The sequence below is a fragment of the Sphaeramia orbicularis genome, unplaced genomic scaffold (genome assembly GCF_902148855.1).
Source record: "Sphaeramia orbicularis unplaced genomic scaffold, fSphaOr1.1, whole genome shotgun sequence".
NCBI classification, from domain to species: Eukaryota; Metazoa; Chordata; class Actinopteri; order Kurtiformes; family Apogonidae; genus Sphaeramia; species Sphaeramia orbicularis.
The window spans coordinates 1-52,309 of NW_021941443.1; the positions used below are offsets into that span (position 1 = coordinate 1).

At 41.9% G+C, this 52,309-nt stretch overlaps 1 protein-coding gene across 1 annotated transcript; it reads left to right on the forward strand.

Annotated features, from left to right (window-relative positions):
- Positions 1-6,843: 6,843 nt before the first annotated feature.
- Positions 6,844-43,750, forward strand: ate1 (arginyltransferase 1). The gene is given in 8 exon segments (XM_030129408.1): positions 6,844-6,914; positions 7,046-7,108; positions 9,488-9,642; positions 9,737-9,952; positions 22,915-23,114; positions 33,729-33,857; positions 43,486-43,545; positions 43,547-43,750. Coding segments are annotated over 8 exon segments (1,074 nt in total). The 5' UTR covers positions 6,844-6,852; the 3' UTR covers positions 43,736-43,750.
- The last annotated feature ends 8,559 nt before the right edge of the window (positions 43,751-52,309 follow it).

The window sequence follows — 52,309 nt, forward strand, 5'->3', positions numbered from 1 at the left end:
AACTTATTGTATTTATGCTATTTATCATTTATAACATTTTAACACACACCCATCACCTAATTTCCATCAGGCTACAATAAAAATGAATATTTACTGCAAATCAGTGTGACTGACTGCTTTAGCGTAATACAATTTTTCCATCCGCGACGGTGCGTTGGTTGTCACATGATTGTAACTGACCAGTGCGGTGACCGAAAATGTAAACAAACGCTACACATGACTGCCTCCGTGGTTAACAGGAAGTAGCAAAAGTCATAACAATGATGTGGAAAATACTCAAATAATTCATCGTCAGACGAGTGGAAGAGATTATAAACACTTCTGGATGTGTTGTAGTGCTATAAGCAACAACAATACACCGCGAATATTGGATGTCAATCAGAGAAAGAGTCTCCGAAGCTGTTTGTTTACATACACGGACCTAGCCCGACATACACATCTGACTAATGAGTCGAGTGTGTGTCTTGACCTCCGCCGAACCCCTGAGACCAACTCACCGAACCCCTAGGGTTCCATCGAACCCAGGTTAAGAACCACTGGTTTAGAGTCAGACTGATGAACTCATGTTCTGGTAAAAGCTCATCAGACTCCACCTCAGCGTGCTTCCATAAAACAAGTGAAGTGAGTTTTTTTGGCGCTCTCTCTTTTTTTTTTTTTTAATTCACTTTTTATTGATATTCTATAACAATGTTGACAAATATATTCATTTTAAATGTCATCAACATTATGTTAATCTGAATGTCCCTTTTTTTAACAATGAAACAAACAAAAAGAACATAAACAAGTGGGGAGTGAATTGCAGTTATTACGTTTACTATATCTAATCTTCTATTCAAAAATAAAAGTATCAAAGTCCGGTCTGCGTGGCATGATGTATTCCATCCATTTCTTCCACCGCATAACAAACAAGTCCTTCTTATAGTTCACCTCTGCAGTAAGTCTCTCCATCTTATATATGTCCACTGTAATGTCCATCCACATGCTCAGCGTTGGGCTTTCCGATGAAAGCCATTTTCTTGTGATGGCTTTTTTTTAGCGCTCTCTCTCTTAATCCCACACATGCTTTTCTCTCACAGACTGTTTCCATCTCCATATTATCTGCAGTCTAATTCACACACATGTCAGGAGGTCATCTGAGTTAGCAGAGCTGCCGCTAATGTTTCCTCTGCTCTGACGTTCTTCTGAAACATTAGTGGTAGTTATCAGATGTAGAGCACAGGGATGTTTAGTCCAGTTTCAGAAGAGTTTTCTGCCTTTACCTTTGACACATGTGTTTTCTCTCCGGAGCTTCTCACACCAGAAAACTTCGCCTCTCGTCAAATAGTGCCGCTGTGGGGCTCTGACCGCATGTGTCGATTTCTGACTATTTGGGATGAGACTATGTTGGTGTGTAATGTAATAGTGTGTGTCTGCGTTAAAGTCACATGAAGAACTCTACAACTCACAACTCCTAATGTTGCTGTGAGCTTTCTAGTCCTATGATCTGAAAATTAAAGTGAAGATGACAGAGTCAAATTCAGAAGTGATTTATGTGAACATGGTGGAACATTGTAAATCCTGTGTGTGCTCATTAAAGCCCTAAAGGCTGTTTGTGTTCTGTCAGGAGTTTACCTGCACTCATAGACACTATTAGACTTTTTATGTAGTTTTTGTCATAGTAATAATTAATAATGTAGCAACATAGTTTTAAATGACAGGGTCCCTGCTATCGCACGGTAAAATATAAAATGTAATAAGGAAATCAACTTAAGGCGTCCCAAATGCTGTAATAAATGAAGCATGATGAGTTGAGCAGATGTCAGCATGTGGCCCAAGAGTTTACAAGAGTCTCCCTGTATTTGTGTTTTGTTTGAACTTAAAACAAAGATAAGTCATTATAGTAACATTTCAATTTTACTTTATTTACTGTGGAAAAATTTCAGGGAGCTATTTATTTAAGCTTTTATTCAACTTTATAAGAGATGCTTCTGAGTCTAGGAAATCCATGCACTTCTGGAGCTATTATTTTCTATTTGTTTGATTAAATAAACATGTTTTAGGCATTTAAACGAAGTTTAGTGTTTGCATTATTCAAAATTTTTCTCGCCAATTTTTACACTTTTACTGCAAATGAATATCGGCTCCAAATATCAGTTATCAGCCTCCTCTGACTACTACTAATCGATATCGGCCCTGAAAAACCCATATCGGTCGATCTCTACTCAATAGTATTTTACATTTTTATGATCGGAACTGAATATGTTTGGACCAAACAGAACATTTGTGGATGTTGTCTTGGTTGTCCTTTTTCACCTTTTTCTGTCTTTTTCTAAACTAAACCAGTCAAACAGTAGATAGTGGACAAATGACCTGCCCTTTAAAGTCAGTATCAGGACCACTTTCACTTCTTTATTCTTAGATTTGTGTTTCACAAACTTTTTCAGTTCATGGGAAACTATTTTTTTAGTTGTGAAACATTCATTTATGACACTGATGTTGACTTTGGCTTCATCCGCTCCTTTATTAACATGTTCTGTTCCTTTGAAAAAAAGAAGAAAACTTCAACTGAACTTCAAAGTTCAATACAATGGAATGTCCTTTATTGTCGTTGTTCTACTCCAGTCAGAACAGCAATATTAAAGGCACCAGTAACAACACAAATAAGAACAGAGTGAATATAAAAACATAAAAACTAACAAGAAGAGAAGAAAATAGAAAATACATTTAACAGAGGAACAGAAGAATAGAGCAGAGTAGAATAAAAAACACAAATGGACAAAATATGAAATGACAGAATTTACACTATTAACAATATGTGACAGCATACAGTCGTCCTCAAAATTCTTCATACCCCTGCCATTTTTTGTAACTTTTTGTTTTTGTGATGAAATGAATGAGTTTTGTCAAGTTTATATGTGATACACAAGTGAGGAAATAAGAACAAATGATACTTGGAGAAATACTTTATTTTAGGAGTATTTTATTAGAGGATTTCTAAAAAGCGCCATGTTCAAAATTATTCATACCCTAGGTTTATTAAGTCCAAAGTCTTTTCTTAATAGTCAGTAGAATAGCCTTTGTTCTTGATAATGGTTCCTGTAAGTGTCCACAGGTTCTCTTCCGTCTCCTGTGGGGTTTTGGTCCACTCTTCCAGGACCAAAGCCTCCAGCTGGGTCCGGTTGGATGGTCTCCTACCCATCACTCTGGTCTTTGGCTCCCTCCACAGATCCTCTATATGATTTAGGTCAGAGCTTTGACTGGGTCATGTCCTTGAACCACTACTGCACTACCTTGGTGGTATGCTTGGGGTCAGTGTCCTGCTGGGACGTCCAGTCAGGACCAGTCTAGAGTTTCTCAGCAGACACTTTCACACTGTCATCCAGGATGTTGATATAATCCTCCTTTTTCATGATGCCCTGTATCTTGATGAGGTTCTCGGTGCCACTAGCAGAAAAGCAACCCCATAGCATTATGTTGCCACCACCATGCTTGATGGTTGGGGCTGTGTTCAGCTTGCGTTCTTCTCCTTGCTTCCTTCAGATGCAGTCAACATCCATGTGGCCAAACAACTCCATCTTTGTTTCATCAGATCACTGGATTGATGACCAAAAGCTTGGATCTTGGTTAAGAAGAGCTCTAGGAAATGCCAGATGAGCCTCCTGATGTTTCATCCTGAGTCCTGCCATCTTCCTGTGTCTGCATCCATGGAGAACTCCTTTGTGCAACACTGGCTGGATGGTTGTCTGTGATACCTTCATACCTCGGTTATTTTGGTGGCAACATAATGCTATGGTTATAACCTATAATGCTAGGATGCTTCTCTGCTAGTGGCACTGGAAACCTCATGAAGTTACAAGGCATCATGAATTTAACATAATTATATCAACGTCCTGGATGACAGTGTGAAAGTGCTGAGAAACTCTAGACTGGTCCTGACTGGACGTCCCAGCAGGACACTGACCCCAAGCATACCACCAAGGTAGTGCAGTAGTGGTTCAAGGACATGACCCAGTCAAAGCGCTGACCTAAACCATTTAGAGGATCTGTGGAGGGAGCTAAAGACCAGAGTGATGGGTAGGAGACCATCCAACCGGACCCAGCTGGAGGCTTTGGTCCTGGAAGAGTGGACCAAAACCCCACAGGAGACAGAAGAGAACCTGTGGACACTTACAGGAACCATTATCAAGAACAAAGGCTACTCTACTGACTATTAAGAAAAGACTTTGGACTTAATAAACCTAGGGTATGAATAATTTTGAACATGGCGTTTTTTAGAAATCCTCTAATAAAATACTCCTGAAATAAAGTATTTCTCCAAGTATCATTTGTTCTTATTTCCTCACTTGTGTATCACATATAAGTCACAAACAAACTTGACAAAACTCATTCATTTCATCACAAAAACAAAAAGTTACAAAAAATGGCAGGGGTATGAAGAATTTTGAGGACGACTGTATGTGTGTGTGTATATATGAACTGCATATACAGTATGTATGTGTATATGTGTGAATCCAGTCTATATAACAGTACTCCATTTATATTTTGCTGAATATTGCAAAACCTGAACCTGAACCTGAACCTGATGACCTCGTACACTGATCTGGACTGAACAGGACACTAACGTCCAAAGACAGTGGGAGGAGTCAGAGACAGTGGGAGGAGTCTGACAGACTGGTTTAGATGGTCTGGTCTACAGGTCTAAGTTTGGATGGATCAGTCTACAGGCCTGGTTTAGATGGACCGGTCTACCAGTCTAGGTTATGTGAGGCTGTGTACAGGTGTAGGTTTGGGTTGACTGGTCTCCAGGACCAGGTCCAGGGTTATGTGAGGCTGTGTACAGGTCCAGGGTTATGTGGTCTGGTCTCCAGGTCCAGGGTTATGTAGTCCAGGTCCAGGGTTATGTAGTCCAGGGTTATGTGGTCCAGGTGCAGGTCCTGTGAGGCTGTGTTGTGCTGCCTCAGTAGAACTCTCCCTGTGCTTTGGTCTAACCCACTGCAGTGTATTATCAGATCAGGACTTAATCTGGTTAGGTTCCATGGGTTCACAGGAGGCGGGATGACCACACTGACTGACAGCTAATTCTACCAACTGATCAGGCAGAGTGTGAACGGGTCCAACATGACCTGTGGACCTGCTGCTTCTGGACTCCACTGGGACCACGGGGCTGGTTCCACCTTCAAATAAACCTGTTTTAGGTTCTGTTCATGAGTTTAGAGCCACATACTTAGAATTCATCCAACCATGGAAACATCAGCCTGTGCAGAAACAGACTGGAATTAAAGTTCCAAAAATAGAAGGATTTAGGCTGATGGAAGAGGAGAACAGGTCAAACACCAACTGCACATCTGGGTCTGAGAAGAACCTGAGAACCACGAGAGGAACCTGACAACCACGAGAGGAACCTGAAGGACTGATGAGAGGAACCTGAGAACCACGAGAGGAACCTGAAGGACTGATGAGAGGAACCTGAGAACCTGAGAGGAACCTGAAGGACTGATGAGAGGAAGCTGAGAACCATGAGAGGAACCTGAAGGACTGATGAGAGGAACCTGAGAACCTGAGAGGAACCTGAAGGACTGATGAGAGGAACCTGAGAACCATGAGAGGAACCTGAAGGACTGATGAGAGGAACCTGAGAACCATGAGAGGAATCTGAGAACCTGAGAGGAACCTGAAGGACTGATGAGAGGAACCTGAGAGGAACCTGAGAACATGAGAGGAACCTGAGTACCATCAGAGGAACCTGAGTACCATCAGAGGAACCTGAAGGACCAGTGAGAGGAACCTGAGAACCATGAGAGGAACCTGAAGGACCATGAGAGAAACCCGAAGGACCAATGAGAGGAACCTGAGAACCATGAGAGGAACCTGAGAACCATGAGAGGAACCTGAAGGACCGATGAGAGGAACCTGAGAACCATGAGAGGAACCTGAAGGACCGATGAAGGAACCTGAAGGACCGATTGAGAGGAACCTGAGAACCTGAGAGGAACCTGAAGGACTGATGAGAGGAACCTGAGAACCTGTGAGGAACCTGCACCATGGAGGACTGATGTAGGACTGGGATGGAAAGGACGACACTTTGAAGTCTGTGAAGGACTAGTCCATGCAGTGTCCTGTAGGGATGCACCCATACCACTGTTTTACAGACAGAGTACGAGTACAAGTACTTCCATTTGAGTACTTGCTTATACTGAGTTTATTGTGCATTATTATATTTATTATTATTGATATAATTATTTATTCTACACATGTCTAATACATAATAGTCCAGGACAAACGTCTTCCCCCTCAAATGAAAGTTTGTGAATCTTCAGGAGGTAGAACAAGATAAATGAGCATAAAGTTTCACTTTCACTTTTGGGGGGGGGGCAGACTGCACCACCCCGTACCCTCATAGTATTATAAGTAGGGCAGAAAGTGACATACACCCATGGTTACTGACTGAACACCCCCCCCCCCCCAACGCCACTTTTCTCCAGTTCTATGTTGTAATTTCACTTGTGATGTTGAGATATAAATCTTCAGAATTCAGAAGTTTGTAGTGTTTTTTTTTTTTTTTTTTTTTTTTTAGACAAAACAACTTTAATGACTACATATACACATAAGGTACTGAGAACAGGTACTGTTGTGCACTGGTACTGGTTCAGGAGCAGAGTACTGGTACCATCTGGGTTTAAATGTGGGCGGTCCCATCCATGTGTGTGCTGAGTGGGCGTGTCCTGCTCCGTTCAACACTTCCTTCACAGCTGGACTTGAACATGTGTTCTTTGATGCCTCAGTGCCGCTCCAGGTTTTCCTTCTGTTTGAATCCAGTGTCAGTGAATGAACTGAAGTCAAAGCCTGAACAACACCTGTTGTGTTTTTTCAGGGATGTGGTCTCATACGATGACGGTGCAGGATTACCAGGACCTCATAGACAGAGGATGGAGACGGTAGGACGCTGCTTTGACACCTGCTCACCATCTGTGTTCAGTCCCTGTGTGTGTGTGTGTGTGTGTGTGTGTGTGTGTGTGTGTGTGTGTGTGTGTGTGCGCGCAGTTCTAATGGTGCTTTTTCTCTGTAGAAGTGGGAAATACGTCTATAAGCCCATCATGCACAAGACCTGCTGTCCACAGTACACCATCAGGTAAATACTAGACCTGCTGTCCACAGTACACCATCAGGTAAATACTAGACCTGCTGTCCACAGTACACCATCAGGTAAATACTAGACCTGCTGTCCACAGTACACCATCAGGTAAATACTAGACCTGCTGTCCACAGTACACCATCAGGTAAATACTAGACCTGCTGTCCACAGTACACAATCAGGTAAATACTAGACCTGCTGTCCACAGTACACAATCAGGTAAATACTAGACCTGCTGTCCACAGTACACCATCAGGTAAATACTGGACCTGCTGTCCACAGTACACCATCAGGTAAATACTAGACCTGCTGTCCACAGTACACCATCAGGTAAATACTAGACCTGCTGTCCACAGTACACCATCAGGTAAATACTAGACCTGCTGTCCACAGTACACCATCAGGTAAATACTAGACCTGCTGTCCACAGTACACCATCAGGTAAATACTAGACCTGCTGTCCACAGTACACCATCAGGTAAATACAGACCTGCTGTCCACAGTACACCATCAGGTAAATACTAGACCTGCTGTCCACAGTACACCATCAGGTAAATACTAGACCTGCTGTCCACAGTACACAATCAGGTAAATACTAGACCTGCTGTCCACAGTACACCATCAGGTAAATACTAGACCTGCTGTCCACAGTACACAATCAGGTAAATACTAGACCTGCTGTCCACAGTACACCATCAGGTAAATACTAGACCTGCTGTCCACAGTACACCATCAGGTAAATACATACACAGTCCTGAACCAGGACTAAAGGAACTGTCATTATAGACGTCTGAGCTGCAGAGCATCAAACCAGCAAATATAGGTGTGGGGGGGGGGTTTAAGTAGGTAGACCCCCCCCCCCCCCCAGGTCAGTCAGACCACAGAGCACCTGCTTCTGTTCCCCATAGGTCCAAACCTCTGGAAAATAGGGTCGGGGTCAACAGTAACAGACCAGGACAAGGATACCATTGGAATTAAGGCCGTAAGAAAATATGGGTTCTGCAATACATTGCCATATTTCATTTCACAATACTGTATCAATATTAAAAATTACTGTATTGATATTTTTAGGTATTTATTCAAATGCAGATATTGTGGAAGTTCATTTTAGTGTTTTTGTTTCTACTTTATTTATTCTTATTTCACACTCTTTTATTCAATAATGTTCGTTCCTTTGTTGGATTGAACTCAAATCCTGTTCTGATGTTAGTTGTGAACTAATAGAATCTGAACATTTGAACAGGATCTGAAACTGGAATGTCTGGAAAACAGAATTTCAGTTTGAACACAGTTGGAACATTTGGTGATAGAACATTAGATCCTGTTGGATCAAATACAAATGTGTTTAGGATTTGTGCAGATTTATGATGGAATTCAATTCTTCAAGGAAATAATCATTTAAAAAAAGAAACAAATAAAAAATTGCCTTTTTCACAGTATCATGATATATCACGATATATCGTATCATGATCCTAGTGATTTGTATCGTATTGCCAGATTCTTGCCAATACACAGCCCTAATTGTAACATGGTCACCAGTTTAACCCTTTGATGTCTGACGTCCACATGTGGACACACAGTTGGACTGACGTTCCAAAAGGTTCTGAAGGTACTATATGGTTCTAAAGGTACTACAGTCCAGACCACATGGATTCAGTCTGTATAGGCCAGGGTAAGGCTGTGTATCAGCAAGAATCTGGTGATACACTACAAATCACAATACTAGGATCACGATATGATATATCATGATACTGTTTTAAAAAAAGCAATTTTTGGTTCTTTTTCTTTTTTAAAGATTATTTCTTGGAAGAATTGAATTACACCAGAAATATGTACAAATACTAAACACATTTTTATTTGATCTGAATAGGATCTAATGCTATATCACAAAATGTTTTTAATTCTCCTAGGTTCCAAAGTACCTCCCATCTGCCTCTCAGACAGTAAAAAGTGTTTTTAGGAGGATTCAAAGAACCATGAAACTGTGTTAAATAATAATAAATCAAATGGAAACAAAAAAGAGAGACAAAAAAACTAAAATGAACCTCCACAATATCTGCATTTGAATAAATACTTAAAAATATCCATACAGTGCTTTTTAATATCAATACAGTATTGTGAAATGAAATATTGCAATATATTGCAGAACCCATATTTTCTTCCAGCCCTAGTGGGTCCTAGGTTTGACCCCCCTACTCCAGATGTATCAGCAGAATAACTGAAGGTTCATGGACATATTGGACCTGGTCTGCATGGACTAGTTGGACCTGGTCTACATGGACTAGTTGGACCTGGTCTACATGGAGTCATTGGACTTGGTCTACATGGACTGGTTGGACCTGGTCTTCATGTCCCCCCTCTGCTCTGTTTGTCCAGGTGCCATGCACTCAAGTTCCAACCTTCCAAATCCCACAAGAAGGTCCTGAAGAAGATGAGGAAGTTTGTGTCCAAAGGGGAGATGCCCAAAGGACCGGACGGACCCGATGGACCAGATGGACCTGATGGACCTGATGGACTTGATGGACCCGACGGTGAGTCTGGAAGAGTCCTGTACATGGTTCACACTCTTGTGAACTCACACTGGTCTAGTGTTTAACTCCGTACCTGTGGGTGTGTGTTCTCCAGGTGAACCCATGGACTCGGTCTGTGAAGGTCCTCGTAAACCCGGTCAAATGTGTCCGTCTGAGCTCAAATGTAGCGACATCACAGACGTTCAGATGGATGCAGCGGAGCGTCCAGATGTCCAGAAGGAAACGCCGGACGCCACCTCTACAGGATCAGAGACGTCCGGAAAAGACCCGGGTCCACATGGAAGACCAGCGTCCACAGGTCCTAAAGCAGGTGAGACCTCAGTCTGGTTCTGGTGGGCCAGGACTGAGTCCAGAATTATTGGACTGAACCTCAGTCTGGTCCAAGAAAGAAAAACCACATGAATAAACGTCATCAGATTCAAATGAGTCAGTAAATGTGGAGTTGAACATCAAACCGTTGAACGAAGGGAAGTGGTTCCAGCTGGGTTCTCTGTTCTGGTCCAATATTAGAACATGGTGGGTTCTCTGTTCTGGTCTGTGGTTCCGGTCCAGTATTACAACATGGTGGGTTCTCTGTTCTGGTCTGTGGTTCCGGTCCAGTATTACAACATGGTGGGTTCTCTGTTCTGGTCTGTGGTTCTGGTCCAGTATTAGAAGGTGGTGGGTTCTAAACCATCTTGGTGCTTTATGTCAGGATCATCGGAGCCACATGAGGAGGTCAGACTGCAGTGAATAATAAACCAAACAACAGCCTTCAGTTCTGGTCCCAGCCCAGTTTGAACTGGGATGCATTCACTGACCTGTCTGAGGTTGGAAAGTCTGTAACTGGATCAGTATATGTCTGTATTTCAGGGCCACATTAACTTGGATCAAATGGACTTTTTCACTTTTTTTTTTTTTTTTTTTTTTACACAAAATTGGTCAAATATTAATTTATTTATTTTATTCAAATTTTCTTTCAGAGCAGTCTCATGACATTACACTGGACATCATTGGAATAAAGTACAGCGCTCTCATTTATCTACGTGTATAAATGATTGTGGACGTGTCCATGAAGTACACACATTAAACAAAAAAGTAGATAAGTAAGTAAATGGATAATAATAATGATAATAATAAGCTCGTACATATAGCCAACCACACTTATAGGAAATAAAACAAATAAAATTATATATAAAAACACACATATATGTGTATATAGACTTAGTAGTTTTACTAATCATAATAATGATGGTCAAATATTTGAATTAAAAGTGTATTATTTATTTTAGTCTATGTTCTACTTAATCTGTGTTTCTTATGGTTTAATTCTGCTCTTTATTAAACAGTATCCACACTAATTCATCCAGATTTGTAGAATTATTTCCCAGCTGTCATCTACAGAACTGTGTTTTATTCAGTGTGGTTCATTGGCTGTCATTGCGTGTGTTTTCCAGAAGGTGTCACTGTTCACCTTCAACACTTCAGCTGCTGTTTCCTCTGAGTTTCTTAGAAGTGTCTGGTTTTTTTTGGACTAATCCTTCATGTCCTGCTTCTCGTTTTCCTGTAAACAAACTCAGCAAAACAAATTAACGACAGTAACAGTGTAGAGATAATAAAGTCCCATTAGACACAGGAAGCAGAATGTTTAAACAATGTTAATGGTCAAATATTTATTTATTTTATTCAAATTTTCTTTCAGAGCAGTCTCATGACATTACACTGGACATCGTAGGAATAAAGTACAGCGCTCTCATTTATCTACGTGTATAAATGATTGTGGACGTGTCCATGAAGTACACACATTCAAAAACAACATAGATAAGTATGTAAATGGATAATAATAATGATAATAACAAGCTCGTACATATAGCCAACCACACTTAAAGGAAATAAGACAAAGAAAATTATATATAAAAACATATATGTGTATATAGACTTAGTAGTATTAGTAATCATAATAAAAATGGTCAAATATTTGAATTAAAAGTGTATTATTTATTTTAGTCTATGTTCTACTTAATCTGTGTTCCTTATGGTTTAATTCTGCTCTTTATTAAACAGTATCCACACTAATTCATCCAGATTAGTAGAATTATTTCCCAGCTGTCATCTACAGAACTGTGTTTTTGGCCTGATCCCAGTCCAGGTACCAGAAAGGGTGTACATGTAGATAAAAAATAATCATGCTCTTTCAAAAACTCAGACAGGTCATTTATTTGTCTGATATTTCTCTTTTAAAGTCCAAAATCTGTGTGTATTCTGTGTCTCCTCTAAATGTGTCAGGCTTGTACCCCTGTCAGATCACACATTCTTGGCTGTACGGACACTCCAGCCTAACAGCCTCCATATTTAATGCCTACACACATATACAAATGTTTCAGACCTCAGCAGAATCATGCATTGTTTCTTGCATAGATGTGGTGTCCAAAGCATGCCTGCTGAAAAATTCCATATATTGACAGAAACAGTCACATATTTAGAATGTGGTGTACGGACACTACTGGTGTACGGACTCTAGCAGATGTGAATGGAAATGTGTCTGAGCACATGGTGGCATCTGTGTTCCATCTGGAACTAAGTCTTCTGGTACAGGAGGACACAAACATGTGGAACCAGTGAGAACAGTAGATCTGTAAGGCATAGAGTCCAGATTAGTGATGGAAGTATATTGGTGTACGGACACTCCAGGAATCTGGGTGAACAACGCACCATTGAAAACATGCGCTTCCACGTAAACATCCGTTTGACACATTGTTCCAAATGTTGTGCAGCATACCAGGGAGCAGAGCCACATCTGTCTAGTTGTGCAGATTTAGTCCTAATAATACTGAAAGAACAGGTTCCCATTCTATTATTCCAATTAAAGGGCTGGAAAAGAAGGGGTTAACAACACAATGGTGGATTGTCTTAATACTGAAAATAAGAATTGATAATCAAACAGCTGTTCAACAAAAAGGATCAATAAATGAAAAGCAATGTGATGTGTGTATTTGGAATAAAAAAGACACAGGAGTTGAGTAGGAATTATTTATTGTTACAAAACATTATGGACAATCATTTTGCTCTCATAACAATCAAATTGTGCACGTTTTCACGCTCATTGGGTCGACATTTGATCAGTTTTTATTTTATTTTTTTTCAAATTTGGAGGATTGACAGATCTAGTAATAAGATAGACAAAGAAATATTTTGGGAATGGTTTTAGGGGGATATGTTCGCAATACTGATGAATAACTGATGCAAATATACTGGTACACTTTGATTGTGATCAGGCTGTTTTATTCAGTGTGGTTCGTTGGCTGTCATTGCGTGTGTTTTCCAGAAGGTGTCACTGTTCACCTTCAACACTTCAGCTGCTGTTTCCTCTGACTTTCTTAGAAGTGTCTGGGGTTTTTTTGGACTAATCCTTCATGTCCTGCTTCTTTTTTTCCTGTAAACGAACTCATCAAAACAAATTGATGACAGTAACAGTGTAGAGATAATAAAGTCCTATTAGACACAGGAAGCAGAATGTTCAAACAACAGCTCCTATCGGTGGCTTTAACCCTGCGTTGTCCCGCCCACACACGTCTGTTAACCACACAGTCTGCACACTGTCCAAATAATGTCACAAAGGTTTTCACACACTTAGGGTTGAACTTTATTTTAACCCTTTCATGCATACTAGTCACTCCAGTGGACAGTTCCTCTCCAGCTGTTCTCTTGTATATTCATGGGTTTTGTTGGTTTAGTTCCATATCAGCCAACACAGTGGATGCTCATGCATCATCCCATACACTGACATTTAGACCATTACTGTAACTAGGGATGGGAATTGTTAAGAATTTAACGATTCTGATTCCATTATCGATATTGCTTATCGATCCAATTCCTTATCGACTCTCTTATCGATTCTCATTGGGTGAGGGAATAAAAGAGTACAAACAGGTGTGTTTGCATTAACTGTCTTTTATATTTCCATCTCTGTACAGAAAATATAACAGATACAGTATGTACAAATGATAATAACAGATGACGCTGGGCCGGTTCGGGTGGGGGGGGTGCATACAGTGGAAGTGAAACTACAGACTCTTTACAAATTCCTCTATTGCCGCATTTCTACTACGTGGAACCGGTTCGACTCAGCTCAGCTTGTTTCCCGTTGTTGTGCACCTCATTTCCTTTCCCTTCTTACCTTCGGAAACCTGTATTTGAGGAGTTACAACATTTGTTGCCCATATCGGAACCGACCCGGCGTTCACTCTGCCGCTACGTTCACAAGCGCCGCTGAGTATCAAATACTTGACAATACTATAAATGAATCACATGCTGTGGACAAATGTTTGAGGATATTGGAGGGATTCCACCCTTTTGAAGACATGGAAGCTTTGACAGTGTTCCAGTGGACCTGGTGTGGTCTGTTTGGACCTGGTGTGGTCTGTTTAGACCTGGTGTGGTCTGTTTGGACCTGGTGTGGTCTGTTTAGACCTGGTGTGGTCTGTTTAGACCTGGTGTGGTCTGTCTGGACCTGGTGTGGTCTGTTTGGACCTGGTGTGGTCTGTTTAGACCTGGTGTGGTCTGTTTGGACCTGGTGTGGTCTGTTTGGACCTGGTGTGGTCTGTTTAGACCTGGTGTGGTCTGTTTAGACCTGGTGTGGTCTGTTTGGACCTGGTATGGTCTGTTTGGACCTGGTGTGGTCTGTTTGGACCTGGTGTGGTCTGTTTGGACCTGGTGTGGTCTGTTTAGACCTGGTGTGGTCTGTTTGGACCTGGTGTGGTCTGTTTAGACCTGGTGTGGTCTGTCTGGACCTGGTGTGGTCTGTTTGGACCTGGTGTGGTCTGTTTAGACCTGGTGTGGTCTGTTTAGACCTGGTGTGGTCTGTTTGGACCTGGTGTGGTCTGTTTAGACCTGGTGTGGTCTGTTTAGACCTGGTGTGGTCTGTTTGGACCTGGTGTGGTCTGTTTAGACCTGGTGTGGTCTGTTTGGACCTGGTGTGGTCTGTTTGGACCTGGTGTGGTCTGTTTAGACCTGGTGTGGTCTGTTTGGACCTGGTGTGGTCTGTTAGACCTGGTGTGGTCTGTTTGGACCTGGTGTGGTCTGTTTGGACCTGGTGTGGTCTGTTTGGACCTGGTGTGGTCTGTTTAGACCTGGTGTGGTCTGTTTGGACCTGGTGTGGTCTGTTTGGACCTGGTGTGGTCTGTTTAGACCTGGTGTGGTCTGTTTGGACTGTTTCTGCCTCAACACCATGTTGTCTTCGTTCTGACCAAAACAATGCAGCGTACGTGTGACGTCATCACGCATGCACAAAGAAGGTGGAATCAATAAGCAGAATCGTTAAGCAGGAAGGCAAACGATTCCAAAGAATCGAGCTACTGGGAACCGGTTCTCAAAAAGAACCGGTTCTCGTTTCCCATCCCTAACTGTCACTTTGCTGTTCTTGATAAAACTGACCTGCACTAACATGTTGGAGTGTAAAACCACTTGTTTTTGTTTGACACAAAGGTTTTTTTTGCATGTTATCTCCATGAAATGACTAATAACTAGCATAAGAATATGTTAAACTGTGAGAAAACATCAGATTAGCAGCATTAAAAATGTTTTTATTTCATTGTTTTCATATCACTTTCTTACAGAAGAGGATTAGGGCCACTGGAAAATAAAAAAGGTGTAATATATATATTTTTTTATTATTCTGAGAAAAAAGCCAGAATTCTGACTTTAAACTCAGAATTCTGTTTTTTTTTTTTTCTCCCAGAATTCTTTCTGTTTTTTCTCATAATAATAATAAGAAATGCATATTGGACCCTAGTTTATTGTATTTTTTTCTCTGGCTCTAATTGGCTCTAATTCTCTTCCATACTTTATGATATTGGGTTTTAAACACGTGTCTTTACTTCAAAAATTAAATGCATGGACATTTTTGTAACTCCATGAAAAAAAAATCAATCACATTGTATTTTTCACCCCTAAGGGGGAATAAAAACACTCAAGAAAAAAAATCTTGCCTAAAGGTTCTCATAAGTCATGCATGAAAGGGTTACTTATTTCATCAACTTGAGCCTTAAACAAAATCACCAAGTACCTAATAACTGTTGTATTTTTAACCCTTTAAATCAGGGCTCTCAAACTCCTTTTAGTTCAGTTCCACATTAAGCCAAATTTGATCTGCAGTGGACCGAACCAGTAAAATAAGAACAGAATAACCGAGAAGTAATGACAACTGACAATTTATGTCTGTGTTTTAGTGCAAAAAACCCCCCATTAAATTATGAAAATACTTTTATAAACTATCCCAACAAAACAGATGTGAATAACCTGAAAAACTGAAATTTCTTCAGAAAAATCTGTAATTTTCTCAGTCTTCTTCCTCCACTTCTCATTAGTCCATGTGCATTCTGGATCAGATCTACAAAGACACTAAACACTGAGGAACAGGAAGAAAAGAGTTCAAACTGGACTGAATTTCATACAGACATTTCAGGTTGGACACATTTGTTCAGGTTAGTCACATTTTATTGGTACAGGAGAGTTTGGAAATGGAAAGAGTTTCATAATTTAATGTGATTTTTCCCTCTAAAACAAAGACAAACATTTGAAGTTGTTAATTCAAGATTTTTTGCTTATCCATCCATCCATCATCTGCCGCTTCATCGGGCCAGGTCGTGGGGGCAACAGTCTAAGCAGGGATGCCCAGACTTCCCTCTCCTCAGACTCCTCCCTCTCCTCAGACTCCTCCTCCTGGTGGGACATGCCCAGAACACCTCCCCAGGGAGGAGTCCAGGAGGATCTGAACCAGCTGTCTGATCCACTTCAGCTGGTTCCTCTGGATGTGGAGGAGCAGCGGTTCTACTCTGAGCTCCTCCCCCTATCCCTAAGGGTGGACACACCTACCCTACAGAGGAAACTCATTTGGACCACTTGTATCCCAGATCTGGTCCTTTGGGTCCTGACCCAAAGCTCATGACCACAGGTGAGGGTCTGAACGTAGACTGAGGGTAAATCCAGAGCTTCTCCTTTGAGCTCAGCTCCTTCTCCGTCTTTTTTGCTTAATTCAAGAATTATTTTTCTTGCTTAATTCCAGATTTTTTTTGCTTAATTTAAGATTTTTTTCCTTAATTCAAGCTTTTTTTTTTTTTTTTTTTTTTGCTTAATTAAGTTCAAGATTGGAATTTTTACACTTTGCAAATTCATTCCCAGGGCCGGACTGGACCCTTTGGAGGGCCGGATTTGGCCCCCGGGACGCATGTTTGACACCTGTGCTTTAAAACAATGTGAATAACATGAACAAACTGACATTTCTTAAGAAAACTAAGTGCAATTTTAACAGTATTGTGTCTCAGTTTATCATTTACACAAGTCAAATACATCTTCCAGATCACAGTGGATCTACAAATACACAAAACATTTAATAACAGGCAGAATATTGTTCAAATTACACTTCAGACACTTCAAAATGTTCATATTTGTTCAGGTTATTTGAGTTTTTGTGAAGTGTTAGTTTGTTTTAGGCCACATGTTTGACACCTGTGTTTTAAATGTCATGTTTTTAATGTTTAATGCAATGGATTTTTAAGAAGGGGGACCGGAGGATGTGCTCCAACTATAGGGGGATCACACTCCTCAGCCTCCCGGGGAAAGTCTATTCCAGGTACTGGAGAGGAGGATCCGACCGATAGTCGAACCTCGGATCCAGGAGGAACAATGCGGTTTTCGTCTCGGTCGTGGAACACTGGACCAGCTCTACACTCTCCATCGGGTACTCGAGGGTTCATGGGAGTTCGCCCAACCAGTCCACATGTGTTTTGTGGATTTGGAGAAGTCGTTCGACCGTGTCCCTCGTGGTATCCTGTGGGGGGTGCTTCGGGAGTATGGGGTTCGGGGCCCTTTGCTAAGGGCAGTCCGGTCCTTGTATGACTGAAGCAGGAGCCTGGTTCACATTGCCGGCAGTAAGTCAGACCTTTTCCAGGTGCACGTTGGACTTCGGCAGGGCTGCCCTTTGGCACCGGTTCTGTTCATAATTTTTATGGACAGAATTTCTAGGTGCAGCCAGGGGCCGGAGGGGGTCCGGCTTGGGGACCACAGGATTTCGTCTCTGCTTTTTGCGAATGACGTTGTCCTGTTGGCCTCATTGAACCTGGACCTTCAGCGTGCCCTGGGGCGGTTTGCAGCCGAGTGTGAAGCGAGCGGGATGAGAATCAGCACCTCCAAATCTGAGGCCATGGTTCTGGACCGGAAAAAGGTGGTTTGTCCTCTCCGGGTCGGTGGGGAGTCTTTGCCCCAAGTGGAGGAGTTTAAGTATCTTGGGGTCTTGTTCACGAGTGAGGGAAGGATGGAGCGTGAGGTTGACAGACGGATCGGTGCAGCGTCTGCAGTGATGCAGTCGCTGTACCGGTCGGTTGTGGTTCAGAAGGAGCTGAGCCGAGAGGAGAAACTCTTGATTTACCGGCCAATCTACGTTCCTACCCTCACCCAGAGGTCGTGTTAACCGAAAATATTCCGTCATTGACAGATTTTTTTTTTTAAATGACGGAAAATTCTGAAGGCCGTCCGTCATTTTGACAGATTGAAATACTGAGGGTAATCTACTGTTAACCTCTCCTGCTCAGCTTGTCCGACCGTAGTCAGCGAGCACAGGGCAGATTTCCTCCAGGGCCGATGTCGGGTTAACCCCCTTGCCGGTAGTGGAAGACAGCAGCTTTTATTTATGCACAGGATATCGATGTTTGTACACTTTTTCCTTCTGTCCTCTTACACACTCATACTTAAAACTGCCGCTCCCTCACCTTGCTCGACCACTCACACCATACGTTCACGCACGCACCACACACCGCTCTCGCACTTAAAGGAACACACACACACACACCAGTCTCATACTACCAACAAAAGTTTTCACACAACACTGTGAACAGAACCTGCTGCAGAATCGCTGGTCTGTCTGTCTCTCTTAACGAGGCATCAGACAGTCCAGAACAGCATCCACCTGTATAGAACCTACATCCACCTGTATAGAACCTACATACACCTGTATAGAACTTACATCCACCTGTATAGAACCAACATCCACCTGTATAGAACCAACAGCACCACTGTTCACAACTACACTGAATACAACAGCGGTACTGCAGTCACATGACTCACCGTTAGTCCACCTGTAGTAGACCCCCTGTCCAGTTAGTCCACCTGTAGTAGACCCCCTGTTCAGTTAGTCCACCTGTAGTAGACCCCCTGTTCAGTTAGTCCACCTGTAGTAGACCCCCTGTCCAGTTAGTCCACCTGTAGTAGACCCCCTGTCCAGTTAGTCCACCTGTAGTAGACCCCCTGTTCAGTTAGTCCACCTGTAGTAGACCCCCTGTTCAGTTAGTCCACCTGTAGTAGACCCCCTGTCCAGTTAGTCCACCTGTAGTAGACCCCCTGTCCAGTTAGTCCACCTGTAGTAGACCCCCTGTTCAGTTAGTCCACCTGTAGTAGACCCCCTGTTCAGTTAGTCCACCTGTAGTAGACCCCCTGTCCAGTTAGTCCACCTGTAGTAGATCCTGGATACAAGCGATCAAAATGAGTTTCCTCCGTAGGGTGGCTGGGCGCACCCTTAGGGATAGGGGGAGGAGCTCAGTCACCAGGGAGGAGCTCGGAGTAGAGCTGCTGCTCCTCCACATCCAGAGGAGCCAGCTGAGGTGGATCAGACATCTGTTTTGGATGCCTCCTGGACGCCTCCCTGGGGAGGTGTTCTGGGCATGTCCCACCGGGAGGAGACCTCGGGGAAGACCCAGGACACGCTGGAGAGACTATGTCTGTGGGCTGGCCTGGGAACGCCTCGGGGTCCCCCCGGAAGAGCTGGAGGAGGAGTCTGGGGAGAGGGAAGTCTGGGGGTCCCTGCTTAGACTGTTACCCCCGTGACCCGGACCCGGATAAGCGGTGGATAATGGATGGATGGATGGATGTTTTTAATGTAAACTAACCATATTTTTCATACAAAAAGCCCCCCCTCCCAATATTCTTCATATAAATCAGATTATTTATTTCTTTTTTTTTGCAACCTGTCATCTGTCAGTGATTCACAACAACATTGGTTCATATTATTATTTTTTTAGGTTCTAGGTCAAATGTTAAATGTGTCAGTGTGTATTTTGTACTCACTTGGTAGAAGGGTGTTAGTGTAGGAATTTAACACTGTTTATTATGGGATGGATTTAGTGGATAGATCAGTGGATGGACACACTGGGTTTATGTTCAGTACATGAGAAATAAAATGAACAAAAATGATTTAAAAACCCCCCCTAAAGAACAGCCCACTAAATAATGAATAATGTGGAAAAAATTAGACAAAAATTAACTTAAAGGTGCCGTATGAGTGTCTACTACTAGTGTTTCCACTAACCCTTGCCACCACACCATAAATTTCATACAAAACAATCATTACCAGACTGATTCCACACAAGTATAGAATATAACAGAACAGGACAAACGTCCTGCCCAGTCAAATGAAAGTCTGCAAAGATTCAGGGGATAAAGAAAAGGGAAATGAGCCTTAAGTTTACCTTTGACTTCTGCAAAGTACAAGCAGCACAGATCACTACCGTACCCCCCCGGCTGAACCATGGACGCCGGACTACAGAACTCTCATGTTAAACTCACCCCACACACTGGACTGTCTGCAGCGTCCTCACTAATGACGTCATGACCAGAGGAGACAGAACAACCCTGAGCTGAGGTTCATGGGAAATCTGTCAGAGGGTTTAGCCCCAGTGAACCTGGACCCCACCAGAACCAGCATCTGGACCTGGTATCTGCTGTGTTGAGCTTGTGCTGGGGTCGTTGTCATCCAAGCACCAGTCATTAACCCTTTGTAATCCCAGACCAGTGCTGTGGAGAATTGCCCTCCTACACACTGAGTCTGTTCACACTCACACAAACAACAGTTAGGACTGATGAACATATGAACAGGACTGGTCTGACCCCATGGAAACCAGGCCTGGACCTGGATGTCTAAAAACCAGAGTCCAAGTGGGTTCTGGACAGAAAGGACCAGCTCCAATACTGACACATGGGAAGATTCAACCACTGAGGGTACCGGGCCTTTATTGGTGTCAGATCCAGAAGGTACCGGGCCTTTATTGGTGTCAGATGGAGACGGTACCGGGCTTTTATTTGTGTCAGATATAGAAGGTACTGGGCCTTTATTTGTGAATGGGTGGAGGGTCGACTGGAAAAGCTGGAGCAGATCATGAATTAACATCATGCACTAAGATTAAAGACCAACCCTTGGAAACGTTAAAAGAAACGTTAAAAAACAGTATTATTCCGGCAGCTGGGGTGCCAAAAAAAAAATATTGTTAAATAACGGAAAATAACCATCTCATAAAAATACGGTAATTTTCCATGATTAAAATACAGTTTTTTGCCCTAACTTTACATGAGACTTTGCATATTTTTTTTTGATTTTTTAATGTTTAATAAAGAATATTTACATGTATTAAAACAATCCAATTCCCTATAAATATATATATAAATAATTTTCAGTGAGACTCAGTTGTCCAATCCACTGATAAAAACTGTATTTGGACAGTTTATCAGTGCTTATACATGTTATACATTCACAAAAATACATTCATTCAACAGTTTTGTTGTGAAACCTCCTGTAATTACACAAGATATTTGTCAATTAACAAACAAGTCTGGTTCAACTGACAGAACTAATACTTCTGTTACCGTTAACTGTCAGTAATTTTATCTGGTTTTATTTATTTATTTTTTTACAGTATTGAACTTTGAATTAACAGTTAAATCTCATGAATAGAAAAGAAATAATTGTGAAATTACGATACATTTACAAATGTATTTTAACTGTATTTTTCTGTGAAAAAAAGAAAAAATTTCTTTGAAAAAATGGAAATTTTTTGGTTATTCACAGTCCCAGTTTTTTCCTGTTCTTTTCCATTTGACATGTAAAATCACAGTCTGGTTTTGGCATTTCATTGATATTTTCCTGTATCTGAGAAATACAGGAAAAATCTGTCAAATAAACAGTGAAAATTCTGTTCAATTACAGATTTTTTACAGTGCAGGGCCAGGCAGTAGGTGTGGGAACAGGTCCACCCTGGTCTGACCTGGGTCTGGCTCAGACGGAGGCCCACATGGGTCCGGTTCTGCACCTCAGAATTAGAATAGTGTGGAAAATCCTGCAGAAGTTGGCACCGGTAGGAGCTGATGGATAATCCACTGTCGGTCGACTTCTACTGTTGACTTATTTCTGACAACGATGACTTTTTCTTTCCTTCTTTCATCTGGAAATCCTTAAATTCAGATGATCTGGATTAACTGTGGTGTTTGATGGCGGACCCGTGCTGTTTTTAATCCTGTCATTGAACATTTGTGTCCACTGAAGACACATTTGTGTGCATGTCAACCTCCACAGCAATAATACCACACATATTTCATATAAAGGGTCTCATTGAGTCCAAGTAAATGTCTGTGTACATGAATTAGTACTGAGTAAAAGGACATTTAAGTCCATCCAAAGCAGCGACCACTCCCTCTACTCCAACAAATACACAAAGCATTCTGTCCACTTTATATGTTTATATATTTATATGTGTTCTGTCTAAGTCAGGGCTGTCAAAGTCACTTCATTCAGTCCATTATACCCTGTGGGCAGAGCCCCGGCCCCGTGGGTGGAGGCCCGGCCCTGTGGGCGGAGCCTGGGCCACCAGGCGCTCAGATATGAGCCCCTACACCAGGCCTGTCTGCAGCATGGGGCCTCAGCTGCCCCATACCGGGCCATGTCATGATCCTTGGTTTGAACTTTTCCATCAGGGCTTTGGAACAGCTCTGAGTCTGGTCCGTCACCCAGGACCTGTGGGCCATGGGAGACCCCCCAGGACCTGTGGGCCATGGGAGACCCCCCCAGGGGCAGAAAGCCCCTGACAACAGCTCCTGGGATCAAACTGCCCCACCACGGTAAGGTGGCAGCTCTGAGGGTCTGGATGCACCCTTAGGGATAGGGGGAGGAGCTCATAGGGGTGGACCACATTTAACCACGTACTGAGCATGTGCGAAAACACTGAAAGTACAAAAATAATACAGGGCTAAAAATAGTTAAGTGACCCTGCACCTTTCTGAGGTAAGTGGAAGATCAGCACATGAAGGGCTTTTCTGTTCTTCACTGAGCAGGTCCACAGACTGAATACAGAGGACACAATCCATGGCTCTGCATGGGGGCGGAGCCATGGAAATGCCCCAGGGTGTTGGGTGGGATTTCAGTTTTGGTGAAATGAACAAACTCATGAAATGTTTGCGCTGTTTGTTGTTGTTCAGGAAGCGGTGCTGATCCGAACCGGCCTCCGTGTCGGAAGTCCAAAGATCTGAGGAAGGAGCGGCGTCTGCAGAAAGAGCAGATGAGGCAGCAGGCCGACGCCACCCCGCCCACCCCCACCCACACCAGGACCACCCAGCCCAAAACCCTGGAGGAGTTCATCAGCGAGGCGTCACCTGATGGCTCCGCCCACCACCTGGAGGTGAGTGAAGACACTGGATGGTCCCGCCCTCCATTTGAGTGAATAAGCATCAGCCTATTGGATGGACCCACCAGTACCTGGGGGGGAGGGGGGGTTCAAGTGTTAAATTCTTACTCTAACACCCTTCTACCAAGTGAGTAGAAAATACCCACTGACACACTGAACATTTGATTTAGAACCAAACCAAACAGTTCTAGGACAGATTCTGTCTAGTTTCTGTCCTAGATTCTGATACAGTGCAGATTCTGGGGTTGGTTCTAGGAGCTGTGTGGGCGGGGCTTCAGAGGGTTCAGAAGCAGTGTGGGCGGGGCTTCAGAAGGTTCAGACCAGTGTTGGCAGACGTCATGTTTGGATGAGTTCCTCCTGAATGTTTGGTGGATGCAGCTCCGTCCAAAGCCCCGGTGACTTCACCATGTGTTTATGTTCATGGAAGCAGATCTGGCAGAGCAGAGCAGAGTGGAAAAAACCCACTGTGGAAAAATCCCACTATGTCCCAGTTCAACCTCAGCCCAGTGACAGAACAGCACACAAACCAGGGCCTGTTACCCACTGATGACAGGAAAACCACACATCTGACAACAGCACTGCACAAGGAACCAGTGAAGGGGGGTGGAGTAACGTCAGCACTGGGGTCTGGACCAGGTCTGGACCAGGGCCCGGACCAGGGCCTGTATTCCTGAAGATTCTTAGTGCAAAGAGTTGCTCCTAGCGGCCAAATTCTAAGAAAATTCTTAGAATCATGATGTTTTCTTAGAATTTCCCCTAAAAATGAAGAGTCGATCCTAGTAAAGATAAAAGCTACAGAATCCTAGCTCTGAAGAGAACTCCTAAGGTCAGATCTGTTCAGAGCAGGAAGAGGACTTTTAAGGGCCTTAGGAGTTCCCTAAGCAGAGGACAAAATGGAAGAGGCAGGAGGGAGATTCTGCAAACACTAGATGACAGTGAATTCATGAAACACTACAGATTGGATGGTGCAGAATCCTGTTTGTGCTTGATCTCATTCCAGATGCTCTTACTTCTCCAACCCAACGCCACAATGCAACACCACCCAAATGAAAGCCATCACAACACTGAGGGATTTGACAACAGGGAAAATACAGCAATGCAGCAGTGATGACCTGGGCTAGGGTTAGGGTTAGGGTTAGGGTTAGTCCCACCCCTCCATCTGCAGGGTCACAACCTCCTGAGGACGCTCAGTAATCACAGACACTGATGAAAGCTCAGACAGTTTACCCTGGTTAAAACCAAACTGGGGTGAAATGTTGAAAGTTGAAAGTGCAAAAATTACCAGCATGCCAATTAATATGAGCAAATAAATAGAACTCTCACTGTGTGAATACTGTGCCAGTGGGCCGGAGTTTTTTACGCAGTTTGTCAGATACTTTTAAAGTATAGTTTACTATTCATTGAACAGATCTTTTCTTTTATGCGAAATATTATTTACAATTCCACAGTCTTCATCAGATGAGATTCTATGATCAACCTTATCCATTTGAGGGTCCATCCCTTGCCCATTATCACCAAAAGTATGTTTTTCTAGCTTTTAGGATCAACCAATCACAGCTTTTGAAATGATGACTCATACATGCAGCAGGTGGACCACGCCTCCTCACTAACAGGAGTTTCTGTCCATTCCTGCTCAGGGTTCTGACAGTGTTCTGGAATCACTCCTAAGCTCCGACTGCTGACCAGGAATTTGTAAGTTCAGTTAGGAGCTGTGTGAGAGGATTCTCAGAATGTTTAGGAAGACGGTCCCTGGTCTGGACCAGGTCTGGACCAGATGAACCGGCTCATCCTCCTCCCACTCTCACCAATTGGATTAATAGGGTCCTCCAATTAGCCTTCAATTCCACTAAGTGGGTGACACTCAAGGGCATCCCTCTGCAAATGAAGGCTAATTAGATGTTGAACAAAGTCAATAGTTGGGGAGTCTGTTTAGATGCATCCCATCTGTGGCTGAAGGACAATTAGAACCGATTGGTTTCCTCACATGAATGTACCAAGAGGTTTTAGATGAGCGCGCTGAGATCACAAACACACAGATAAAGCCAAAAATAAAAGCCTGGTTTTATGACAACGGTTCATCTATGAAAAACTGACAGAGGAAGAGTTGAAATATCACAAAGAGAAGCAAAAAATGACATTAAACCTTCATGAAATTTACAGAGAGGCTCAAAACATCCTAAACCTGTGAAAAAGGAGGAGTGAAAAATAAGACAAGAACCAAACAGACTAAACATGTGAATAGACCAACTGAATGTAAGCAGAGAAGCTCCAAACAAGTGAAAACAGAGAAAAGTTACACAAACGAAAAACAAGCTGAAAAAAAGAGCAAAACCTGCATCACATTTGCAGAGAAGCTTCTTTTTAAAAGTCTTAGATTTTTTAATCTCATTGCAGCTTCTTAAACATCCAAATGTGTGATTTACTGAAAACCATTTCACTTTTAAACCAATAACATTTAGGACGTGGTCTGCAGCTTTGAAAAACATTTTGTCTCCATTTTCTGACATTTTTCCATCAGACTGTGAATCTGTTCATCTGTGAAATCTGAAATAATCCAAGATGAACCAACAGTGAAAACAATCATTAGTTGAAGCCAAATGTGGAACCATTTGGAGGAAACACACTCGATTGAACTGATGAACTAGGGTTTGTGTCCTGGATAAAACCCACTGAAGTCCAGTTCAGTCTGTTTGACTAAATGCTCCTGTTTTTAGAGGCTGGGTTCAGACGAAATATTGTGTCTGCTCAGGCTCTGCTGCAAAAACAGAAGGTTTTCATCATCATCCAGACAAAACAAATTAACATCGAATGAGGACATTTAACCCAAAAAGGCCTTTCCTCTGAGACAGGACAGTAGATCCCAAATGGAACAGATGAAAGGGTTCACATAAAACAGGAGCATCCACAGGAACCGGCTGCTTTTAACCCATTTAATGGAAAAACAGGAGACCAGTTCAAACCCAGGTCCAGTCTGGTCCAGTTCACAGATCCACCACCAGGGGTCAGTGTGACCACGTGGGTCAGAGCCCCTCAGGAACCTCAGGGAGACGTGGAACCCAACCCATCATTTACAGTCCTCCAATGAGGGGGTCACAGGATTTAGTAGAACACAGTAGAACAAGGGACAACACAGTGTAGGGGGTCTGGTACCAGGTGTAGGGGGTCTGGTACCAGTTGTAGGGGGTCTGGTACCAGGTGTAGGGGTCTGGTACCAGTTGTAGGGGGTCTGGTACCAGGTGTAGGGGTCTGGTACCAGGTGTAGGGGGTCTGGTACCAGGTGTAGGGGGTCTGGTGCAAGGTGTAGGGGGTCTGGTACCAGGTGTAGGGGGTCTGGTGCAAGGTGTAGGGGGTCTGGTACCAGGTGTAGGGGGTCTGGTACCAGGTGTAGGGGGCCTGGTGCAAGGTGTAGGGGGTCTGGTACCAGGTGTAGGGGGTCTGGTGCAAGGTGTAGGGGGTCTGGTACCAGGTGTAGGGGGTCTGGTGCAAGGTGTAGGGGGTCTGGTACCAGGTGTAGGGGGTCTGGTGCAAGGTGTAGGGGGTCTGGTACCAGGTGTAGGGGGTCTGGTGCAAGGTGTAGGGGGTCTGGTACCAGGTGTAGGGGGTCTGGTGCAAGGTGTAGGGCAGGAGTCTGCAACCTTTATTATGAAAAGAGCCATTTTGCCCCTTCTTCCGCCAAAAAAAAAATAGTCTGGAGCCGCAAAAAATAACAGTGCTTATAAACTTTTGAAAGTTTAAATTTTTTTTTTTTTTTTTTACATTTTATCTGTTACAACCACTGAGTACAACAAACAGAGTTGCAGTGTGGAATGGATTCTGGAGCATGATTACTCTAAAAGTACACAGTAAAAGTAGTTCATAGTATTTGTGCTAATAGTATATTAAGTACTAATACCAAAAATACTAAATTCATGAGGTACTTATTGGTAAAAATAATTTTATTCATCATTCAATTTAGTCTTAAAGCCTATTTCAGACAAAAACCCAACACTTTTGGAGCTTGGAAGGGATTTTTGAGAATGATTACTCCAAAAGTACATAGTAAAAGTTGTTCATCGTATGTGTGCTAATAGTATATGAAGTACTAATACCAAATATATCAAATTCATGAGGTACTTATTGGAAAAAATAATTTTATTCATCATTGAATTTAAAGCCTATTTCAGACGAAAAAACACACTTTTGTAGCTTGGAAGGGAATCTGTTGTAGGATTACCCCAAAAGTACACAGTACTCATACTCGTACAGTCGCTCTATGAAAAGTATCGCTGTTTATGGAAATGAGTCTCTTCAAAACTCAACACTGCCTCTGCAGTTCCCAGTTGTACTACTTCATATTCTCCGTCTGGGTTCACATCCGCAAGCTCCCAGAAAACGGACAGAATTACGTGAGTAATAAACAAAGGACGGACAGAACCCTCCGTCCGTCTGCGTCTACATATTTAACGTAGAGCATAAATGAGCCCTTACTTTGGTTGTTCAGAAGGCACATTCGCTCCATGCAGCTCATCAACCGTAACTGTCGAATAAGTAGTGCACAAGAAAAACGCTAGCGGCTGGCTTGACCGCAGTAAAGGGAGGAGCCACTACAAGGAGGAGGAGTAAAGGGAGGAGCCACTACAAGGAGGAGGAGTAAAGGGAGGAGCCACTACAAGGAGGTGGAGTAAAGGGAGGAGCCACTACAAGGAGGCTGAAGAGCCGCATGCGGCTCTGGAGCCGCAGGTTGCAGACCCCTGGTGTAGGAGGTCTGGTACCAGGTGTAGGGGGTCTGGTACCAGTGTAGGGGGTCGGCTACCAGGTGTAGGAGGTCTGGTACCAGGTGTAGGGGGTCTGGTACCAGTGTAGGGGGTCGGCTACCAGGTGTAGGAGGTCTGGTACCAGGTGTAGGGGGTCTGGTACCAGGTGTAGGAGGTCTGGTACCAGGTGTAGGAGGTCTGGTACCAGGTGTAGGGGGTCTGGTACCAGGTGTAGGAGGTCTGGTACCAGGTGTAGGGGGTCTGGTACCAGGTGTAGGAGGTCTGGTACCAGGTGTAGGGGGTCTGGTACCAGGTGTAGGAGGTCTGGTACCAGGTGTAGGGGGTCTGGTACCAGTGTAGGGGGTCGGCTACCAGGTGTAGGAGGTCTGGTACCAGGTGTAGGGGGTCTGGTACCAGGTGTAGGAGGTCTGGTACCAGGTGTAGGGGGTCTGGTACCAGTGTAGGGGGTCTGGTACCAGGTGTAGGAGGTCTGGTACCAGGTGTAGGGGGTCTGGTACCAGTGTAGGGGGTCTGCTACCAGGTGTAGGAGGTCTGGTACCAGGTGTAGGGGGTCTGGTACCAGTGTAGGGGGTCTGCTACCAGGTGTAGGAGGTCTGGTACCAGGTGTAGGGGGTCTGGTACCAGGTGTAGGAGGTCTGGTACCAGGTGTAGGGGGTCTGGTACCAGGTGTTGGACATGTCCGTCCATGGGCTGATGTTTATTCTGTTGCGTTGGTTCTGACTGTAACAGGTGTGTGTGTGTGTGTCCTTTGTCCCAGTGGACACACACACACACACACACACACACACACACACACACACACTTCTAACACACTCTGCTGTCCTCAGGTCCTTCAGTTCTTCTGGGACTGTTCTGGTCCACTGGACATCCGATAGGGTTAGTTTGGTGTCATCACACACAGCTGGGTTCACATGAGTCTAAATTAATAATACTTATATTATTATGTGTTCGTATTTGTTTAAATTAATAATACTTCTATTATTATTATGTGTTCGTATTTGTTTAAATTAATAATACTTATATTATTATTATGTGTTCGTATTTGTCTAAATTAATAATACTTATATTATTATTATGTGTTCGTATTTGTCTAAATTAATAATACTTATATTATTATTATGTGTTCGTATTTGTTTAAATTAATAATACTTTTATTATTATGTGTTCGTATTTGTTTAAATTAATAATACCTATATTATTACTATGTGTACGTATTTGTCTAAATTACTAATACTTATATTATTATTATGTGTCCATATTAGTCTAAATTAATAATACTTATATTATTATTATGTGTCCGTATTAGTCTAAATTAATAATACTTATATTATTATTATGTGTCCGTATTAGTCTAAATTAATAATACTTATATTATTATTATGTGTTTGTATTTGTCTAAATTAATAATACTTATATTATTATTATGTGTTTGTATTAGTCTAGATTAATAATACTTATATTATTATTATGTGTTTGTATTTGTCTAAATTAATAATACTTATATTATTATTATGTGTTCGTATTAGTCTAAATTAATAATACTTATATTATTATTATGTGTTCGTATTTGTCTAAATTAATAATACTTATATTATTATTATGTGTTTGTATTAGTCTAAATTAATAATACTTATATTATTATTATGTGTCCGTATTAGTCTAAATTAATAATACTTATATTATTATTATGTGTTTGTATTTGTCTAAATTAGTAATACTTATATTATTATTATGTGTCCGTATTAGTCTAAATTAATAATACTTACATTATTATTATGTGTTTGTATTAGTCTAAATTAATAATACTTTTATTATTATTGTGTGTTTGTATTAGTCTAAATTAATAATAATTATATTATTATTATGTGTCCGTAGTAGTCTAAATTAATAATACTTATATTATTATTATGTGTTCGTATTAGTCTAAATTAATAATACTTATATTATTATTATGTGTCCGTATTAGTCTAAATTAATAATACTTATTATTATTAAGTGTTCGTATTAGTCTAAATTAATAATACTTGTATTATTATTATGTGTCCGTATTAGTCTAAATTAATAATGCTTATATTATTGTTATGTGTCCATAGTAGTCTAATTTAATAATACTTATATTATTATGTGTGTGTATTAGTCTAAATTAATAATACTTATTATTATTAAGTGTTCGTATTAGTCTAAATTAATAATACTTGTATTATTATTATGTGTCCGTATTAGTCTAAATTAATAATACTTGTATTATTATTATGTGTCCGTATTAGTCTAAATTAATAATACTTATATTATTATTATGTGTTTGTATTAGTCTAAATTAATAATACTTATATTATTATTATGTGTCCGTATTAGTCTAAATTAATAATACTTATATTATTATTATGTGTTTGTATTTGTCTAAATTAATAATACTTATATTATTATTATGTGTTTGTATTTGTCTAAATTAATAATACTTATATTATTATTATGTGTTCGTATTAGTCTAAATTAATAATACTTATATTATTATTATGTGTTCGTATTTGTCTAAATTAATAATACTTATATTATTATTATGTGTTTGTATTAGTCTAAATTAATAATACTTATATTATTATTATGTGTCCGTATTAGTCTAAATTAATAATACTTATATTATTATTATGTGTTTGTATTTGTCTAAATTAATAATACTTATATTATTATTATGTGTCCGTATTAGTCTAAATTAATAATACTTACATTATTATTATGTGTTTGTATTAGTCTAAATTAATAATACTTTTATTATTATTGTGTGTTTGTATTAGTCTAAATTAATAATAATTATATTATTATTATGTGTCCGTAGTAGTCTAAATTAATAATACTTATATTATTATTATGTGTTCGTATTAGTCTAAATTAATAATACTTATATTATTATTATGTGTCCGTATTAGTCTAAATTAATAATACTTATTATTATTAAGTGTTCGTATTAGTCTAAATTAATAATACTTGTATTATTATTATGTGTCCGTATTAGTCTAAATTAATAATGCTTATATTATTGTTATGTGTCCATAGTAGTCTAATTTAATAATACTTATATTATTATGTGTGTGTATTAGTCTAAATTAATAATACTTATTATTATTAAGTGTTCGTATTAGTCTAAATTAATAATACTTGTATTATTATTATGTGTCCGTATTAGTCTAAATTAATAATACTTGTATTATTATTATGTGTCCGTATTAGTCTAAATTAATAATGCTTATATTATTGTTATGTGTCCATAGTAGTCTAATTTAATAATACTTATATTATTATGTGTGTGTATTAGTCTAAATTAATAATACTTATTATTATTAAGTGTTCGTATTAGTCTAAATTAATAATACTTGTATTATTATTATGTGTCCGTATTAGTCTAAATTAATAATGCTTATATTATTATGTGTTCGTATTAATTTAAGTTAATAATACTTATATTATTATTATGTGTCCATATTAGTCTAAATTAACAGTACTTATATTATTATTATGTGTTTGTATTAGTCTAAATTAACAATACTTATATTATTATTATGTGTCCGTATTAGTCTAAATTAACAATATTTATATTATTATTATGTGTTTGTATTCGTCTAAATTAACAATACTTATATTATTATTATGTGTCCATATTAGTTTAAATTAATCATACTTATGTTATTATTATGTGTCCATATTAGTCTAAATTAATAATACTTATATTATTATTATGTGTTCGTATTAGTCTAAATTAATAATGCTTATATTATTATGTGTTCGTATTAATTTAAGTTAATAATACTTATATTATTATTATGTGTCCATATTAGTCTAAATTAACAATATTTATATTATTATTATGTGTTTATATTAGTCTAAATTAACAATACTTATATTATTATTATGTGTCCATATTAGTTTAAATTAATCATACTTATGTTATTATTATGTGTCCATATTAGTCTAAATTAATAATACTTATATTATTATTATGTGTTCGTATTAGTCTAAATTAATAATAATTCTATCAGTGGTGGACCGTGCATTTCACCCCTAGGCCTTCAGTCGTGCTCTTTCTGAATCCATCCACTCCTCAATAACCACTTTATGGTTCTAAAAACCATCTTATTCTGCAGTAAATGCAGTATACAGAGCCGTTGCATCACAGATAGATAACTGGTGTAGCGACAATAAAAGCTTTAGTGAATAAACAAACCCAGGTGCACAGTCTGCTTCTGCTGCAGCTACAGCTGACACACATGAAGCCTCAGACACAAATGCCCTTACCAACGACTACAAACACTGGGCGAACCATTTATGGACCATTATATATACAAATACAAACTGTCAAGACAGAGTGAAAGACTGGTGTCAAACGCATGGTGCAGAACATAGAAAGAAGAAAGTCTTTTATTAACAGAAAAATAAACTGGAAACAAATCTGCACGGATAACTCAAAAACACCTCATTTTCTCACGGCGACCTCAAGACGTTCTTGTGTTTTGAACGGCAGCCGTACTGACTTCGCAAGACGGACAGAAGAAAGTACTGCTGCCTCCATGAATGTCTACGAACTCCAGAACTCATACGAACCTGGAGATTCGTACGAACCCATCATATGTACGAAACTTTGTGACTGAGGCTTAAAGAAGCATCAATAATAACCTCATTAGCTTGCAATATTATTTAGGAAAATAGGAACATTTTACTCACCAAAATTTCTGATTTGTACAAAATCCATCCTCTTTTCTCTCCTCAAAAAGAGTTCAACTCCTCTGTTGTACAGATTATCCCTGTGGGTACCGGGGGTACCAGGGGTACCGGGGGTACCAGGGGTACCGGCTGTAGTTAGTGGAGTGAAAGTGACAGACAAATCTGTTTCCTGTTTGTGACCGGCTTGCTAGCTTCTGAATTGTCTGACCCTTTCTTAACCACATCCAGCTTTTCTGGAAAAGTCCGTCTTAAAATGGCTTTGACAGTAAATCTGTGTCCAAATCCATTTCTTCTCCTCCTTCAGCCGTTGTGTTTGGACTGAACAGCTGTTAAACCAACAGCTGTATTTGTGTCGGTGCAGCTCGTTACAGATGCAGTTTGCTAGCTTTGGCTAGTCCGCTCTCTGACTATCCAAACACAGGGTGTGAATACGCTGACGTCACCGTACGCCTGCTAGAGGGCCCTGGTGTCACCAACTCAAAATCTGATTGGTTGAAGCAACAGCGTCCTCTAGACTTACGTTTTGCTTAGAGGGCCTGCAGAGCTGACTGTGAAGGCCTACACCCTGCCTAGCAACAAACGATGGCTGAAATGTGATTGTTTAAATACTTTAATATGAAAATACAGGTCTGGAAGCAGCACAACCAGAGGAAAAGCTCTGAAAGGAAGCACACAGACCATTTGGAATTATTGAAGAAGTATTCTTGGACAAAATAGAATTAACACCAGTCTGTGATTCAGATATTTTTTTTAGGCCAGCAGAGAAGGCCTTGCAGGCCCTGACGGTCCACCACTGAATTATATCATATTAGTATGTGTTAATATTAGTCTTAATTAATAAATGTGTGTAAACTCTTGAATGAATTCAGTCGTACATTTATTTTATTTTACATTTATACATCTGTTGGATAAATGGACTAAACCAACATATGTGTTAGAACACACTATCATATACCTGGAACACATCAGCATCTGTGTGTGTGTGTGTGTGTGTGTGTGTGTGTGTGTGTGTGTATGTGTGTGTGTGTTGTCCCTGTGGTTCCTCTCAGATGTTCTAACTCCTGTGTTGTGCCCTGGTTCTGGTTCTGGTTGTGGTTCTGGACCTTAACCCCCCTGTGTGCCCGTGTTCTTTTTGAAGGTGAGGCTAGTGCGCTCCGCTCCCCCTAGTCCACAGTTCCTTGCCTCGTTCGACGCCTCCTACCAGGTGTACAAACTCTACCAGATGGCCATTCACAAGGACCCGCCTGACAAACCCACTGAGAGCCAGGTCAGAGGGCGGGGTCACAGGTCGACCAATGACGGGGGGCGGGGGGGTGGTGGTTCAGATTTACATTAGGCTACACTCATAATCAGAACTGGACTGAGGAGTTTCATATCTGATCAAACAAACATTATTATTATTATTATTGTTACTATCATCATTGTCATTATTATTATTAATAGTAGTATTAGTAGCCGTAGTAATAGTATTATTATCATTATCGGCATTATTATTATTAGTAGTAGTAGTAGTAGTAGTAGTTATAGTAATAGAATTATTATCATTATTATCATTATTATTATTATTATTATTATTATTATTATTATTATTATTATTATTATTGTTATTGTTATTATCATCATTGTCATTATTATTATTAATAGTAGTATTAGTAGCCGTAGTAATAGTATTATTATCATTATCGGCATTATTATTATTATTATTATTAGTAGTAGTAGTAGTAGTAGTAGTTATAGTAATAGAATTATTATCATTATTATTATTATTATTGTTATTGTTATTATCATCATTGTCATTATTATTATTAATAGTAGTAGTAGTAGCCGTAGTAATAGTATTATTATCATTATCGGCATTATTATTATTATTATTATTAGTAGTAGTAGTAGTAGTAGTAGTTATAGTAATAGAATTATTATCATTATTATCATTATTATTATTATTGTTATTGTTATTATCATCATTGTCATTATTATTATTAATAGTAGTAGTAGTAGCCGTAGTAATAGTATTATTATCATTATCGGCATTTATTATTATTAATTAGTAGTAGTAGTAGTAGTAGTAGTTATAGTAATAGAATTATTATCATTATTATCATTATTATTATTATTATTATTGTTATTGTTATTATCATCATTGTCATTATTATTATTAATAGTAGTAGTAGTAGTAGCCGTAGTAATAGTATTATTATCATTATCGGCATTATTATTATTATTATTAGTAGTAGTAGTAGTAGTAGTAGTAGTTATAGTAATAGAATTATTATCATTATTATCATTATTATTATTATTATTGTTATTGTTATTATCATCATTGTCATTACTATTATTAATAGTAGTAATAGTAGCCGTAGTAATAGTATTATTATCATTATCGGCATTATTATTATTAGTAGTAGTAGTTGTAGTAGTAGTAGTTATAGTAATAGAATTATTATCATAATTATCATTATTATTATTTACTTAGTTGTTACTCATTTACTTGTTACTCATTTTATTCCTTATTCCTTCCTTAAATATTACTTATGTACTTCTATATTACTTGCTTACGGTAGTTAGTTTCAGTCCTCATTAGTCTTAGAAGGATCGTTTGTACATAGTTCATGTTTTCTGTGTTAAATGTGGTTCAGCTCAGGTGTCACATGTGGAATATTCTGGATTATTTACTTTGTTTTCAGAATCGTCTTTATTGAAATACTTTAAAGGGATTCTTGGATGGTAATTTTTGTTTCTGTAGTAAATTAGTCAAATAGTCCACTCAGACAGACAGAACTTCACATACATATAAACCTGACAGTTCTGCCGTTTCCGTTGGGTTGGTTTCATTTTTCCACCTTTCCAAAGGTTCACATAGAGCTGGGCCAGAATTATTAGGATGATACATAATTATTAGGCCTGTCACGGTACACGTACTGAACCGTTTCGGTACACAGCTGTACCAAAACGGCACAGTATGATGAGAAAAGAAACAAAAGACGTTGTTTGATGCGGAACTTTTAATCTGCGCAAGTTCCACACAGACATATTGAAGGACACACATATTGACCCGAAATACCAAATAGCAACTGATATAAGGTTAAAAAAACCCAAACAACAACAAATATGATGTGAACCTGGAAGGAAGAGACTGGAGACCCTCCACCATCAGTCCAGTCCAGTTTGGATCAGTCCAGTCCAGTTTGGATCAGTCCAGTCCAGTCCAGTTTGGATCAGTCCAGTCCAGTTTGGATCAGTCCAGTCCAGTTTGGATCAGTCCAGTCCAGTCCAGTTTGGATCAATCCAGTCCAGTTTGGATCAGTCCAGTCCAGTTTGGCATCAGTTCAGGTTCAGGTGAAAGATAACAACGAGGAAAGAGACGTTAATAAGACAGACGTTTGGCCCCTAGGAACTACGGTAGTTCTACAACACTGACACTAGCTCTGTCTCTCTCTCTATTTCTCTCACACACATGCTGTATAACAGGAATAGAACCCATAGTTGGACATTGAAAGAACATAAAGTTTCACTTTCGTTTCACGCCAGCGTTAGTTACGTTAGTTATGGACCCCCCCACCCCCCTGGCTCCGACCAAAAAAAAACCCAAACATCCCCCCGACAAATCGCACCCTACACACGTGTGCGCACGTACACACAGTGTCCTAAACAGTTTGTTCTCTTTCCTAAATAAATAATTTGGTTAATTTTGTGTTCTCAAAGTTGCTCTTCAGTTTGTTTTAACAGAATACCAGTTTGTCCTCTGGTTAATGTTGAACTTCATGTGGAATTTTTTTGGTATTTTTCTGCAGAATGTGAACTGACAGAACTGGGATTAGATTTTTGTTGTTTGTTCAAAACTACTTGTCAGGGAAAAGTGCAATACTAATGTTTAAAATACATTTAGTAATATTAATAATTTATTTTTTTTCTATTTGATTTATAGCAGCAGAATTATATTATTCCTGTTTTTCTATATTCTATTGTCTCCAAAAATTGGGGGAAAATTTTTCAAAAATTCATAAATGCATTAAAGACATTTTGAGGGGTTTTCTTTCTTCCCGTACCGAACTGAAAAAAACCGAACCCTGGCTTTCAACCCGAAAACATACCGAACCGAAAATTTTGTGTACCGTTACAGGCCTAATAATTATATTTATTAGTGTTTTATTTGATGATGATGGACTAAAAGGTTCTGATGGACTAAAGAGGTTCTGATGGACTAAAAAGGTTCTGATGGACAAAAGAGGTTCTGATGGACTAAAAAGGTTCTGATGGACAAAAGAGGTTCTGATGGACTAAAAAGGTTCTGATGGACTAAAACGGTCCGATGGACTAAAGATGTTCTGATGGACTCATAGGTTCTGATGGACAAAAGAGGTTCTGATGGACAAAAGAGGTTCTGATGGACTAAAGAGGTTCTGATGGACTAAAAAGGTTCTGATGGACTAAAACGGTCCGATGGACTAAAGATGTTCTGATGGACTCATAGGTTCTGATGGACAAAAGAGGTTCTGATGGACTAAAAAGGTTCTGATGGACTAAAAAGGTCCGATGGACCAAAGACATTCTGATGGACTCATAGGTTCTGATGGACTAAAAAGGTTCTGATGGACTAAAGAGGTTCTGATGGACTCATAGGTTCTGATGGACTCAAAGGTTCTGATGGACTAAAAAGGTTCTGATGGACTCATAGGTTCTGATGGACTAAAAAGGTTCTGATGGACTAAAGAGGTTCTGATGGACTCATAGGTTCTGATGGACTCAAAGGTTCTGATGGACTAAAAAGGTTCTGATGGACAAAAGAGGTTCTGATGGACTAAAAAGGTTCTGATGGACTAAAGATGTTCTGATGGACTCAAAGGTTCTGATGGACTCATAGGTTCTGATGGACTAAAAAGGTTCTGATGGACTAAAGAGGTTCTGATGGACTTAAGACGTTCTGATGGACTCAAAGGTTCTGATGGACTCATAGGTTCTGATGGACTCAAAGGTTCTGATGGACTATTGGATCAGTGATTTGTGGTCCGTAAACGGTTCTTCCAGAACCTTCATCCTGACCCTTCAGTCTGAATGGCTCTGTCTTTGTTGTGTTCCATCTTTGGTTTCAGTTCTGCTCGGTCTGTTCATAGAACTGGAAAATATGGATTTAGGAATTTAGGATGAATTTTTGAAATATTCCAAATCCTCGTTGGTTTATAATGGGATACATTTTAAAGTGTTAGAACTGTAAAACACTTGAACATATTGATCTAATTACTGTTGAGAATAGATTGGAAGTCACATATGGGCTTTGTTTTGGTGCCATGACCTTTGACCTTCAGTGACCTTCAAAGGTCAGATGAATGTCAGTGAATGTCTTTAAATCTGCTGTTGGACTACAGGAGCCTTGGACCGAGTTTTAAACTGATTTATCGTCCTTTATGATAATATTATCCTTTGTATTGTACATTTTCAGTGTACATCAGGTATTTTCTCTGTTTCCATGGTAACTATGGCGCCTCTGAATGTCCAAATAGGTCATATCTGATGACCATTGTATTCGACACCAATTATTGACATGGACTGATGGTACTAAGATAAGATACTTTATTGTCATTATACAAAATGTACAATGACATTTAGGTGCATTATCAGCATGTGGACTCAAATAGTGAGAGTAATAAATACTGATAATAACTATAAAAATATATAAACTAGCAGTATACTAATAGAAGAGTATGATCGCTGCACTGCTGAGCCGCTGCATGTACATGCACTGCCATTTTCCATGCCCTCAAATAGACTGGTGCTAACTTTACCAGTTGATTCATTCTGTAATTGGACTGTGCGAGTACGGACATTTTCAGTGTTCCTATTGGAGGACTGTGGTCCAATCAGAAAACAGTGTTTGTCTGTGAACACTGTGTGTCTGCCCAGCTCTGCTCTGAGAACACACACAGTAAGGCTTTAAACCACAGGATAGCAGACAGGCTAACTTAGCATGTTAGCATTAGCACACACACAGTAAGGCATTAACCACAGGATAGCAGACAGGCTAACTTAGCATGTTAGCATTAGCACACACACAATAAGGCATTAACTGCAGGATAGCAGACAGGCTAACTTAGCATGTTAGCATTAGCACACACACAATAAGGCATTAACCACAGGATAGCAGACAGGCTAACTTAGCATGCTAGCATTAGCACACACACAATAAGGCATTAACCACAGGATAGCAGACAGGCTAACTTAGCATGCTAGCATTAGCACACACACAATAAGGCATTAACCGCAGGATAGCAGACAGGCTAACTTAGCATGTTAGCATTAGCACACACACAGTAAGGCATTAACCACAGGATAGCAGACAGGCTAACTTAGCATGTTAGCATTAGCACACACACAGTAAGGCATTAACCATAGGATAGCAGACAGGCTAACTTAGCATGTTAGCATTAGCACACACACAGTAAGGCATTAACCATAGGATAGAAGACAGGCTAACTTAGCATGTTAGCATTAGCACACACACAGTAAGGCATTAACCATAGGATAGCAGACAGGCTAACTTAGCATGTTAGCATTAGCACACACACAGTAAGGCATTAACCATAGGATAGCAGACAGGCTAATTTAGCATGTTAGCATTAGCACACACACAGTAAGGCATTAACCATAGGATAGCAGACAGGCTAACTTAGCATGTTAGCATTAGCACACACACAGTAAGGCATTAACCATAGGATAGCAGACAGGCTAACTTAGCATGTTAGCATTAGCACACACACAGTAAGGCATTAACCATAGGATAGCAGACAGGCTAACTTAGCATGTTAGCGTTAGCACACACACAATAAGGCATTAACCATAGGATAGCAGACAGGCTAACTTAGCATGCTAGTGTTAGCACACACACAATAAGGCACTAAGCACAGGATAGCAGACAGGCTAACTTAGCATGCTAGTGTTAGCACACACACAGTAAGGCATTAACCATAGGATAGCAGACAGGCTAACTTAGCATGTTAGCATTAGCACACACACAATAAGGCATTAACCATAGGATAGCAGACAGGCTAACTTAGCATGCTAGTGTTAGCACACACACAATAAGGCACTAAGCACAGGATAGCAGACAGCCTGACTTGGCATGTTAGCATTAGCACACACACACACACACACACACAATAAGGCATTAACCACATTGATCAGAGCTCAGCTCTACAGTAACTGTCCTCTTAATGATCACGTGACCTCAGCTGACAAACTGAAGCCAACACCAGCAGGTTCAACAGAACAACTCCAACCAAACCCACAGAACCACATTTGGACTAACAGTCCCTTCCCTTAGAACCTCCATCATTGTAGTTCTAGTGGTCCCATGTGAACCTCCATCATTGTAGTTCTAGTGGTCCCATGTGAACCTCCATCATTGTAGTTCTAGTGGTTCCATATGGACTACAGCTGAAAACCCAACAGAAAAGTTGGATCAGATGTAAATGGATCCAAACGTAAACACAGACCAAAGAAAACAGAATTTACAACAGAAATGACACTAATACAGGAAATAGACTGGACCAGTGGAAAGATGACCATATCTGATCACCTTAGAGCTGGAGTTGGTAGATCAGCACAAATACAAATGAATGGGTTCAGACTGTGGTGCACTGAATGGAGGAACTATTGGCCCCGCCTCCAGAACCAGGAACAATGTCCATATTTGGTCAGTTTATGACAGCAGGAGTCTGTTTTCAGTGTGGTAACTGTTTAGATGGAAGGTTCTGGTTCTGGGTCGAACATCTGAAGGAGTTTTTGGGTTTTTCTGTGAAGTTTGGTGTCCATTAGTGTCTCTGATAGTCCCATATGTGGACCTGTGGCCTGGACTCTGTGGACGGATGGACGGACGGACGGACAGGTTGTGGGTGGGGACTGGGTGTGTGTCGTGCGTCCTCAGATCGTCTTGGCTGATGTTTAAGGGCTGTGATCTGAGCTGCACTAGCCTCATCCTCAAACCCCCCCCCAAGAACACTGCCCCCCCACTGTCCCACTGTTTGGGTCCACACTGTGTCTTTAGGGGCAGGGATGTCCACGTCCACATTCAGTCCAATAGGATCAGAACAGTCAAGTAACAACACAATAAGAAAAAAATGCACATTTGTCTTTGTTTTAGTGCAAGAAAATAACATGAAATTCTGATGGTACTTCCATTTATAAACTCTCCTGGAACAGTTTGAGCAGTTCATCAGGTTTATGACAGATCAAATCCACAGACACAAAGATTCAGAACAGACAGAACACTGAATGGACTGGAACGGTTCAGGTTAGATTAATTCAGGTTAGACAGATTAGGTCAGGTTAGTTCAGATTAGTTCAGGTTAGACAGATTAGGTCAAGTAAATTCAGATTAGTTCAGGTTAGACAGATTAGGTCAGGTAAATTCAGATTAGTTCAGGTTAGACAGATTAGGTCAGGTTAGTTCAGATTAGTTCAGGTTAGACAGATTAGGTCAAATTAGTTCAGATTAATTCAGGTTAGACAGATTAGGTCAGGTTAGTGACATTAGTTCAGATTAGTTCAGGTTAGTTCAGATTAGTTCAGATTAGTTCAGGTTAGACACATTAGGTCAGGTTAGTTCAGATTAGTTCAGGTTAGACAGATTAGTTCAGGTTAGTGACATTAGTTCAGATTACTTCAGGTTACTTCAGATTAGTTCAGGTTAGTCACATTAGTTCAGATTAGTTCAGATTAGTTCAGGTTAGACAGATTAGTTCAGGTTAGTCACATTAGTTCAGGTTAGTTTGGATTAGTTCAGGTTAGTTCAGGTTAGTCACATTAGTTCAGGTTAGACAGATTAGTTCAGGTTAGTTCAGATTAGTTCAGGTTAGTCACATTAGTTCAGGTTAGTTCAGATTAGTTCAGGTTAGTCACATTAGTTCAGGTTAGTTCAGATTAGTTCAGGTTAGTCAGATTAGTTCAGGTTAGACAGATTAGTTCAGATTAGTTCAGATTAGTTCAGATTAGTTCAGGTTAGTCACATTAGTTCAGATTAGTTCAGGTTAGTCAGATTAGTTTCAGGTTTGTTCAGATTAGTTCAGGTTTGTTCAGATTAGTTCAGGTTAGTTCAGATTAGTTCAGATTAGTTCAGGTTAGTCAGATTAGTTCAGGTTAGTCGGATTAGTTCAGGTTAGTTCAGGTTCATCAGATTAGTGTGTTAAATGTAAATCTTGTCATCATTTCCTGTTCTGTTCTCTTCTTTAAAACAGTCAAACCTATGTTTGTTCTTACTTCAGTTCATTCTGTTTTGATCCTGTTGGTCTGAATGTGGAACCAGTTTAACACCAGTTTAACACCAGTTGAATACCAGTGACTGTTCATGTGTTCAGTGTCATTTTTACACTGATGGGTCAGACTGGACCCTTGGTCCGGTTCTGGGCCGTGGTCCAGTTCTGGTCCATGGGTCCGGTTCTGGTCCACTGGTCCGGTTCTGGTCCACGGGTCCGGTTCTGGTCCACGGGCCACATGTTTGACAGCCCTGCTTTATAGGAACCATCTGAACCAGGGGTCAACCAGAGCAGAGCTGCTGTTTGACCTTTGACCTGAACTAGGACACGGACCTGACCCCCAACACCAGGCACCACAGACCTGATGTCCACCTCCTGTCCTCATCCTGTCCTGGTCCTCACCTCCTCCTCCTACCCCTCCTCCTCCTCCTCCTCCGGCCCCTCCTCCTCCTCTTCCTCCTCCTCCTCTTCCTCTTCCTCCTCCTGCCCCTCCTCTTCCTCCTCCTCCTCCTGCCCCTCCTCCTCCTCTTCCTCCTCTTCCTCCTCCTCCTGCCCCTCCTCCTCCTCTTCCTCCACCTCCTCTTCCTCCTCCTTCTCCTGCCCCTCCTCCTCCTCTTCCTGCCCCTCCTCCTCCTCTTCCTCCTCTTCCTCCTCTTCCTCCTCCTCCTGCCCCTCCTCCTCCTCTTCCTCCTCCTCCGCTTCCTCCTCTTCCTCCTCCTCCTCCTGCCCCTCCTCTTCCTCCACCTCCTCTTCCTCCTCTTCGTCCTCCTCCTCCTGCCCCTCCTCCTCCTCTTCCTCTTCCTCCACCTCCGCTTCCTCCTCCTCCTGCCCTCCTCCTCCTCTTCCTCCACCTCCTCTTCCTCTTCCTCTTCCTCCTCCTCTCCTCCTGCCCCTCCTCTTCTCTTCCTCCTCCTCCTCTTCCTCTTCCTCTACCTCCTCCTGCCCCTCCTCCTCCTCCTCTTCCTCGTCCTCCTGCCCGTCCTCCTCCTCTTCCTCCACCTCCTCCTCCTCCTCCTCCTCCTCCTCCTCCTCCTCCATGTCCTCCTGCCCCTCCTCCTCCTGCCCCTCCTCCTCCTCTTCCTCCACCTCCTCCTCTTCCTCCTCCTCCTCCTCCTCCCCCTCCTCCTCCTCTTCCTCCTCTCCTCCTCCTCTTCCTCTTCCTCTTCCTCCTCCTCCTGCCCCTCCTCCTTCTCTTCCTCCTCCTCCTCTTCCTCTTCCTCTACCTCCTCCTCCTCCTCTTCCTCCTCTTCCTCCTCCTCTTCCTCTTCCTCTTCCTCTTCCTCCTCCTCCTCCTCCTCCTGCCCCTCCTCCTTCTCTTCCTCCTCCTCCTGTCCTCTTATTCCTCCTCCCCCTCCTCCTCCTCCTCCTCCTCCTCCTCCTGCCCCTCCTCCTCCTCTTCCTCCACCCTCCTCCTCTTCCTCCTCCTTCCTCCTCCTCCTCCGCCTGCCCCTCCTCCTCCTCTTCCTCCTCTTCCTCCTCCTCTTCCTCCTCCTCCTCCTCTTCCTCCACCTCCACCTCCTCCTCTTCCTCCTCCTCCTCCTCCTCCTGCCCCTCCTCCCTCCTCTTCCTCCACCTCTTCCTCCTCTTCCTCCACCTCCACCTCCTCCTCTTCCTCCTCCTCCTCCTCCTCTCCCACCCCTCTGTTCTAAGGTGAGGCTAGTGCCGGTCAGTTTCCAGGACCCAGGCTTCATGGCGTCCTTTGACCAGTCCGGCGGAGCTGTACGCCCGCTACCAGATGGACATCCACGGACGACCCCGACAGTGTAACCATAGCCAGTACGCCATGGTGCTCCTCCTGGTGCTCCTCCTGCTCATGGTTCTGCTCCTCCTCCTGCTTCTCTTCCTCCTCCTGCTCCTCCTCCTCCTGAACCCTCAAACATCCACCAGATCACTCTGCTGATGGAACTGTTTAATGCCTATTGATCCACTATTGAACCAGATCCAGCAGGACCAGGACCAGGACCATCTGGACCCATGTCCTGTTCAGTACTGTCTGTGTTTCAATCAATCACAATTTATTATATGGCACAAATCTCTGTCAATGTCTGTACTCTGATGTGGTCCACCTTAGACCCTGTCTGTCCTCTGATTGGTCCACCTTAGACCCTGTCTGTCCTCTGATGGTGGTCCACCTTAGACCCTGTCTGTCCTCTGATCTGGTCCACCTTTGACCCTGTCTGTCCTCTGATGTGGTCCACCTTAGACCCTGTCTGTCCTCTGATGTGGTCCACCTTAGACCCTGTCTGTCCTCTGATGTGGTCCACCTTAGACCCTGTCTGTCCTCTGATGGTCCACCTTAGACCCTGTCTGTCCTCTGATCTGGTCCACCTTAGACCCTGTCTGTCCTGTGATCTGGTCCACCTTAGACCCTGTCTGCCCTGTGATCTGGTCCACCTTAGACCCTGTCTCCCTGTGATCTGGTCCACCTTAGACCCTGTCTGTCCTGATCTGGTCCACCTTAGACCCTGTCTGCCCTGTGATCTGGTCCACCTTAGACCCTGTCTGTCCTGTGATCTGGTCCACCTTAGACCCTGTCTGCCCTGTGATCTGGTCCACCTTAGACCCTGTCTGTCCTGTGATCTGGTCCACCTTAGACCCTGTCTGCCCTGTGATCTGGTCCACCTTAGACCCTGTCTGTCCTGTGATCTGGTCCACCTTAGACCCTGTCTGCCCTGTGATCTGGTCCACCTTAGACCCTGTCTGTCCTGTGATCTGGTCCACCTTAGACCCTGTCTGCCCTGTGATCTGGTTCCACCTTAGACCCTGTCTGCCCTGTGATCTGGTCCACCTTAGACCCTGTCTGCCCTGTGATCTGGTCCACCTTAGACCCTGTCTGCCCTGTGATCTGGTCCACCTTAGACCCTGTCTGTCCTCGTCCTTTTCTTCTCTTCTGTCTTTTTTTGCTTCTTTTCTTCAGACCCTCTTTAATTGTTTCCACTCAAAACACATTAGTTTTTATTATATTCCCCCCTGGTTTGGGCCCTCACTACTGTGACCCCCCCCCCCCCCCCCCCAAATCACTCTGCAGAACCCAGTACCAATGCCAAAAGCCCGCCTCTTCCCAGAAGCCCCCCCCCCCCCCCCCCCCCCAAACAAATAGGAACCATATTGTTGATGTGGTAAATACACAGTTCAGGTGGTACCGTCCCATTCTGCCAACAGTTTAGACAGTATGTGGACAAAAGTATTTGGACATGTCCTGTCTGCAGCTGGAGCACAACCTGTTTGAACACATGTACACACAGTTTAACCGGGCAGCTGTTTGTTCTTCACATGTGATGACAGTAGAAATGATTATTTACAGTCAGAGCAGAAAAAATGTTAGAGACATGTAGAGAAGAACATTTAAAAGTCATGGATTAAAAAATAAAAAATCCATGTTGATCTAAATTCAGTCCAAACCATCTGAGTCATTTACAAACAACGAGTATAACTGAACCCAAACTAATGGTATCTATCCCATAATATCAACTCTATTCTGACATTAGTCCTCATGGTTTTGGATCCCAGAGCCTGTTAGAACACAAACACCTGGATTCAACAGTCACAGGCCAATTTAACTACGAAAAAATCGGACCAGTGTCCCTGTATCTTAGCGTCCAAATTCAAAGCTTAGGTAAATGTATCCAGATCCATTTATTCTCCCCCAGTTCTGTGTATTATTCTATTACAGAAATAGTCCATGTTTTGGGTCATATTCCAATCAGATCTGGAAAAAAATCTTAGTCACACTTGATACCATTGATACTGATTCATTGGATCAATCCACTTCCTATCTGTTAGAATGGGGACATTTTTCAAAGTGGCACCAAATCCAGAATCAGATCCGGATCCAAATAATTTCACTAACTTAGTTGAAATCATCATAAAGAAGCTGTACACCAAGTTTGAAGTCAATCAGACTGTAGTTTTGGAGAAGAAAGACGATTGAAATTATTTGTAACGGACAACAGACGACGACAACAGACGACGACAACAAGACGAATGCCAGCATGACGACCACAGCTTACCAGCCTATCAGCTGTAAGCTAAAAAGCCCTGGACAGCAACAATGACAACGTTTCAGAGAAAAACTAGAGTTTGGGTCAAACTGTGGTTTTTTCCATTAAACACATTTATATGAATGATTTAAATTCACAACAGTTTAGGAGTCAGTGTTAAACAGACTATGTTAAATTTACACAGTTTAGGGGTGAATGGAACAATGGAGACGTGTGCATTTCTGAATCATGCAGTTTTACTGAGGGACCAAATATGGATGACCAGTGGGTCTGGATGTGTGTGGTGTCTGGTGTGTGGTGTGTATCATTAGCTGTGGTGTCGTCCCAGTTGGATGGTCGTTATTTGTTTTAGTGCATTTCCTGTCAGTACTGGAACTGAGCCAGCATTATACACACACACACACACACACACAACACCTCTTACTGGTCTTAAGTGCTGGAGTTGAGCCGTGACTCCAGGTCGTCCACATGTGGAGTTAATTAAAGGAAAACAAACTGTGTGTAATGTGTGTTTACTGCAGTGTGTGGACAGAACTGGAAAACACACAAACTGTTCCATTCATTTGTCAATAAGATTTGGATAATACCATGAGAAGGAGCAGGAGGACTGGTAGGTTCAGCTGGAAACCCACAACTGACAGGGGTTTCAGTTCTGATCCAAACACAACAGCTATACAGCACCATGGACAACAAGGGTAAGGGTTAAAGGTGGACGTTTGGGTCTGTAAGGGTTAAAGGTGGACGTTTGGGTCTGTAAGGGTAAAGGTGGACATGTGGGTCTGTAAGGGTTAAAGGTGGACGTTTGGGTCTGTAAGGGTTAAAGGTGGACGTTTGGGTCTGTAAGGGTTAAAGGTGGACGTTTGGGTCTGTAAGGGTTAAAGGTGGACATGTGGGGTCTGTAAGGGTTAAAGGTGGACGTTTGGGTCTGTAAGGGTTAAAGGTGGACGTTTGGGTCTGTAAGGGTTAAAGGTGGACGTTTGGGTCTGTAAGGGTTTTAAAGGTGGACGTTTGGGTCTGTAAGGGTTAAAGGGTGGACTTTGGGTCTGTAAGGGTTAAAGGTGGACGTTTGGGTCTGTAAGGGTTAAAGGTGTGACATGTGGGTCTGTAAGGGTTAAAGGTGGACGTTTGGGTCTGTAAGGGTTAAAGGTGGACGTTTGGGTCTGTGAGGGTTAAAGGTGGACGTTTGGGTCTGTAAGGGTTAAAGGTGGACGTTTGGGTCTGTGAGGGGTTAAAGGTGGCGTTTGGTTGTAAGGGTTAAAGGTGGACGTTTGGGTCTGTAGGGTTAAAGGTGGACGTTTGGGTCTGTAAGGGTTAAAGGTGGACGTTTGGGTCTGTAAGGGTTAAAGGTGGACGTTTGGGTCTGTAAGGGTTAAAGGTGGACGTTTGGGTCTGTAAGGGTTAAGGTGGACGTTTGGGTCTGTAAGGCTTAAAGGTGGCGTTTGGTGTAAGGGTTAAAGGTGGACGTTTGGGTCTGTAAGGGTTAAAGGTGGACGTTTGGGTCTGTAAGGGTTAGGTGGACGTTTGGGTCTGTGAGGTTAAAGGTGGACGTTTGGGTCTGTAAGGGTTAAAGGTGGACGTTTGGGTCTGTGGGGTTAAAGGTGGACGTTTGGTGTAAGGGTTAAAGGTGGACGTTTGGGTCTGTAAGGGTTAAAGGTGGACGTTTGGGTCTGTAAGGGTTAAAGGTGGACGTTTGGTCTGTAAGGGTTAAAGGTGGACGTTTGGGTCTGTAAGGGTTAAAGGTGGACGTTTGGGTCTGTGAGGGTTAAAGGTGGACGTTTGGGTCTGTAAGGGTTAAAGGTGGACGTTTGGTGTAAGGGTTAAAGGTGGACGTTTGGGTCTGTAAGGGTTAAAGGTGGACGTTTGGGTCTGTAGGGTTAAAGGTGGACGTTTGGGTCTGTAAGGGTTAAAGGTGGACGTTTGGGTCTGTAAGGGTTAAAGGTGGACGTTTGGGTCTGTAAGGGTTAAAGGTGGACGTTTGGTGTAAGGGTTAAAGGTGGACGTTTGGGTCTGTAAGGGTTAAAGGTGGACGTTTGGGTCTGTAAGGGTTAAAGGTGGACGTTTGGGTCTGTAAGGGTTAAAGGTGGACGTTTGGGTCTGTAAGGGTTAAAGGTGGACGTTGGGTCTGTAAGGGTTAAAGGTGGACGTTTGGTGTAAGGGTTAAGGTGGACGTTTGGGTCTGTAAGGGTTAAAGGTGGACGTTGGGTCTGGGTTAAAGGTGGACGTTTGGGTCTGTAAGGGTTAAAGGTGGACGTTTGGGTCTGTAAGGGTTAAAGGTGGACGTTTGGGTCTGTAGGGTTAAAGGTGGACGTTTGGTGTAAGGGTTAAAGGTGGACGTTTGGGTCTGTAAGGGTTAAGGTGGACGTTTGGGTCTGTGAGGGTAAAGGTGGACGTTTGGGTCTGTAAGGGTTAAGGTTGACGTTTGGGTCGTGAGGGTTAAAGGTGGACGTTTGGGTCTTTATGGGTTAAAGGTGGACGTTTGGGTCTGAAAGGGTTAAAGGTGGACGTTTGGGTCTGTGAGGGTTAAAGGTGGACGTTTGGGTCTGTAAGGGTTAAAGGTGGACGTTTGGGTCTGTAAGGGTTAAAGGTGGACGTTTCGGGTCTGTGAGGGTTAAAGGTGGACGTTTGGGTCTGTAAGGGTTAAAGGTGGACGTTTGGGTCTGTGAGGGTTAAAGGTGGACGTTTGGGTCTTTATATGGTTAATAGGTGGACGTTTGGGTCTGAAAGGGTTAAAGGTGGACGTTTTGGTCTGTGAGGGTTAAAGGTGGACGTTTGGGTCTGTGAGGGTTTAAAGGTGGACGTTTGGGTCTTTATGGGTTAAAGGTGGACGTTTGGGTCTGTAAGGGTTAAAAGGTGGACGTTTGGGTCTGTAAGGGTTAAAGGTGGACGTTGTGGGTCTGTAATGGTAAAGGTGGACGTTTGGGTCTGTAAGGATTAAGGTGGACGTTTGGGTGTTAAGGGTTAACGGTGGACGTTTGGGTGTTAAGGGGTTAAAGGTGGACGTTTGGTGTCTGTAAGGGTTTAAGGTGGACGTTTGTGTCTGTAAGGGTTAAGGTGGCCGTTTGGGTCTTTATGGGTTAAAGGTGGACGTTTGTGTCTTTATGGGTTAAAGGTGGACGTTTGTGTCTTTATGGGTTAAAGGTGGACGTTTGGGTCTTTATGGGTTAAAGGTGGACGTTTGGGTCTTTATGGGTTAAAGGTGGACGTTTGGGTCTGTAAGTTAAAGGTGGACGTTTGGGTCTTTATGGGTTAAAGGTGGACGTTTGGGTCTGTAAGGGTTAAAGGTGGACGTTTGGGTCTTTATGGGTTAAAGGTGGACGTTTGGGTCTTTATGGGTTAAAGGTGGACGTTTGGGTCTTTATGGGTTAAAGGTGGACGTTTGGGTCTTTATGGGTTAAAGGTGGACGTTTGGGTCTTTATGGGTTAAAGGTGGACGTTTGGGTCTTTATGGGTTAAAGGTGGATGTTTGGGAATGTCAGTACAAGTGTAAAGACACTAATGTTAGTCGACTCAGTTCCACTCGTTCCAACCAGATAATTTTACTGAAATTAGAAGCAGTTCTCGTTAACAGAGAACTGTGAACGGTGGGAAGCAGGTGTTGGATAATAAAAAAAAATGTTCTGAAATTCTATGAGTCCTACATTTTTTCAATTTGACTGTGAAATAGGCCTTAAATTCTGCTTGAAGTTGAGCCCATGGACCGATCCAGTTGTATTTGGTGTTTGTGTTTGGACCAACAGGAGCCATGTCCATCCAGGTGTCCATGTCTATCCATGTGTCCATGTCCAGGTGTCCATGTCCAGGTGTCCATGTCCATGTGTCCATGTCCATGTGTCCATGTCCAGGTGTCATGTCCATCCAGGTGTCCATGTCTGCTGTGTGTCTGTTTCTACATGATCTGTGCTGTGTGAAGCACATGACACTGTGTGTGTCTATGCAGTGGACTCAGTTCAGATAAACCCAGTAACTGGAGCCAGTGAAAGGAAGCACAGGGACACACTGAGGAGTAGTGAGGTCTGGACACGTGTGTACTTCCACAGAAAGTAGAGCCAAGACAAACACCAGTGTGTGTGTGTGTGTTTGTGTGTGTGTTTCAGATGTCGTAATCACACAGATGGGTGTTTACATAGAAAAGGGAGAGTTGACAGGAGCAGATGGACTCCATGTGTCCGACACCAGAGATTCTTTTGGTGTTTAGCTTGTGGCCAACAGGCTGTAAGCTACTGTCGTCATGCGGCGTCCGGTGTCGTCGTCTGTTGTCGTCTGTGTCATCTGTTGTCGTCTGTCATCGTCTGTCGTCGTCTGTTGTCGTCTGTCGTCCATTACAAAACTTTCAATCGTCGTCTTCTCCTAAACTCCAGTTCTGATTGACTTCAAACTTGGTATACAGCTTCTGTATGATGATGTATTGAAATTATTTGGATCCAGATCTGATTCTGGATTTGGTGCCACTTTGAAACGTTTTCCCATTATAATAGATAGGAAGTGGATTGATCCAATGAATCAGTATCAATGGTATCAAGTGTGACTAAGATTTTTTTCCAGATCTGATTGGAATATGAGCCAAACATGGACTATTTCTGTAATAGAATAAATACACAGAACTGGGGGAGAATAAATGGATCTGGATACATTTACCTGAGCTTTGAATTTGGACGCTAAGATACAGGGACACTGGTCCGATTTTTTTGTTCAGTTTTATCCATCATGTGTTTTATTGTCCATTTGTCCATTTGTCTGTTTGTCCATTTGTCCATTACTCCATTAGTCTGTTGTATTTTTCAGTTTTTTACATGTTTTCTTTTGGAGCAGCAGTTTCTCTGACAGCAGAACCTGAAAACGAACACAGTTTATATCCATAGATTAGATCAACTCCCATAACTACATCCTTCCATTCATCCACCCTACTACTGCCCTACTACCACCTACTACCACGCAAATACCACCCTACTACCACTCAAATACCACCCTACTACCACCCAAATACCACCCTACTACCACTCAAATACCACCCTACTACCGCTCAAATACCACCCTACTACCACTCAAATACCACCCTACTACACCACCCAAATACCACCCTACCCACTCAAATACCACCCTACTACCGCTCAAATACCACCCTACTACCACTCAAATACCACCCTACTACCACTCAAATACCACCCTACTACCACCCAAATAACCACCCTACTACCACTCAAATACCACCCTACTACCGCTCAAATACCACCTCTACCACTCAAATACCACCCTACTACCACTCAAATACCACCCTACTACACCTCAAATACCACCCTACACCACCAAATACCACCCTACTACCACTCATATACCACCAAATACCACCCTACTACCACTCATAACCACCTACCACTCATATACCACCAAATACCACTCATATACCACCAAATACCACCCTACTACCACCAAATACCACCCTACTACCAATACCACCAAATACCACCCTACTACTCATATAACCTCCTTCTACCGCCCAAATACCACCTACTACCGCTCATATACCCCCCTACTACACTCATATACCACCCTACTACCACCCAAATACCACCCTACTAATGACCTACTTCCCCCTGATACCACACAAATACCACCCTACCTACCACTCATAACATCCTACTAACCGCCCAAATACCACCTACTACCGCTCAAATCTGCCCTACTACCACCCAACCTGTTCAAAGATAGCCCACTGGTGTAAAGTATGGATATGTTTGTGTGGTGGCCTCTCCCTTCCTCTTGGCATTGTGATGTCATGTCAGCATTGCAGATGTTGTGGGTTTGAACAGTAGTTTTTATTGGTGCCCTTCAGCGCTGCAGCTCATTGGGAGGCTCCGCTGGTTGCTAATTGTGACTGGCAGTAGTTGTAGCTGAGGGCGAGCAGTGGAAAATCCCACTTTACTGGGGGTTCACAGGTGTGTTGTTGGGCAGTGAACATGATTTCATATGAGCAAAGATCAGCGTTGACAAAAGCTGTGTATTACTGTGATTACATGGAAATGCACAAGATGCACAAGTACACAGGGTGAGCACATTATGCACACGTTCCATTTCCTGGTATTACAGGGCACTGGACTGTAGACACTAAGCATGATGGGTAATACTGACCCACAGACTGGACTGTAGACCAGAGGCATGATGGGTAATACTGACCCACAGACTGGACTGTAGACCAGAGGCATGATGGGTAATACTGACCCACAGACTGGAGAATCCTCTGGTGGATGCTTAGATTTCAGTCAGATTTTCATTTTCCAGTCAAACCTGTTTGGACTGAAACTTAGAACCTTCAGTCTTCTGGGTTTAGGGTACAAATGAGTCAGTGTAAAGAAAGTCTGATGTTCTTTTTACAACCGATAAAAGAATGTTTGGGTTTCATTAAAAACTGCAGATCCACAAAATCAGCTCCAAATGAAAGCAGCTGAATGTCAAAATACAGGCCAAAGATGGAGAAA